The sequence below is a fragment of the Pimephales promelas genome, chromosome 17 (assembly GCF_988280905.1).
Source record: "Pimephales promelas chromosome 17, fPimPro1.hap1.1, whole genome shotgun sequence".
NCBI lineage: Eukaryota > Metazoa > Chordata > Actinopteri > Cypriniformes > Leuciscidae > Pimephales > Pimephales promelas.
Window position 1 is genome coordinate 11,460,021 of NC_142785.1, and position 72,089 is coordinate 11,532,109.

General features: G+C 44.5%; 1 pseudogene; it reads right to left on the minus strand.

The window, feature by feature from the left end:
* Positions 1–45,445: 45,445 nt before the first annotated feature.
* Positions 45,446–46,407, minus strand: LOC148971468 (uncharacterized; annotated as a pseudogene).
* Positions 46,408–72,089: the final 25,682 nt, after the last annotated feature.

A 72,089-nucleotide genomic window follows, 5' to 3' on the forward strand; every position in this document is an offset into this window, starting at 1 on the left:
TAAAGTGTAACCAGTTATTTATATGTAAGTAATAAATAATGTATTCAATATAGATTTGCAAAACAATAATGTGAATGGAATGAAGTTGATCGAGAAGCCTAAAATGGACCAAAAAAAAAAAGAGATCTGAGTCAACTTCATGGCCAATGTCGCTATGCTACTTGTTTGATTCTTTTAAAGAAGACTTGCATGTAAACACCATCAGGTGCTTTTTGAAGAATGTTGTTTATGAGCACACATACACACGCACACACACACCCCCACACACACACACTGATCTCAGTTCATCTTCCAGATAAGCAACATCCCATCTTCCCACAGTGGCTTGAGCGGGCCAGTCTCAGCTCGTGCTGAGTTGATGAATTATCCCGGCTACATAAAGCAGCGCTTGTTATTGTTTGGTCCTGATTTATCTAGGGTTTTGGACCCAGGTCAACTCCCAATCCCTCCTTCCGCCACCCCCTCTGTCTCCTCCCTTTGTCTCTCATCTGCTTTTCTGTTTGGATTGAAAGACATTTGATTGATGACCCCAAGACCCAGAGGTCTGTCTGAAGATCGTCACTAAATAAAAACACATGTGCCTGAGACAGGTCTCACAGAGGCACAGAGAGCGCTATCTTAATTTTTCCTGCTGTCACATCCGATCTGGTTTTGTTGGTTTAGCCTTTAATGCTGTGAGTTACCACTAGTCTTTACTTCAAGTGAAGCACAGATCAGTGGCAGGACGCAGCCGTAACACACACTTCATTGTTCTATAAGTCTAAAGTGATTATGAAGTGTGTGTGTGTTTGTGTGTGAGCAACCATTGCAATGCTTCAATCTTAAAGAAATTGGGTTTAACTTTAATTTAATGGTCACTTTAACACATTCGATTGACTATAAGTAATGTTATACGTACATACTAATTCTCATTTGAGTGTTAGTCGAGTAACTGGTAGGGTTAAGGTCAGAATAAGTTGACATGTAGTTCCCTTTCGTAGTCACTTCGAGTTACGTCAGAAGTGACGGAGATTGGGGGATTTCGCATAGAAAGCCAATCCTCTTCGAGTATTTAAACACGAGCCAATGGCATGCAATGCCTTGGGGCTGCGGAAATTTGCATAGCGTACTCCGCCCTACTCCGTGAGTATAAAAGGAGGAAGTGAACGCAACCGCAGTATGTTTTCGCTTCGGAGCCAAGAGAACCTCTTCACTCCTCAAAGCTGATTCAAGACTCTTCGAGACGAGCGTCCTCTTCAGTGTTGGTGTGACGGCGGTACCCAGCGAGATTCTGCATTGCCTGCGATCTGTGCAGTGGTTTGCCAGACTTTGCGCTTCTCCCTGGTAGCCTCAGCGCTGAAAGAGTGAATTTCTCTCCTCTCTGTAAAAGAGCTGCACGTGGCACGTCTTTTTAAAGATGGTTCGCCCGTGCCCTTCTGGATGTGGTAGATTTCTGTCGTCATCTGATGGTCACGAACGCTGCTTTGTTTGCTTGGGCATTCAGCATGCAGCAGCAGCGTTCGTGGATGACTCATGTTCCTTCTGTGGGACCATGACCATCTCCACACTGAGGTCGCGGCTCAATGATCTCACTAGAGTGAGAGCCCCGGTCCCCCCTACTCGATCGGCTTCCTTCACGAAAGGGGGCCCGTCGACCCGGGGACCGGGCGATCTAACGGTGACGGTGTGGGATAAAGCCCCGACGATTCCTCGGGCCACACCTCCCGCCTCAGTGCGTGAGCCAGCGGGCGCTAGTTCGACTCGGTCGGTTGTCTCTTCGGCGGCACCGGCTGCTTCGAGCAGCGCCCCAGATGATGATGCGATGTCTATCACAGCATCACTAGGCGGGCTTGATTCCTCGGGAGAGGAAGATCCGGCTGCGTTGCCTCCTTCGGGAGTCCCAGCGTTGTCCGCGTCAGATCCCGAGATGACGGCCATGCTGTCTCGAGCCGCTGGGAGTATCGGGCTAGAATGGAAACCTCCATCCTGCCCCGACCTCTCACGGATGGATAATTGGTTTTTGGACAAGGCTGCCGCTGCAAAGCCACGGCCGACTCCAATACCTTTTTTCCCCGAGCTGCATGCGGAGTTATCGCGCTCTTGGGGGGCTCCTTTGTCCACTCGAGAGCGCGATCTCTCCCCCGCCTTTCCCCCCCTCGACGGCGGGGCCGCCCGTGGGTACACTGGGATGCCCCCGGTGGAGCGCTCTGTTGCGATGCAGCTGTGTCCACAGAGCGCTTCCACCCGTGGTCCTCCTAAGCACCCATCCAAAGCCTGTGGGTTCTCGTCTGCTATGGCGGCGCGATCCTACAGAGCGGCGGGACAGGCGGCCTCCGCCCTGCATGCTATGACCACTTTGCAGGTCTTCCAAGCGAAGTTGCTCAGAGACATGCACGAGGGCGGGACTGATCCGACGGCATTCAAAGAACTGCGGTCCGCCACTGACCTTGCTCTCCGGGCAACGAAAGTGGCTGCTCGCGCCGTTGGTCAGGTGATGGCCACTAGCGTGGTTCAGGAGCGTCATCTGTGGCTCAACCTGGCGGATACGCGGAGCGCTGAGCGGACTCGTCTGCTCGACGCTCCGCTATCCCAGGTTGGCCTTTTCGGCGGTGCGGTCGAGGACTTCGCCCAACAGTTCTCCACTGCCCAGAAGCAGACGGAGGCCATCAAACACATCCTGCCCCGACGACCAGCTGCTGCCTCCACCCAGTCGTCGGCACAGGTGCCTCCCCCTGCTCGCCGCCGAGGACGCCCCCCTGCGGCTCCCCTCCCTCCCGCCCGGCCCCAGCAGCAGCCTTCACCCGGGCCCCGGCGTCGAGGAGGCCGCAGGCCGGCGTCACAGCCCCCTCAGGCCGCTCGCCCCGCTAAACGCCAGGCCAAGCGAAGATCCTGACACGGGCGGCTCAGTGTCGATCTCGAGTCTTTCCCAGGAGGCGGTAGCAGGCCCCCTCCTTCCCCCGGTGGAGGGCCAGGGGAGAATCTTTTGTTCTCAGCTCCCCGCTGCTCACCCACGGGTGGGCAGCACCCTGAACTGGTTAAAGAAAGACTTGACATCCTCACTGAGCTCACAGACTGGAGTGAGTGCCCCCGATGCCCCAGTGTGTCGGCCCACTCACTCCTCTCTGTCTCGGAGGGCGCGGAAGGGTGCGTGTGTCGTCCCCGGGCTACACCAATCCCTTCCCCCTCTCTCGCCAGACCCCCGGCAGAACGGACCCCCGTGGAACGCTCCGCTTTCCCTGGTCCCTTCTGTCGGGGAGCGGGCTTCGACGCATCCGAGCGGGGTCATCCCTGCACGCGTGCCAGTCGACCCGCCACGCTGCCCCTCCGGGGGGATGTCTGTGGTTCACATGACCCCGTTGGCTCACTTCCTGGAAGCCTGGCTAGCGCTTCCCGGGGTATCCCGCTGGGTCATCAGAACGATCAGATTCGGCTACGCGATTCAGTTCGCACGGTCTCCTCCCCGCTTCAGGGGAGTTCGCTCCACGATAGTCGGTGGCAATGCCCCAGTCCTGAGAGCGGAGATTGCGACCCTGCTGGCGAAGGGTGCAATCGAGACGGTCCCTCCAGCCGAGGTGAGGTCCGGGTTTTACAGCCCCTACTTCATTGTCCCCAAGAAGACCGGTGGGTTACGACCGATCCTGGACCTGCGCATTTTGAACCGTTCTCTCCATCGACTACCGTTCAAAATGCTCACGGCCAAACGCATTTTCGAATTTGTTCGGTATCAGGATTGGTTTGCAGCGATCGACCTGAAGGACGCGTACTTCCATGTGTCCATCTTACCTCGACACAGACCGTTTCTTCGGTTTGCCTTCGAGGGCCAGGCATATCAGTACGCCGTTCTCCCATTCGGGTTAGCTCTGTCCCCTCGCGTCTTCACAAAGATCGTCGAGGCAGCCCTTGTTCCCCTTCGCGAACACGGGGTTCGCATCCTGAATTATCTCGACGACTGGCTGATACTAGCACACTCTCGAGCTCAGCTTTGCGAACACAGAGACTTGGTGCTCCGGCACCTAGCCCGTCTGGGCCTTCGGGTCAACCGAGAGAAGAGCAAACTTTGCCCAGTGCAGAGGATCTCTTTTCTCGGCGTGGAGATAGACTCGGTCGCCATGTCCGCGCAGCTCACGAACGAGCGCGCACACTCACTGCTGACTTGTCTTCGTCAGTTCGAGGGCAAGAGTGCGGTTCCACTGAAACTTTTTCAGAGGCTCCTGGGGCATATGGCATCCGCGGCCGCGGCAACGCCGCTCGGTTTGCTTCATATGAGACCGCTTCAGCTGTGGCTTCGCGATCGAGTCCCGAGGTGGGCATGGCATCGCGGCTCGCTCCGAGTCCCAGTGACTCCGGCATGCCGGCGAACCTTCTTCCCGTGGTCGAACCTCAGCTTTTTACGGACGGGCGTCCCTATTCAGCGAGTTTCCAGGCATCTCATCGTCTCCACGGATGCATCTACCACGGGTTGGGGTGCCATGTGCAATGGGCATGCAGCCGCCGGCTCCTGGACGGGGGCCCAGCGCCTCATGCACATCAATTGCCTCGAGCTGCTGGCAGTACGGCTCGCCCTGCACCGCTTCAGAGCGTTGCTCAAGGGCCAGCATGTGCTTGTCCGCTCAGACAACACTACGGCTGTAGCGTACATCAACCACCAGGGGGGTCTACGCTCGCGCCGGTTGTCGCAGCTCGCCCGCCACCTCTTGATATGGAGTCAGAAGCACCTGAGGTCCCTTCGTGCAGTTCACATTCCTGGAGACCGGAAATGGGCAGCCGACGAGCTGTCTCGGGTCCGCCCTATCTCCGGCGAGTGGCGACTCCATCCCCAGTCGGTCCAGCTGATCTGGAAAGAGTTCGGGGAGGCACAGATAGATCTGTTCGCCTCCCGGGACTCAGCCCACTGCGCCCAGTTTTATTCTCTGACCTGGGGCACTCTCGGTTCGGATGCGCTGGCGCACAGCTGGCCACGGGGCCCACGCAAGTATGCGTTTCCCCCAGTGAGCCTCCTTGCACGGGTGTTGTGCAAGATCAAGGAGGACGAGGAGCAGGTCTTGCTGGTAGCCCCCTACTGGCCCACCAAGACGTGGTTCTCCGATCTCATGCTCCTCGCGACAGCACCTCCTTGGCCTATTCCTCTGAGACAAGACCTACTCTCTCAGAGACGGGGCACTCTGTGGCACCCTCGTCCCGATCTTTGGAGGCTGCACGTGTGGCTCCTGGACGGGACGAGGCAGGTTTGAGTTCGCTGCCACCTGCGGTGGCGGCAACCATCACTTCCGCAAGAGCGTCGTCCACGAGACACCTTTATGCGTTGAAGTGGAACCTCTTCGTCAATTGGTGCTCTTCTCGCGGAGAAGACCCCCGGAGATGTTCGATCAGTGTCGTGCTTTCCTTCCTGCAAGAAGGGTTGGAGCGCAGGCTGTCGCCCTCCACCCTTAAGGTTTACGTCGCGGCCATTGCCGCTTCTCATGAAGCAGTGGAAGGTAAGTCCTTAGGGAAGCACGACCTGGTCATCAGGTTCCTGAGGGGAGCGAGGAGGCTGCATCCGCCTCGTCCTCCCCTCGTACCCTCTTGGGACCTCTCGGTAGTTTTAAGTGCTCTGCAGAGGCATCCCTTTGAGCCTTTGCAATCGGTAGAGTTAAAGTTTCTGTCCATGAAGACGGCACTCCTGGTTGCATTGGCCTCCATCAAGAGGGTGGGGGACCTGCACGCATTCTCCGTTGACGAAGCGTGCCTGGAGTTCGGGCCGGCTTACTCTCATGTGATCCTGAGACCCCGGCCTGGATATGTGCCCAAGGTTCCCACCACTCCCTTCCGGGACCAGGTGGTGAACCTGCAAGCGCTGCCCCCGGAGGAGGCAGACCCAGCCTTGGCACTGCTCTGTCCGGTACGTGCTCTCCGCACCTATGTCGACAGAACGCAGTGTTTCAGGACCTCAGACCAGCTCTTTGTCTGTCATGGAGGGAGCCAGAAGGGAAGGGCTCTCTCAAAGCAACGGCTGTCCCACTGGATAGTGGATGCCATTGCTTTGTCTTACCAGCAGCAAGGCCTTCCGTGCCCCCTTGGTGTGACGGCCCATTCCACTCGGAGTGTAGCCTCCTCTTGGGCTTTAGCGCACGGCGCCTCGCTAACAGACATCTGCAGAGCTGCAGGCTGGGCGACACCCAACACCTTCGCCAGATTCTATAATCTGCGAATTGAGCCAGTGTCCTCTCTCGTACTCGTTCCGGCCGGTACTGGACCCGCTCAGGTGTCTTCGCTTGCTCGCCACTCCACTCCCCGGACTGGATAAGTGCGATATTTCCTCAGTTTTTCCATTGAAGTCTTGAGTCCTCCAGCACCGACGATGCGGGCACCACTGCTGTTGCTCTGGATGCTAGCTAGGTGCCTCCATGCGCACGGTTCCCCATGGTAACTGTCTCATGTGTTTTATCCACTGTAAGCCTCCCTGAGCATGTGTCTTCCCTTGGCAAGCCATCTGCCACCCCTGGAGTTTAAATATTAGCCACCTGCGGTTGGTACTCCAGTGTTCCATATGCGTCCTAGGTGGCCATATATGTTCTTAAGTCCTCCCTTCGGTAGGCAACTGGTAGCATGTCCCCTTCGGGATATGTTTCCCAGTGTACCTTGGTAATCCTGTGTCAAAGTCGGATCCCCAAAAAAAAAAAAAAAAAAAAGAGATAAAGCTCGGGGGTTCAGTCTTTCGCAGGGCACTGGAAGACAGCTTGAAGATGGCGTGATGGCACAGACCCCCAATCTCCGTCACTTCTGACGTAACTCGAAGTGACTACGAAAGGGAACGTCTCGGTTACGTATGTAACCCTCGTTCCCTGAGTAGGGAACGGAGACGTTACGTCTCCCTGCCACTTCTGCTGTATCGCTGGGTAGATGCCGAGTTCTGTCTTGGCTCCTCAGCGAAGACATACTGCGGTTGCGTTCACTTCCTCCTTTTATACTCACGGAGTAGGGCGGAGTACGCTATGCAAATTTCCGCAGCCCCAAGGCATTGCATGCCATTGGCTCGTGTTTAAATACTCGAAGAGGATTGGCTTTCTATGCGAAATCCCCCAATCTCCGTCACTTCTGACGTAACGTCTCCGTTCCCTACTCAGGGAACGAGGGTTACATACGTAACCGAGACGTTACTTATAGTCAGTAGAATGTTTGTTGGGGGACCATCACAATACCAGAAATTGAAGTTTTATCAATGAACAATTGCAGTAAAATACTAAAATTGTGGGTCCCACTTTATATTAAGTGGCTTTAAAGGGATAGTTCACTTTGAAATTAATTTTTGATTTGTTTTAGATGTAGGTGAGATGTAGGTGTCTTTGTTTCCATAGTATTTTCAATTTTGAGATTTTTAGGTCAAACCGTTCTTGTCTGTCAGTCATATAATGGAGGTTTATGGGGTCCACACTGGGTTTACCTCAAAGAGCATGCACAAATTAAACATGATTTAATGACTCGTAAATGTAAGTAAACATTGATGGCCTAAGACACGAAACGAGCGGTTTGTGTGAGAAAACGAACAGTATTTACAGTTTTTGCCCATTGCTTGAACACTATAGACCCATGCTTAGACTAAAGTAACACAACTTGAAGCTTTTGTTACCATGCCTCAAACACATGTACCCATACTTTAAACAAAAGCGTTGCTTTGCACTCTAGTTGCAATTCTGCAACACACTCCTTTATGCAACACACTTGGTCCTTCATACAACACTCTATTTCATACATAAGACACTTTGTTCAAAAGTGAAATCTCAGGGTGCCATTTGGAAAACACATGTATTCAAAATACAAAACACATTGGGTTATTGCAACCACTAAAATGCACATCCGAAGGCAAAACACCAATCAGCCAGCTACAAAAAGCCCTCAGTTTAGCCATTTGAAGAACTTTGCAAGCATGGATAGAGGGAGGGAGAGCAAGAGGAAGAGGAGGAGGTCAAGGTCGAAGAGGCCATGCACGGACTCTGATGATATACTGTAAGAGCAACTTTGGTGGACAATGTAATCAACCATGGCCTGACGATGAGGGAGGCTGGGCAGAGAGTCCAGCCACATTTACAGTAAGCCGCTTCACAATGACATCTATAACATTCCGACTAGAAAACAGGTATGTCTTCACCTCTCTACCTTCTACTCCAATCAGATGGTATTTACAGCACTAGTGTACAGTATATCACATCAATGACTAGAAGACCTTTTGGGAGAGGACGCCAACGCCTGTTCACACAACAGAAGGAACTCGCCATTTTGGACCTAGTGAGGGCAGACAATGCCGTCTCCACCAGAAAATACTTGCAGACAGAATAGTGTTCAACAACACAAACCAAGTGAGGATCACCACCATCTTTGAGCTGAATATGGGTAAGTGTAACTGTCCTTTACATGGACAATATAGTATTGGTGAAATCCAGTACCAGCTGAATATGTACCATATCAGGACCACATGGATCCATTTCCGTGCTGTTCATAACTTTGCTGCTGTTTACCACGGTCGGTTCTCCACCACTACGAATCGACCTGTCTTGGAAGACACAAGCGGAACTGGTAAATGGGACGGAACACTGGCCTCTGCACTCAAACTTTGTCACAATCATTCGGCCTAAATCTTACCATCACAACCTGGCTGGACTCTATGCCATCTACTCATCTGTTTTACGTAATGGATGTGCCTCGATCGATCACTTTAACCACAAAAAACAGCGAGAATTTATCTCACCAGCGCGGAAGGTCCACAGTGTGCTACTCCTTCTGTTGCTACTGTCCGGGGACGTGCAGCTCAACCCGGGACCGGTGGTCACTCGGAGTGCATCAAAGGTCAGTGGTGCTGGACGCTCTTCGGCGGCGACTGTGACGAGGGCGCCCGAGGAGGTGGGTTTTTGTGGAATACCTGTACCGTGTATCCCCATAACTGGGGTAGATGCCTCGGCCGTGGTTTTTGACAAGCTAGCCAGTACAACGGCGGTGATAACGGGGAAGTGTCAGCCTGAAAATTCTGCTCCTAATGATGTTGGATACATCAATCCTGCTGTTAAAAAACATATCGCTTATCAAACTTTTCAAACTGTTAATCACGCAAAGGTCGTTTGGGATCCGAAGCGGAAACCAAGAGGGCTTTTGGGTGCTCACCTAAACATCCGAAGTATCATCTCCAAAACCGAACAGTTGACTCATTTATTAGCTAATTCAAACTTGGACTTTTTGTGCATATCTGAAACATGGCTTCAACATTCTACTCCCATCAATGTATTTACAATGAATGGTTTCCAATGCTTTAGGCGAGACAGGACTGGGGGAAGAGGGGGTGGGGTACTTATGTATGTAAAAGACTCAATCAAATGTGAACGTATGTTTTTCAAGCCAGCTATCTCCCTTGAGTATGTTGCACTAAAAGTCGTCTTGTCTCAGCAAATGTCATTCATTATTATAGGTCTCTACAGACCCCCAACTGCTAATGATACATTTTATACAGAACTTGCTAACATTATTAAAGAATGTGACCATAATAAAGAAATAATTCTGATGGGGGATTTTAATCTTAACTGGGAAGACAAGTTAAAGAGGAGAAAGTTAAAAGCAATTACAGATAAATTTCATTTAGAACAGCTGATAAAAGGCTCAACTAGAATCACAAAACGTTCAAGTACACAACTCGATCTTTTTTTTAGTAATAAACCAGAAAGGATAATAAAAAGTTACAATCTTATCACTGGTTTATCTGACCACAACTTAACTCTGGTGGCAAGGAAATTAACTAAAAATAGATTCAAGAATAATATATCATCCTGTCGCAATAATGCTCTTTGTATACCTAAATGTAAGCAGGACACATTTAATACTGAGATACATAACTTGGACTGGGGAGATGTTTTATCTTCTGAAAATTTGGAGCACAGTTGTCAGTTATTTACATCAAAAATTAATGTTGTCAGAGATAAATTCACTGTCAAAATCAAGAGAAAAAACAGAAACAAGGTCAATCTGCCTTGGTTCAGTGAATATTTATGGAAACTGATGAAGAGCAGAGATGCTGCTTTAAAAAAGTCTATCAAGACTAAAAGAGATGCAGACATTTTGGTATACAAGGGCCTGAGAAACAAAGTGGTTAACGAATTGAGATTGGCCAAGTCACAATTTTTTCTCAAACTTTTGAAAGATGCTAATGGGAACAGTAGCCAAATATGGAAAAGTATTAACAATTTAATAGGGAGAGCTCACCATTATACAGAGGATATTCGGCTTACAATTCACAACAAGATAATAGATGACGATACAAAAATTGCCACCGCTTTTAATTCTTTTTTTATCGATTCTGTTCAGGAACTGGGAAACCATTTTAAACCTAGGGAACAATGTAGTAGCTTTGGTTTTGTAGGAGAGGGTTTTAACTTAGTTACAGTCTCAGAAGAGGAAATTAATAAAGTGATTAGTTCCCTAAGAAATTCAAAAAGCAAAGATACTTTTCACCAGGACACGATGTTTATTAAAAAACATTCGGCTACTCTAACCCCCCCTATTGCCCACTTAGTAAACCTTTCAATTACTCATAATACCTTTCCAATGGACTGGAAACATGCGATTGTAACTCCTATCTTTAAAGCTGGTGACCGCCATGTAGTCAGTAATTACAGACCCATTAGTTTATTACCAGTAATTTCTAAGGTTGCTGAAAAAGTGATCATAAACCAACTTACAGATCACATTGACAGTTGCAACCCCGGTCTAAATTCAGTCCAGTTTGGATTTAGAAAACTTCATTCCACAGAAACAGCAGTTTTACACTTAACAGAGCAAATTAGATCCGCTCTTGATAAAGGAGGAGTTGTTGGAGCTGTGTTTTTGGACTTAAGTAAGGCCTTTGACACAGTTAATCACAATGTCCTTATGTCCAGACTCATTAGCTTCAATCTTTCATCCAATACACTAGCATGGATTTCGTCTTACCTATCCAATAGAAGGCAGTGTGTAAAAATCAATGACTCACGCTCCAGCACCTTGGGGTACACAACGGGTGTCCCTCAGGGATCTGTGTTAGGCCCACTACTATTTAGTTTGTACATTAATGATTTACCTCAGCACTGTCATGATGTAGAGGTACAACTCTATGCTGATGATACAGTCTTGTACACTCATGCAACTTCAGCTCAACAAGCTGCTACTAAATTAACCAACGCCTTGGTTGGAGTGGCCGAGTGGTTGGACCAATCCTGTCTTACCTTGAATATAGGTAAGACGAAAGGCATGTTCTTCTCCAAAACTAAACTAAACCACTTAGACGTAAACATCTGCTTTAAAGGTGAACAGATTGAGACTGTGACTGAAATTAAATATCTTGGAGTGCTGCTTGATTCAAATCTGACTTTTAAAAAACACATAAAGAAAATGACAAAAATAATTAAATACAATTTGGCAAATTACAGACAGATTAGATCCTCTCTAACAATAGAGGCTGCTAAGATTTTTCTACATGCCCTTATCTTCTCACATATCGCATATTGTATCACCTGCTGGGGGCAGGCTAGCCAAACAACAATTAGGCCCTTAGAATCCCTGTACAAACAAGGCCTGAAAATTCTTGACAAAAAGCCACTCAGGCACCATCACTGTGACATACTTCAGAAGTATAATCTACTAACTTTTGAAAATTTTAGATTGTTCTCAAATTTATGCACAGTTTATAAAATTTTAAAAGGTCTGGCCCCCACATGTTTGCGTGAGTTTATCTGTTACTGTGGCTCTGTGAGGACCACTAGACTAGATTCTGTATATAGCTGTACTGTACCCTTTCGCTATTCAGCATTTGGGCAGACAGCCTTTTCTATCAAAGCTGCAATACAATGGAATATAATTCCAGACAATATAAAAACATCTGATTCGTTTGGGCACTTTAAAGATAATATAAAAAAACATTTAAAATTTTCGCAACAATGTATATCCACTAATTTATTATTAAGTAAAATTATTTTTCAGTCACATTTACCTTTTTATTATAGGGTTGAGAAGGGGTTGTGGGTGGACATATCGTTGTATGTTGTGATTTTAGTGTGTGAGTGTGTGTGCGTGTGTGTGTGTGTGTGTGTGTGCGCGTGCGTTAGCGTGTGTGCGTGTCAGTGAGGATATTAAGTACATGTTATATGCTCTTGAAGAATGTTGGATGTTTTATGTTTGATATGCCAAATATTCTTGAATAGTGTTGATATTTTAATCTGTGTCGTATGTATCTGTATTTATTTGTGCCGGGGGACTGCAGATGTAAATTAGCCTAAGGCTAACTCTGGTGTAATGCATCAAATGTTTACATTTATGTTATTAATTGCACATGGTCCCTTTAAATAAAAATCAATACAATACAATTTTGAGAGCTACACAGGTACCTGTGTGATGGGGTGAGGGTTCGTGTAGGGTATGTGTAGCACTATAGTGCAGTAATATGTGCTATAGTGCATACAATAGCCAACATATACTCACATTTCTAGATGCTCTCCAGAATGTATGTAAAATATATATGGTGTTTTTTTTTATTATTGTTATATATATATATATATATATATATTAGGGGTGGAGCCGAATCCGAATACGGTATTCGGAAAGGCACAAATAATGGGTTCCCTATCGAGGGAACTCAAACTGCGTCCAAGTGACACTTTGGGGGAACGCCCCTCAGCGTAGCGTCTCTGAAGCATGAATGAAACTAAGCCAATCTCCGATTGGATCAACGTGATGACGTGATGTGTGACGACACATAGGCGGAAGCATATATAAGGAACCGGCACACACAACATGTCAGCTTTCTGTTCTTCAGCTAAGCGCTCTCTGTGACTGTCAGTCTTATTTATTGTTTGTCTGTCTAAGCATATCTCCCTAAAATCTAAATAATGGCGAGTGTGAATTTCAGGCGGTGTGTGCACCCTTGCCCTCGCTACATCACGGGCGGGGACACACACCAACTGTGTACACATTGTCTGGGAATGCAGCACGCGCAGGCAGCTCTCGAGGGAGCTGCTTGCGAGCATTGTGAGGCTTTACCGCTCCGCGTGCTGCGTTCCCGGCTGGCCCTTTTCAATGAAGAGGGTCAGCCTCGTGAGCCCCATGGTGCGGGACCCGCGTCCGCCGAGGCGGCGCGGCGACGCTCTTCACGGGGCTCGCAAATGGATCTGTCTGGGGATCCCGAGGCTGCTGAGGCACCTTCTCGGGATTCATCGGACAGTTCCGATGCCCTCGAGCCTCGTGCAGAAGCCCGCTCGGCGGCTTCTTCTGCGCGAGTCGAGGATCCGATGCTTGAGCTGTCTGCTTCCGAGGAGGTGGACGTGCTCAGCATCGAAGGGGGCGGGGACTTCGGGGATGACTCGCCACCCCGTGTCCCCGCATATGAGGAGCTGGTAGAGGTTGTTTCCCGTGCAGTGGCTCATTTAAAGATCGATTGGCCACAAGAAAAGCAGGAAGTGCAAGTTAAAAGCAAATTAGATGAGCGCTTCCTGCAGCACAGGGAACAACCTCATCATCGGGGCTTACCGTTTTTTCCCGATTTGCATACTGAGGTGTGTAAATCGTGGAAGAAACCCCATTCTTCTCGTGTTTCCAATCCCACTATATTAAAATATAGTAATATCATGGGGGCACGAGAGAATGGTTATGGGATGATGCCGCGGGTTGAACAGCCTTTGGCTAATTATTTATCACCTGAGTCGGCATCATCCTTTAAAGCCCCGGTGCTGCCCACCAGGCCATGCAGAGAAACATCTTCACTGGTGGGCAGGGCATATATGGCTGCGGGTCGGGCTGGTGCGAGTCTTCACACCATGGCGCTTCTCCAAGCGTACCAGGCCGACCTTCTTAAGGATATTGATGAGGGCGAGGGACCAACTCCGGAGGATGTGGCGGAGTTGAGGAAGGTCGCTGATTTGTCTCTCCGAGTCACCAAAGAGACGGCCCGCGCTGTCGGTCGCTCCATGGCGGCAATGGTGGTCTCGGAGAGACATTTATGGTTAAATCTGACGGGCATCAGGGAGAAAGACAGGGCTTTCCTCCTTGATGCCCCGATTTCGCCTTCTGGCCTGTTCGGCGACACTGTTAATACCGTTGTCGACAGGTTTCAGGAGGCGAAAAATCAATCAGCGGCCTTCAAACAATTTCTCCCTCGTCGCTCAGTATCCGGGAAGTCTGCCCCCAGTGGGCAGTCGCAGCCTCAGCCAGGTACCAGCTCCTCCACCTACAGGCAGGTTCAGAGAGAGAGCGTCGCGTCTAGAGCCCCCCCTCAAGGAGCTTGGGGGCATAGACGGCGCTCTCAATCTAAGCCGCAAGCCAAGCAGGGCGACCTGAGGGCCGTCCTGCAGGCTAAGAAAACATCTAAGAGGTCCTAGCAGTGCTAGGATCTCTGCGGGCGGCCCCACCCGTGATGGAGCGACTGAGGTCGTCTCCCTCGCGGAGCCCGCAGGAAATCGATGTTGTTCTCCCGCCGTCAAATACGTTTCGGGACGCATCGGTTTCCAGCGATCGCAAGCTGCTTTGTCCGCCCCACGAGCCTGCGGACGGGCAGCGATTGCGTTCGCCCATCGAGAATCGTTTTCGGTCCAGTCCTGCCGGAGATTCGTTTCAGGCGGCGAGAACGAATCCCGATTAATACCCGAAACCAGGCTCGAGAGCCTGGTTCCCTTGGCGAAATATTTCGATGCATGGAAAAATCTAGCGAATATTTCCCCGTGGGCGCTGCGCACGATACAATACGGGTACAGGCTGCAGTTCGGGTTCCACCCACCCAGATTCAACGGGGTGGTCTGGACTGTAGTCAACCCGACGCAGGGTCGGGTATTGGAACAGGAAGTAAACTCCCTGCTGGCAAAGGGGGCCATAGAGCATATTCCTCCACTAGACAGGGAGTCTGGGTTTTACAGCCGCTACTTTATAGTTCCCAAAAAAGATGGGGGGTTGCGTCCGATCATAGATCTCAGATATCTGAACCGCTCTCTGAGGAGATTCAGGTTCAAGATGCTCACTATTCCCATGATCGTGAGTCAGATCCAATCCGAGGATTGGTTCGTCACGATAGATCTGAACGACGCATACTTTCATATATCCATCCTTCCATCCCACAGGAAGTTCCTGAGGTTCGCTTTCGAGGGCGAAGCGTACCAATATCGGGTTCTTCCATTCGGCCTAGCTCTCTTTCCCCGCACATTCACCAAATGTATGGATGTAGCTCTAGCACCTCTGAGGCTCCAGGGCATCAGGGTGCTCAACTATATAGACGACTGGCTGATTTTGGCCCAGTCTCAAGAGCTGGCGGTTCAGCATCGAGATGTTGTTCTTGCCCACATCCAGAAACTGGGGTTGAGACTAAACACGAAGAAGAGCGTGTTGATACCAGCCCAAAGGACTACGTTCCTGGGAGTGGTATGGGATTCGGTCGTAATGCGGGCACGATTGTCGCCTGCGCGAGTCGAGTCCATTCTGGCCACAGTGGCTGGGATAAAGCTAGGCCAAGCCGTCACTGTCAAGCATTTCCAGAGAGTGCTGGGACTCATGGCAGCAGCGTCCAACATCATTCCATTTGGCCTGCTGCACATGAGGGCCCTCCAGTGGTGGTTAAAAACCAAGGGGTTCTCCCCGAGGGGAAACCCGTTCCGCACAATCAGAGTTACGCGCAGATGCCTTCGTTCTCTGGTTATGTGGAAGAAAGCTTGGTTCTTGTCCCAAGGTCCAGTGTTGGGAGCGCCATGTCGCCGGAAAACCGTTTCGACAGACGCTTTCCTCACGGGCTGGGGCGCGGTCATGGACGGCCGCTTCACGACAGGCCTATGGCGGGACCATCATTCCTCCTGGCACATAAACTGCCTGGAAATGTTGGCGGTCTCCCGGGCTCTGAGGAGCTTCCTGCCGGACCTCAGAGGTCATCACGTCCTCGTGAGGTCAGACAGCATGTCAGTGGTGGCCTATATAAACCATCAGGGGGGCCTGAGGTCTCGCCCTCTATGCAGACTGGCGCATCAGATCCTCCTGTGGTCCCAGGGGAAACTGTTGTCTCTGAGAGCAACATACATCCCGGGAAGTCTAAATCAGGGAGCAGACGTCCTGTCGAGACAGGGGCTGAGGCCCGGGGATTGGAGACTTCACCCCGAGGTGGTGCAGTCGATATGTCAGAGAGGTTCGGCCCTGTGGAAGTGGACCTGTTTGCGTCTCGAGAGACGACCCACTGTCCGCTGTGGTTTTCCCTCACCCCTCCAGCCCCACTGGGATGCTATGGTGCAGACGTGGCCGAGGCTGCGTCTGTATGCATTTCCCCCGATCGCTCTGCTCCCGGGAGTTCTGGAAAGGGTCCGTCGCGACGGGATCAGTCTACTGTTGGTAGCCCCGTTGTGGCCGGCCCGAGTATGGTTCTCGGACATAATATTGCTCCTAGACGGCCCTCCGTGGGAGATTCCCCTCAGGAGGGACCTGCTGACACAGGCGGGGGGCTCAATATTTCACCCTCGGCCGGAGTTATGGAAACTGTGGGTCTGGCCCCTGAGGGGGCACAGTACCTAGAGGCCGGCCTGTCAGCTGGAGTAGTGGAGACCATACTCAGCTCTAGAGCTCCCTCCACGAGGAAACTGTATGGTTTAAAGTGGAATGTGTTTATTGATTGGTGTAGGAGGCGTGAGGTTGACCCAGTTAACTGCCCAGTGGCTTCAGTGCTGGAGTTCCTCCAAGATCGCTTCTCCTCTGGTCTTACCCCGTCCACGCTCAAGGTGTACGTGGCTGCCATTGCGGCTTTCCACGCTCCGTTGGGTGATGGGTCTCTGGGGAGACACCAATTGATCGTACGTTTCCTCCGTGGAGCTTGGAGGATGAGACCTGCGGCTCGTACCAGGGTTCCCTCTTGGGACCTGGCAGTAGTTCTAGAAGGATTGGCTGAGGCCCCCTTCGAGCCACTGGAGTCGGCTGAGGCCAAGAACCTAACGCTGAAGGTCGCTTTTCTGTTGGCCATCACTTCTCTGAGGAGGGTGGGAGATCTTCAGGCGCTCTCCATATCTAACGAGTGCCTGGAGTTTGCTCCAGGCAACATTAAGGCCATCCTTCACCCTAGGCCTGGCTATCTGCCTAAGGTGCCATCTAATGTGGCACGGCCTACGGTTCTGCAGGCATTTCATCCCCCACCTCACCTGACGGCGGATGAGGAGAGACTTCATAGGCTCTGCCCTGTCAGAGCACTAGGGATATATATTCAGAGGTCCTCTTCATGGCGGAAGGCGGACCAGTTGCTGGTATGTTTCGGGTCGCCCAAAAAGGGGTTTCCGGCCTCAAAACAAACCATCAGCAACTGGATTGTCAATGCGATTTCCACAGCTTATCAGGTGCGCGGTATGCCTTCACCTTTGGCTGTGAGGGCCCATTCCACTAGAGGCATAGCATCCTCTATAGCATCCTCTAGGGCCCTTCTCGCAGGGGCCCCCATCCAGGAAGTCTGCGATGCAGCTGGATGGGCTACCCCACATACCTTCATTAGGTTTTACAGCTTAGACATTCCGTCGACACCCGGCTCTCTTGTGCTCGCGTCCTGAGTGTGCCTGTGAGCAGCTTCACACCAGGACAGGCAGGGCGCGTTGTGGCGTAGTGGGTACTCGTTCCCCCAAAGTGTCACTTGGACGCAGTTTGAGTTCCCTCGATAGGGAACGTCCTCGGGTTACGACTGTAACCCTTGTTCCCTGAGAAGGGAACGAGAACTGCGTCTCGTGGCCACGCCTTCCCCTGCCTGGGAGCGCTTGCTTCATCACAGAAGCTGACATGTTGTGTGTGCCGGTTCCTTATATATGCTTCCGCCTATGTGTCGTCACACATCACGTCATCACGTTGATCCAATCGGAGATTGGCTTAGTTTCATTCATGCTTCAGAGACGCTACGCTGAGGGGCGTTCCCCCAAAGTGTCACTTGGACGCAGTTCTCGTTCCCTTCTCAGGGAACAAGGGTTACAGTCGTAACCCGAGGACGTTTTTTACGAATACTTATTCCGAACAAATACTTAAAAATATATTTGTATTCGGGAACAAGAAATACGTTATATCAAAAAGCTGCGTTCCTCACAAGACCGCAGTGCGCGAGTTGAGTGAGTGACTTTCAGGAAGAGGTGACTGACACAGGCTGCTCCACACAGCAACAGAGAGGGCTCGGCTGAGCGAAAAAAACACTTAACTGCATCACTATTTTTGTTGAATAGATGTTTGTACCTTAACTAGGTTCCGGAGGCAGTTTATAACTTTCGGGAAGCAGAGTTTGATCGGGAGTATATTCCATTATTGACGTCTGTAGACGGGTGCTCTCATGTTCGCTCTGTTTACGTAGCTCTGTTAGCTCGGTAACGGTAATTATTTGTTTCTTATATGGCTTGGTTGAATTCCAATGTAGAATGCGGTCTGTTATTATAACAGGCCGCTGCTTATAAGTATAACACACCGTTGCCATGAAAAACAGAGCGTTGCCATGGATTCTAAACGTAGAGACAGAACGGACTATTTTTCTTCTTTAGCGGAAGCGATACAATCGTTTTTTAAATCCACAAACTCCTTTTTATATTCATATTTTGAGTCAAATTATTGATTTATTTGGTAGGTAGCCATGTAATAAGCGGGGTAATGTAGAGCGAGGCAGCGAATACAAACCCTTCAGGCTTCGCGTCGGGCTCATAATCAACCTCCTCACTATAAATTATCCCTAACTTATTCTGTCTGCTTAGCGTCCTCCACCATTTTATTTTATTAGTTGTTGGTTTAACCATGGTTCATGAGGTAATGGATGACTGTTATTTTCTTTTCAATGACTTTTCTTGTTACATGTTCATTGCTGGATTTATAGAAAAACATCAACCAATATTGCATATCCATAATTATTATAATGGATATAATTAAAAAATCCATACACTATAAAGTATTTTTAAAGATTTTTATGCCTATTTTGAATTTTACTCGAATACAAATACAAATACTTTTCCTCCCTGAACAAATACAAATACAGATACAAATACCGGCTGCTTTGCATATATATATATATATATATATATTTTTTTTTTTTATTTTTATTTATTTTTTATTTTTTTTGCTTTATCTGAATTAATCTTACTGCAATGTATAGTGCTGCAATGTACAATATTGAGTAGGCCTGTTTGCTTTTTTGGTTGTTTGAAAATGTTCCTCCTGAAAATATGCCATCTGAATAAACAGTCAAAATCAGAGACTGCAGTGTTTTATATAAAGTAGACTAGTGTGTTCCCTCTGATGTGAAAGTGTTAGCATAAGGTGCAAGTTTGTGTCATTTTGTCATCAGAGTTACATTTTGACAAAGCAATGTTAGGTTTTGATCGTAGAGTTTCAATTTGACACAGACGCGAAAGGTATATTTCCCAGTGTTGTGTCACGTTTACTTATGTGTAGAGTTTTGGCACAATGAGCGAAATTTTGCAAAATGTGTTAAAGCAATGGACAAAAACTGTAAATCGTTTTTAACTCTTGTAATCACAGTCACATCCAAGTACTCTGAGGGTGAGGGCGCAAGCGCAAGCGTGCTGGCATGCGCCGGAAAGCCCCGGAAATTATCTCTCGCGGGTGTACGTCACTCATTGTTTACACAGAGAGTTTAGAAGTGTTATCCTTCACCGTGAAGATCTAAACATTTAGATATACTGGAAATTGCAATGGAAGACGATTTCGATATATCAACAGACAACGTTTATTTTTTTCGCAACCTTGCAAGAGATCACTTCCGCCGCTTTCTGGCGCTTGCGCAGAACGAAGCACCCGTGCCTTCAGATCACTTGGACGTGGCTGTGGTTACAAGAGATAAAAACGATATAAATGCTGTTCGTATAAAATACTTTATTGTGACGTTACTATGTACTTACATTGAAAAATAAGTACAATGTACCTATTGTGCTAATGTTGTATAGTTAAATACTTTTGCTGCTATTGAGGTGTAATACGGGTAGGTTTAGGGACAGATGTGGTGGTATGGGTAGGTTAAAGTGTAAGGAATGGGTCAGCTGTGTAGTTACAAATGTAATTTCATATATTTTAAAAATACCAGCATGTAATTACAGCTGTAACTAATTTAAGTACAATGTAAAACATGTATACACAATAAGTCCATTGTATCAAATTATTTGTTTCAATGTAAATTTTGTATTCCTTTTTAAAAAAATAATGAATGCTGGGGAAGATTATAGATTACAGTTTTTCTCGATTGTTTACACACATTTTCTGCAAGCATGCCTCATACTCCTGGAACTCTACACACAAATCTAAAAACACTCACACAATCGGCAAAACCCCTCAATTCTAGTGCAAAATGAAATTTTACATTCCAAACAATGTTATATATTCTCAAAATGTTATTTTGTTTTCAAATGACACACACAGACCATCATATGAATAGACATTTATAAGAACCAGTTGAACACTTATGTGCTCAATGGAAAACACTTCTTCTCCATTCATCATAATGACTTGGGCCATTTTTTGTTCAGTGTTACACTTACTGTACTACAGACATTACATAAATAAGTGTGTTGTAAAATATTTGAGAATATTGTTTTTATACCCAGAACACACAAATACACGGTAACAAATATATTTTACTGTATTTTTCTCACAAAAACAATGGGAGATAGATCGCACATTTCATACACCCCAACCAACACAAAGTTGCACATACAGTCTACACACAAAACAACAGAAAAAAATGTGTATGCTGTTACAGTAAAAAAATAAATACTGTAAATACATATCTAAGCTGTATCCTCTCTTCGGTTTTGCTATTTTATGCTAAAGCTCTGATTTCTAATTGTAAAACTGTGTGACGTGTGTTTGCCCATGTGGTGAGTCAGTGCGAATATTTGAATTGGCAAGTGTGTTCCTTGTGAAAACAAGAGATTCTCTGCATGAAAATTGTGCCAAATGCAGAGAATTTGTGTGTAGTGTTTTACTGCAATTTGAGTGTAAAGCAGGAATTGTGCTTGTAGTTCAGCAAAATTGGTTCAGGGGGTTGGTGAATGAGTTACATGTTGTGGTCATTGTGTCTCAAGTACCAGAAAATGTGTGTAAACAATTGAGAAAAACTGTAATAAATACTTATCTGTTTGCACTGTTCCTTGCACAATACAAAGTTACGACCTCACTTTTACCCTTTTCATAGAGCAAGATTTGTAAACTAATACATTCTGATGTTTGCATCACATGACCAGTTACATGAATGGCTTTGGCATTGCACTTGCAATGCATAGTGCTCAGGTACGAGTCTCATGAAACATGACTCACAACATTTAAAAATGGATCTAAAACATCTAAAATGGAATGGTTGCTACTGTCACGGATCCATCAGCGTCAGCACCAGACACCATCACTCCGCCCACTCGTTCCAGCTCCCCAGAATACTAATTACCGTCACCTGCTCGCATCAATCACCGTGCCAATCATTCTCCCTATAAAGACTCACCTCTCACAGTCACTCACCGTCTGGTCTCGTCTACACTACGACTACAGACTCCCGCTTCACTCTACCTTGAATTGGATTACTTACCCGCTGACTCCGCGTTTCATCTGCTCCTCAAGCCTCAAGGCGAGGCTGCTTAATGAACTTCCTATACTATACTCACCTGCTATTTACCCTGAATCACCTGTCTCAATAAACCTAGCTTATACTCACCCATCTGTGTTCTTCTAATCTGTGACAGCTACAGCAAATGCAGTTTTTCTATCATGTTTACTTTTGTTAACAATATCGATTAGGTATAGTTTAGGGTTTAGTATAGGTGCTACATTATTTTCAAATGTGATAGAGCATAAATATGTGGTAATGTGGTAGAGCGTACGCTGGCGCGCTTGGCTGCCGCTGCTCACTGGGAGTTTTCCTTTTGGACTGTTTTTATTTAAATCTTTTGGTCTGTTTTATTTACCCCATAGTTTTTTTTTTTTTTGAACTTCACTAAAAGAATGTTTACTCAAATGCCACTCAAAACAGCAACAGATAAAGGACCAAACAATCACTGTTATTTTAGGATTCTTCACATCATATAAGCGCATGTTATCACCTTTTTTTTTTTTTTTTTTTTAGATTTGTTTTTATTAACATTTACTTACAAGATGTTAATAGCGTGTACAAAGGATCTACAGTTTGATACATTACTTACATCTTAAGTACAATGAATGAACATTTTCAAATTTTGAACATCAGACAGAAAATAAATAAAAAGTAAATAAAATCAAATATTAAAAGAAAAGCTAATATCACATAAACATTTCCCATCCCACCCCCCACCCTCTTCCCATGTATGGTTTTTAATTTCTTTTCATTTATATAAGCAGTCTATACAGTTTATACATATATCCCATCTGTATACTCACATGCCTAAATATTACTCACAATAACTACATCAATAAGGAAGTTATACAGGATAGACCCACAGAGGGCTAATTCGAGTCAGGTCCAGGAGGGCTCATACTAACATGGTGAGTCAAGTCTAGGGAAGGCAAAATGTCTATGAAAGGGCCCCAAATTTTCCTAAAGGCTACATGCTTCCCTCTCACATTATATAATATCTTTTCGGGTGTGCAGTAAGACACAAGCTCATTTATCCAATGTTTTACTAATGGTGAATTTTCAGATTTCCAGTTGATCAAAATACATTTTTTAACTGCAGTACTTGTGAGTAAGATGAAATATTTTTTGTAGTAGTTCACATCAATTGAGCTTGTGTCCCCCAGGATCCATAGTTTTGGATCCTGTTCAATTTGACTTCCTATTACCCTTGATGTTAACTCAATGACACGTTTCCATAATTCTTCTATCACTGGGCAACTCCATAGCATGTGTATAAGATCACCATCGATCATTTTACATCTCTGACATTTGGAAGAAATGTTGCTGTCAATTTTATGTAACCTGTAAGGGGTGTAGTATGTCCTATGAAATATATTAAATTGAATTTGCCTGTGCTTTGTGGAGGTTAGCACAGTCTGTGCTTGTTCCAATAAAAGACACCAATCTGCCTCCTCATATGTACAGTTTAGGTCTTTTTCCCATTTCCCTTTTGTAGATATTTTATCATAAATAGGTAACTTTCCATTAATGATACCATATATAGAAGATATTATTCCTTTTGTTGATTCATTTAATTTATTACATAGGTGGAATTCAAGAGGAGTTTCTTTCGGGATATATGGGAATGTTTCTTTGGATTTCTCCTTAATCCAGTCTCTAATTTGTAGAAATTTGAAGAAACTTTCTTTAGGAAGTTTGAATTTTTCATTTAGTTGTTGGAAGTTAGCAAAAGTATCATTAATGTATAAGTCAGCAACTGTATGGATTTCTCTTCCCCTCCACGCCCGCAACACTAAGTCAGCTATGTGACGTGAGAGATTGGGATTGCCCCACAAAGGTGCCCTTCGAAGAAAAGAAATATTTGTGTTGAGAAGTGAATGAGATTCTTGCCAAACAGCAAATGTGTTCAGTATTATTGAGTTGTTTGTGAGTGCAGTTAAACATTTTTTTGTGCCTATGAATGGAATATCCTTTAAAGCCACGGATTTCATCTCATATTGTTCTATTGGGACCCATCTAACCTCACTATTCTCCGCATGCAGCCAGATCCAAATCGATCTGTACTGAGAAGCAAGATAATAATTCCTAAAATTTGGTAAGTTGAGCCCTCCCCTTGAATATGGAGCCTGAAGAGAGACAAGTTTGACCCTAGGGTTTTTTCTCTGCCATATAAAAGGAGTTAAAATTTTGTTAAGTTCTTTGAAGAAGCTTTTGAACATTAATCGGAAGACATTGAAATAGGTAGATAAACTTGGGTAAAATGCTCATTTTAATAGTATTAATTCTTCCTATGAGAGACAGTGGAAGATCAATCCATCTTTGAAGGATAAATTTGGTTTGTTCCAATAGTTTCATATAGTTCTGTTTGAAAATATGCTCATTCGATTTACCAATTTGTATACCCAAATATTTGAACCCAACGCTGCACCATTTTAATGGGTCAGTGAGTGTTCTAATATTATTGTCTTGTATATTCAGTGGTAAAATCTCACTTTTAGTGTAATTTAATGTATATCCTGAGGCTGCACTGTATTCTTTGAGGCATTTCAATAGAGGAGGGAGTGATGATTGTGGATCAGTTATATACAATAAAAGATCATCTGCATACAAAGAAAGTTTATGTTCATTTGTGCCGAATTTAATTCCTGTTATGAAAGTGTTAGATCGGATGGCGATGGCTAATGGTTCGATTGCGAGTGCAAAGAGTAGGGGATTTACCCCATAGTTTGAACAACCTGGACAGAAAGTCCTCTGTTTCTGTTCCTCACGATTTTGTATGGAGTCTTTTCGGATTGTTTTTACCATTCAAAAATCCGACTAACCTGAGGGGCTCTTTGTCATCGCGGGCTTGGCTGGAGTCCACCGTGGGAGATTTTTATTTATTTATTTTTTTAATTTTGTTCTGTCGGCTGCTCCTCTTGCTGTCGGCGCTGGCTCATGAAGACGGCTATCGGCAAACAGGCTACCTTGTCGGCCAGCGGCTGATGAAGCTTGGCGGCGGCATTTGTCCTTCTCTGGCATGGCGCTCAGTTACTCCTCTTCACAGCTCCACAAACTCAATTCTGCATCTCCTGGATTTAACATCTCCATTATAAATGATCTTAGAATTTTGCGTCGCTCCCGTTATGTCCACCGGAGTGTACGCAGATGCTTTGTTTATCACCAGCATGCTGAGCAGTACATTCCGTCAATCTGGTCGCCCGTCGCACAACTGATACGTCATCAGAGCGCTGCCACCAAGAGGCTATTTCATTCCAAGTTGGAAATAAAACGTGGAGTGGATCACAGCCTACTTCGGCACCTACAGAGACATTCTGTCACCCTTAACCCAGCACCCCCAGTCAAAATCGTTTTTTTCAAAATCGTAAGTTTTTAATGCACAATCCCTTAATAATAAGGCATCTTTTATTCATGACCACATCATCAATGAGCATATACACTTCATGTGCCTAGTTGAAACCTGGCAACAACCAGAAGTTTACACTAGTTTGAATGAAGCCTGTCCCCCTGGCTATACCTACTTAAACAAGGCCCGTACCACTGGCCGTGGCGGTGGTCTTGCCGTTGTGCACCGTGTACCGTGTAGAGTCTGAGCTGTCCCCCCTGTCCTTGCTTGTTTACTCTTCTTTTAAATGCCTTGCATTCAAATGTAAACTGCCTCTTTCCACTACAATGCTCCACTACAATTTACCGGCCTCCCAAACCGAACCCAGCTTTCATTCCTGAGATACACGATCTCCTTACTATGTTTTACTCAACCCCAGGGAACATCATCATACTTGGTGATTTTAACATCCATATAAATGATCCCTCCTCCTACTCGGTTGCTGAATTTATTAATGTTCTTGACAGTCTTAATCTCACTCAACATGTCACTGTCCCAACACACTCCAGAGGCCACACGTTGGATTTGCTGATCACCAATACCATCTCTATCAGCAATCTCTTGGTACATGATCTGGGCGTGTCAGACCATAAGGCCATTTCAATGGAGCTTCCCATTCTGTCCCCCCCCCCCAGTAAGACAAGCAGACAAATCAGTTTCAGGAATCTTAAAAACATCAATCCAGTCACCCTGGCTTACGACCTCCATCTTTTATCAGCCGCTAATCCCCTCTCAGTCACTGAATCCGTGGCTCTTTATAATTCATCACTAAGCACCCTCCTGGACCATCATGCCCCAGTCAAGTCCAGAACCGTCACCTTCAAACATTCAGCCCCCTGGTACACCAGTGAGCTGCGACTGATGAAAAGAACCGGGCATGTCCTTGAACGGCGTTTCATAGAATCAGGGCTTGCTGTTCATAAGTTAGCATACCGTGAACATCAGAGGTCCTACAGCAAGTCCCTCAGTGACACCCGGTCCCAGTTCTACTCCCATATAATCAACAATAGCCTTGGTAACTCCAACCAACTTTTCTCAACCATAAATCATCTTCTCAAACCTCGGATCCCCCTACACTCTAAGAACACACAGGAGCGTTGCAACATCTTCATCTCCTTCTTCAAAACAAAAGTTGAAAAGATCCGTTCTCTTCTCTCTAGCCCCTCTGTATCTGCTCACTCGCACCCGCCCCCTCTACTCCCTAGCTCCTTTGCTCCCCCAGTTACATTCACTGACCCTCATTCCGGCCCTACACAGCTCCTCCGCTGTTTTACGGACACTACTCAGCATGAAATTGAAGACCTTCTTCGGAAGATGAAGCCCTCCACCTGTGCTCTGGACCCTTTTCCCTCAGCCCTGTTAAAAAGTCATTCCTCTGCAATAAGTCCCATGATCACCAATATCATTAATCAGTCTCTCCGATCAGGCCATGCCCCTATGTCTTTGAAAACTGCGGTCATAATGCCAATCCTCAAAAAGCCCTGCCTTGACCCTGAATTACCAGCCAACTACCGTCCCATCTCCAACCTCCCTTTCTTGTCTAAGGTGCTGGAAAGGGTAGTCTCTGCTCAGCTCCACAATCATCTCGCAACAAACAGTCTCTATGAGAAGTTCCAGTCTGGTTTTCGCTCTGGCCACAGTACGGAAACTGCCTTGGTCAGGGTCACTAATGACCTGCTGATGACGGCTGATGTTGGGTCTCCATCGCTCCTCATACTTCTTGATCTCACCGCAGCATTTGACACCGTGGATCACCATATTCTTCTTCACCGCCTTCACTCCTCTGTTGGACTCTCTGATACTGCTCTGGCCTGGTTTTCATCATACCTCACGGATAGAACTGAGTATGTATCCCTGGGTGCTGCTAAATCGGACACACACTCTGTCACTTGTGGTGTCCCTCAAGGTTCAGTCCTTGGCCCCACCCTCTTCACGCTTTACATGCTCCCCCTTGGTCATGTCATCAGCCGGCATGGATTATCTTTCCACTGCTATGCTGATGACACTCAAGTCTACATTAAAACAAATCCTAATCCCTCTGAAGCCCTTTCCACACTTCAAACCTGCCCGGAGGAGGTGGATGGCGGCTAATTTTCTGCAACTCAACAGCTTAAAAACGGAAGCTATTCTTGTTGGCACTCCGCATCAGACCCGGTCATCCACCATCACCAGCATCACCTTCTCTGGTCATGATATCCACCTCTCACCCTCAGTCACAAACCTTGGTGTTAGAATGGACCCTCACCTGACCTTTGAGGCCCACATTAATCATCTATGTAAAACCTCTTTCTTTCACCTAAGGAACATTGCAAAACTTCGCCCAATGCTGACTTTCCCTGATGCCGAAAAACTTGTCCATGCCTTTGTTTCCTCCAGGCTGGACTATTGCAGTGCACTACTAATCGGGATCCCAAGCAAGAACATCAAGCAACTGCAGTACATACAGAACTGTGGGGCTAGGATCCTGATGGGCTTGCGGAAGTACCACCACATCACACCCATCCTTAAATCGCTCCACTGGCTTCCTGTCCAGTACAGGATTGAATACAAAGTTTCCCTTCTGTCACATCAGTGCCTCCATGGCACTGCACCATCATATCTCAAGCAGCTCATCACCCCCCTTTCCCCATCTCGTCAACTCCGTTCTGGACAGGCCTATCTTCTTCAGCCTGTGAGGACAAGGCTTCTTACTATGGGTGATCGACCTTTCTGTTCAGTCGCGCCTACTCTCTGGAATGCTCTCCCTGTCCAACTAAGGGTCCCTCAGACTGTTGACTCTTTTAAAAAAGGCCTTAAAACCCATCTTTTTAGAAAAGCCTTTTATGGCTAACTGTGCTTTTAGTTCATTTATTTTATCTTTTTTTTTAATGTTCCTGTTTTTTATGTTTTTAATGTGTAGCACTTTGAGGTCATTAAATTGATGTAAAGTGCGTTACAAATAAAATATATTATTATTATTAAATCTTTTAGCACCACTCACCAGACATTTCATTTCCAAACCGTCACAATATGTACAACCAAGGTAAATTGTTGCTACATTAACCTGTTTTGGGAAAAATTGAATGCTATTTTTAGTACCACTACAAAAGTTTGCAACAAAATGTCATGAGTCTGAAATGATATGAGTCTGAAACCGCTCCGTAGAGCTTTGATAATGAGGCGTGTCTTAACCGAACCAGGAAAAAAAAAACCTTTGCACTCAATTGGATAGTCAGACAGACCTACAACCAATCAGAGCAACGCAGTAAGTTAGCATAGCATAGTTGTCAACAACAGAACTTACTTATTTTAGAAGTAAAATAACGAGTGTTGCTTCTTTCACTTGGTCCTTCATGAGTGCGACCAAAGGAAAAACCACATCGACCACAGGCTTTTCATTACGTCCCATCTTCTTAACTTAGCGACCGTCAGAGCCAGCTGATAAGTTACACTTTTGCCGAATATCTTTCCAATCGACAAATGCCTTGATTTCAGTTTTCTGTTTGTCTATTAAAATTAATGCGCTGTCGATTAATTTTAAAAACAGACGCGACAGCGGAATCTATATACTTCTCAATTCTCCAGCTACAGTCATTTCTGAGGGAAACCAGTTAGCGTTCTTTGATAACTTGATGATTACGTCCCTGCAGATCATCTGTCCATCATCGTATAAAGCCTGCCCTGGCAATCTAATTGGCCCGATCATTTTTTGCCTGATCATAATTACTCCTCTATGGATCGAGTCCAGACCGAACTTTCCGACCAAAAAATGTCGTGGGCGGAGTTCGGGCTGGCATCCAGGCTAGCAAGAAGCAGCATATTATTAATATTCTTTTTTTTTTTTTTTTTTTTTTTTTACAATGGTTAATAGTTATGGTCAAACAAATAGTTTGTCTTTTCTATACAACATAAGTCCCCAAAAAAGCTCCAAAACAACAACAAAGCACCATAAACATATCATAAAAGTGGTTTAAATGGCTCATGCACTATATTCTAAATCTCTTAAATCCATACAATAGCTTTGTGTGAGGAACAGATGTAAATAATTAGTTTGCTGAAAATCTTTTTTACGTCCAACTGATTTGAAGTTTGAATATTTAGAAGCAAATGTAAAGAGGGGTAAAGTGTAAATTTTGTGGTGCCAAACAAACAATCTCAAATAAAGAAATATTTTTTTTTTTTAATTTGCCATTGGTCTGATGGAAACAAATAGTCCTGCCCCAAACTCATGCAACTGGTTCATTCAGATATTGACAGAGTCAAGGTCATGCTACACTCTTCTGGAACACTATGGGTCAGTATAAAGAGGAGCATTGTACTGCAAATAAAAGTGTTTTGCACAAAACTTTGAAACAGCAAGCCTTTCTTTCATGTACATAGAAACTTTGCTTTTTTCCAAGATCTGTGAGTCATCTCTGGAAAGCTAAAAAAAACTTGAATGGTCTGGAAAGGTCATTTCATTAAATTCACTTTCTTCAACAGTATGAAAAGACATCTGATCATCATAAATCCCACACACATGAGTGTTAGTTTGTGTGTATCCACTCCTCTGTTGTGTGGCTTTCCAGTCTATGGACTTCTGTAAAAGTCTCAGTTTGCTGTCCATTAAAGTGCCTGCACACTAGAGAAAGCTCTGAGGGAGCATTTGACGAAGAGGAATGTGCAGAATCAGTTTTTTGGGGGGGCGTTGAAAGAGAGGATCAGTTTCAATACTGTAAATTTAATTTCCAAAAGCACAAAAATCGCCATTGGTCTACGAGTGCCTAAATTAGTGACTTTTGTTCAAATAACGGATCATCGCTTTTGTAAATCGTTGAGTTTTTCTTAGACCTTGCAAATCATTCCTTATAATCTATGAATTCAAACTGTAATCTGAGGGGATTTGTTTCTGGACCCAGATTTTAAATCAGGATCCAACACAGTGCCAATACTGAAAGCATGTACAAAATCAAAAATATAATTAAAATCAAGCCAAAAAAAAAAATTTGGTTGATTATTGGTTTCTAAATGTGTCCTGCACAAATCATGTGTATCTTCATTGCAACTGCTTTGTATGAATTTCCAACTCACAAGAAAACATTATTTTGCATAATAGTGATTTTGTATGAGATCGTACAATGTGATTTGTACAGAAACATGACTTTTTCTGAGAAAAAATTAAGCAAGCATGAGGGTCCACCCCTAATCATATTCGTCATTAGGGTGTAAGCAGATCGTATAAACATTTGTGAATGAGATCATACAATTTCATGCAAATTAGACATCAATTTCAAAACGTAAAATAGAGCCATAAGAGTGTGTTATTTATTTTATCTTGTGTAATTTTCTTCATGTTTTTAGAGAATAATGGCATGCCATGCATTCTTTCCAGGTTGTGATCTGCTGATTTAGCTTTGCTTTCCACTGACCCTTCGCTAAGCCACGCCCGAAAAATGCTACTGGCCAATCGTGTCTTAGCAACTGTAACTAGGCGTGGGAGGTCTGGCAAGCTTTCGAGTGAGGGAAACATGCCAAAGCATTGTGCGTATGGATTGTGCAAATCTGACACCCGGTATCCTTAAAGTTTGGATGGGGAAGTGGAAGTTTTTCCTTCCCGAAAATCTAAAAGCCAAGGGGAGAAATGATGGGCGTGATCAAGCAGTGTGAGAGCAGTGGCGCAAAAAGTGGGTATGCGCTATATGCGGCGCATAGGGGCGCAGCACAATGGGGGGCGCCAAAGCGATGGTAAAAAAAAAAAAAAAAAATTATATATAGGCTATATTGTATTTCTATATGTAGCTGCCGTTGTCCGTTTCTAAATCATTTCTGCATTCCTTCAATGTTATATAAAATTTTAGAGGACTAACAGCCAGGCTAGAGTAGGCGCCCTCATGGAGAAGGGGGGCGGGTAATATCGCGAGCGGGCGGGGGCGCCGTGAGCGCTGAGCGAGCAGGTACGAGTAGTTAGTTGTCGTCGAAAAAGATGGATAAAACAAAATGCTGTGGGGCTAAAAATAGAAAAAGAAAGAGAGAAAATGAGATGGCATGTCAATTGATGCGACAGCAGCTAAATAACTGCATGCATTGCTGAAAGCCAACAGGTAGGATTTAAAATGTGACATCCAGGCATAGGCTATCTATATCTCGGTGGCCATCGGGACTACCGGGAGATTCCCGCTGGGCCGACGTGCTTTTCCTTTTTTAATTTATTTGTCTTAACGGCCCACAAAACTCATACATCGGCGGCCCATTTGTTTGTTTGTTGTTTGTTTTTGTTTTGTTTTTTGCTTAATTGGCGGCGCTGTGCTGGTGTAATGCATTGGTCAAAAAAGTCAGCTTTAGTTTTTTTTTCTGACACACTGGCCTATGAAATATGTCATTATGCGCAAGTATCTTTCAAGTATAGAAATTAGTGCAAAACTAATTATGAAAGTTTCCTTTATTTTTCTGTGCATTTGTTTTACAATAGCCTTAATGGCAATTACTATCATGGGATTAATATTATAACTATTATTATGTAGTAGTGTAATGTAGACAGACACTTACTAAAAGAGGTTCAAATTTTTCTCTGTTTAATTTTGCACCCTGAATATGGGTTGGAGCTTTTAATTTTGAACTCTCAAAGTGCACCAGACTGCTGAATTTAACATTACAGAACACAACATTTTCTTACGGGGGAGCATGCCCCCGAACCCCCCTAGAGAAACAGAGATCCACCTACCACAGTTTTACCTAAAATCCTGTGAGAAACACTGCTATTGCTGTTACAATGGAGCTTAGTTTTCTTAGGGGGGGTTCATCAAGGTGGAGTAGCTATAGTTGAATTGTGTTAATAAACGACAATTTTGCACTTATTTTTTTCTGTTAGCTCTCATTTCTTCCTACTCAGTTATTAGATAGCACACTTACATTACATTTATTTATTTATTTATTTATTTTTTTAAATTGTTGCTGCATACCCCTCTGAAACTGGGTAGTTGCGCCCCTGTGTGAGAGACCCATTCACAACTAAATGTCGACAGGATTACTAATAGGCCTACTACCCCTGACTAAGTCACTTTAACCCAATCCGATCGCGGCTCTCCCATTGCTAATGTTATTCCACGAGATTTATGGACAAGCTGTTTGATTTGTAATTATTAGCATTATTTTCACATTTCACTTACCCACTTACCCTGCTGTGCACAAACATAGCTGTTCCTCAGTTTGTGTGTTTCCCATTTGAATGGTCAGCATATGAGGCGGCAGCTGCTTGCGCTGGGACTATAGGCTTTAGCTGCAATTTTTAAGAACTGATTATCTAATCGGTTGCATATTATGTCGTGGATATATCCCGCAAATGGAATACTGCAGTCCCTTTTGTCTTGCTCTCTCAGATATTTCACATTTTCGCCAAAAATTATTAATTATCTCATTGGGAATGTCTGACACCAGTGCATACACACTGTAATAGATGTGCCAGCCACGAAAACTTGACAGGCGTAGCAACAGTAGCTAGGGAGGGTTGGGCTTAGCGAAGGGTCAATTGTATAGTTCCATTAGATGCACAACCTTCAACGTCTCCAATAAATAATTTGACAAGCATTTTCCATCCCCTTTATAGGCTTGTTAATAAGGCTATTGATTCTGTTATCCTAACTATGAATATATGGTTATTTGCATTTTTTTAACATCCCTGCTACCCTCTCAACCCAAACAGCAGAGACCGTGGGCCCATTTTTGGGTAGTGTCCCACGAGATGATAACCACTGCTCTAGTGTGTAGTCACACTGAATCACATTTCTGTCTTGGAGAAACTGTTGAGACCCTCTTCTAATGGGTTTTCCAATATGTATGTTTCTGAGGTAATTCACTCTTACGATGTTATGAAAACCGTCTGTCTAATTGTGTGTGAGCCTCAGGCCTCATTCTGCACCACAAGCCTTTGATCACACTGCCTCAGTGTTTTGTGGATATTACATAACCATCTCTACTGGCTGTGTTTCAGGCTACCTTCTCTTTTCTTCACGGCTGGTATCTCTCTTTCTCCTATTCATTCTGTCTTTTGTCCCTGTTAGTGCCAAATTATTTTTTGTTCTGTCTATCTTTCTACCTCTTTGTCTTTCTCTCAGCCTCATTACCGTGGTTAAGTCCATAGACCCCCCCCCCCAATTGAACAAAACAAAGCTCAAAATTGACCCTAGTAAAAATGAATATGATGTCATCATTTACTCACCCTGATGTTGTTCCGAACCAGTGTGACTTTCTTTTTTTGGTGAAAGTGACACTAAAAGTGAAATGGAGACTGAGGCTGTTGAGCAGCATGTAACAAAGTTATCATAAAAATTGATAATGCACTATGGTCAAAGTCTTCTGAAGTCATTCAATAGCTTTGTGCAAGGAACAGACTTAAAAAGTGTTATTCACTACAAATCTTTCTCTCTGCCATAGTTTTAAATTATATTTTTTGTTTATGTATTTAAATTGTGGCTTAGTTCCATTATGGATTTTTTTTTTTTTTTTTTTTTTTTTGTGAATTAAAAAGTCCCAGAGAAGCACATATTTATTTATTTGTTTGTTTGTTCCAGTCCCGGAGAAGCATTTTACTTTGTACAACTTGTAGAGTAATTCTGATATGTGCAATGACATGTTTTCTTTCTAATGAGCATTTATTTATTTATTTATTTTGTCAGGCACCACTTTAATGGCAATGAAAAGGTTATTAGTTTTTAAAATGCCTTATGTTTTGCATTTCATTGGTACTTAACAAATTTAACTTATTTAACGAATCAAACAAAACTTATCTTACAGTAAGTCCATGCATGCTTTTTTGCAAAAAACTGAAGTCCATCTCTTTTGACAACAAGACAAACAGTTGCAAAATCACTAAATATGAAACATTGAAAAACAATGAAAATGATTAAAGCAGAATTAAAAATAAAACAATGAAGAAACTGATATACACAGTAGGGGGGAGTTGTAAGATTTCTGTCAGATTACAGCAGCACAAGTTGTGTTTACTTGCTACTCATGAAATCCTGTCATTGCCACTGTAATGATAGACAAAACATGATAAAAACTTGCAGCTCGACAATTGAAAGCCGGGTCATAGGCACCAGTGATGCGCGGGTTGATCCGAAATGAGCGGGTGCCTGCGGTCACCCGCGGTTACCCGCAGTTACGGGTCATCCAAAAATGTTTTTAATGATATTCGGGTCGCGGTCGGTCGGGTCGTTTGAAAAAAAGATGCCAATTAAACATTTGTATATAGTACTAGACACAGTTTTTGATGAAATATACAGCCCTACACATTATTGGCTGAATAACTGGCACAAAGATAACACACGAGCTCAGTCTAAACAGTTCTCGGTTCTATACTAGTGATTCGAGAACCGCTGTGCCTGTGCGTTCGGTATACGCAGTATCAGCTGCTCGTGCTGATCACTTCTCTCAACAGTGGCAGCAACATGTCTCGGTTCAGTGAACTGTTGGAGTTACTGGAGTAAAATATAATTCAGGATATTGATTTATTTCGATTCGGAGGCGACTGTCAGGCATGTCTGAAAGTGAGTAACTTTAGTAACTTGTGGATCAGCACTGACGCAAGACGCTAGAACGATTCAGTTCGAGTGTACTGGTTCGACCGGTTCACTAAAAAGAACCGGTTCAAAAGAACGATTCGTTCACGAACCGGCCGTGTCTACGATGATCACTACAGTCTGCAGAGAGATGGAGGCGACAAGAGAAAAGGTGAAGACTGGGGAGTGGAAGCTCCGCAAACACACAAATAGAAAGAGTAAAAGTGTGGGAGACATTTGCTGAAATAATGAAAGATGATGACCAAAGTGCTGGCTTTGCCTTTGTTATGTGTAGGCCTACCCCAAATAGCAAACTGACATTGAATCAACGTGGAAATTTGACATTGAAACAACGTTGATTTGACATTGTTTTGCTCATCGAATTAACGTTGAACCAACGTCAGACGCGTCATTCTTTCAAAACTAACGGAAAATCAACTTGAAATCAACGCGTTGTTTCAACGTTATGAAAGCAAACCAATTTTCGATTTCATTTAGCTTTGAAGAATGCCGCGTCTGACGTTGGTTCAACGTTAATTCGATGAGCAAATCAACGTTGTTTCAATGTCATGAGAGACGTCGTTTCCACGTTGATTCAATGTCAGTTTGCTATCTGGGACGTCTTCTTGCGATGCTGTGTTGTTACACGTCTATATGGCCCAATAACGCTCCGATGAGCATTTACTACTTTAAAAAAATGCGGTCAGGAAGCGGGTCGAGTACAATGTTTTTTTTTTTTGCGGTCCGAGTTGCGGGCGGGTAGTTGAAAACGTCGGTCGGTTGCGGGTTGTTTATACATTGACCCGCGCATCACTGATAGGCACTCGTCAGTCATCTTGAAACTATAGCTGTGTCCCAATGTGAAGGCTGCGTCCTTCGAAGGACCCAGCCTACCCAACCTTCGAAGGACACTCCGAGTGTACCCTTCGTGGGATAATTGCGCAACCAGGTGTTCCCTATTACCGCTCCTGGCGCCAAGCAACAGTGCGAGAGTACAGCCACCACCCTGATCATTCATTTAATAAAATCAAGTAAACAGCTATGGAGACAGAATTTGGCTATTGTCATTTTTTTTGTTTGTTTTATAAGCTATTTTTATATTTTATGTTTATATTTTCATGTCTTTAAATGAGGGGCAATATATATATATATATATATATATATATATATATATTTTTTTTTTTTTAAATCACATAATTTCAATTCCCCAAAAAATATTTTGATATGTACAGTTGGCCAGAGCTGGTTTACTGCGTAGCTAGAGGCTGCGTCCTGAATAGCCAGATTACACTCTAAACTGTTCAAATTTATCGGTTGTTAACTTACTTAAATAATGTAATGAAATAGCTTAAAAATATTAATAATGATAAAAAAAACATTGGCACGTATATACGCTAAATTCAAATGTTAATAGCACCTTGATGCAATTTTGAAGGCTATTTTGTCGGCGATTTTGTTTTTATTGTCTACAGAAATGGACCATGATGAATACATGCTGTCATTAAACTAGAGACCCTTACAAAAATAATCAAATGTCCAGAGCCATGAATTCTCTTTTATGTACAAATTTAATGTTCCCTATTACCGCTCCTGGCGCCAAACAGCAGTGCGAGAGTACAGCTGCCACCCTGATCATTCATTTAATAAAATTGAGTAAACAGCTATGGAGACAGAATTGGCTATATTGTCATTTTTTTAATATATATATATATATATATATATATATATATATACTGTGTAGTGTGTATATATATATTGCTGGAGGACATGGGAGCAGGAATATATATATATACACTATTATAGCCAGAATTGTATATTGGGGCAATATGTAGGCTATTAGCCTATAGCCAGAATTGTATAATAAATTACTTAAGCAGAGAGTCTTATTTCTTTCGTTTTGAATTGTTCTGTTTAAAAGTAGACATATGTGAGGTGAGTAGGCCTACCTTTTATGCTGAGTTTCGTTAATTTATAGGCTAGCTATAGGTGGCCTATTTACCTCTTATTTATTAAAAGCTTTCTGTTTGATGTCTGTGTGAAAGTTTTTATGTATCTTTTAGTGCCGCTTTCAGAGCACTCAAGTCCGTATATAGCATTGTTTATTTCTCATAAATGCGAATACAATAAAATAAAATTAAATTAATATTTTATTTACTGTGGAGACTGAGGGTCAACCCTTCTTCATCTGGTGATTACCGTTAGTATTACCGGCTAGTATTACTGTGGTTTGCACAATGTATCCTAATTCACAGGCTACCTTGATGTGATTTCATAGTGCTTTTTATTGCATACAGAAATGGACCATGGTGAATAGGTATATCAGCTTGTCAACCATATTTGAATATTTAAAACCAGTTGAACATAAAAAGTACAGTGCAAGGTAACGCTCGTCATCGGCAGCTGCCTGTCGGTCACAGTTGCGACAAGAACAATTCTCCGTGGACCGGTCCAAGCGCTTCAGATGTGCACTTTCATATGGGGGGACGCAGCTAGTTAACAAAGAATTTAATATTGTGACAATAGACCAACATTTTGTTAGCCTACTTTAATTTTCAAAATAGGGGGAATGAACTTCACAGCCTACTTCATAGGCTATTCACGTAAATGTGAAGTAGCCTAACGTTACTTTCCCCCCTCACAGGACAGCAACACTACGCATTGTTTTACATTAAACTACACTAAAGCAGGCAATCCTATAGTTTAAATGTATCAACCTTGCAAACACTCAGATGCCAATACAAAAATAAACAATGTCCAGAGCCATGAATTTTATTTCATTTAACACATTTAAAGTTGTGTTAAATAATAAATTATGAATAATAATGTACATAAATGTATTTTTTCTTTTTCGCGTTTCCACAAGACAAATAAAGCCACACAATGGTGACGAATGAGTTGATGAAAAAGAAGATGAAGAAAAATCTTTTGGCTGTTAACACTGTTCTCTGGCTATTTGATTAATGAAAACAATACTTTTAGCCTATGTTTAAATGTGAATTTGCCGTCCGCCACCGAACTCTCAGCCGCCCAAAAAAATGCTGTCGTCACCAGCGCAATGACTTATGGGGTAGGATAGGCCGCGTAGGATCGGGTAGGATGCATTTATGTATCCTCTCTTTTTCGGCGAAATGAAGGGTGCATTTGGCCGTCGCTTTTGAATCAGGGTAGCCTTCGTCGCGCCGCGATGACGCAACCAGCCTTCGAATACGGCCTTCAGAGGATGCATAACTGAATTGGGACAGCCTTCATCGCGCTGAGGTGACGCAATCGGCTTTCAAATGCGCCCTTCGGAGGGTGCAGCCTTTGAATCGGGACAGCCTTCATAGCGCGGATGTGACGCAATCGGCCTTCAAATACGGCCAAGCGTCCTTCAAATGCGGCCTTCGGAGGATGCAGCCTTCACATTGGGACACAGCTTATATGATTCGATTTGCGTCTTCTGATTGGTTTCCGTGGACTTTGGAAGGATTTTGCAAAGTGAAGTGCTATTAGCGGTTTCTGCCAAACTAACCGGTATTTCAGCCCGTTCTCATCCTTTAACGTCATATAGAACGCTATATGCAAAAACGGCGCTATACTACGCACATGGCACCCTTTATCGTTAATATAACACACAAACCCAAGACGTCATAAATTCTTTAGCTTGAATATGACACGCAGACCCTACCCCACACCTAAACTTAGCCCTCACAGCGCGTGTTATATTAACGATAACGGGTGCCATGTGAGTATAGCGCCGTTTTTGCATATAATATTCTATATGACGTTAAAGGATGAGAATGCGTTGGGTATTTATGAATGGGCTAAAGTTGGATTCAGTGAATTTGAAGCGAAAGTATTTGATAAACGTATAGTATATCCAGAGAGCATTTGCTCACTATTATTACTCATTTTTGACAGAGGTGGCATTAAGCAGCTTTTGCATCTGAACTCTTAATATGTTGTTTTGTTGGCTCAATGTTGTTCTCATTGGCTCGGTGCTGTGCATGCTGGCGGCACACTCTGTTTTGATTGGCTCAAGTTTCAGCTGCTGTCCACTGTGCTGGAATGACTCCGCAAGGTTGACCCTTGACCCCCGAGGGTCATCGTCCATTACCACATGAAACATAAATGTCAGCAGCCCTCCTGCTAAAAGCATTTGTCTTCTGGTCGGTCATCGGTCACAGCCCACCTGCTTTTACCACGTCTCCCTCACATACACACTCAGATAAATGAATCTGAAACATTGAATGCTTTCCAGCTGGTTTGAACTATAGCAGACATGTTTAAAGTGCTGTGGATTTGTGTTGGTAATACACTCACACACTGAAAAAAATAAGTTTTTGTGAACTGTTATGTAAATGTTACGCCACAGTTATATACCTTCACTTATACCGAAGTCCTATTCAATGATATCCAAGAACAGATGCATTTAATATCAACCATCAGGATAATATTTTCAGCTTTGGTTTGTATTTGGAGAAGGAATGGATTAAAATCATATGTGGAGCTGGAAGCTGATTGGTTTATCTTAACGAATGGCCCAAGAGGATGCTGTTACAGGCAAAATTGCCGAGAATTGCGACTAATGATGCCTTAGAGTGTAATGGTAATTGACCCATCAATCGAACAAACACTCTTTCCCTAGAGCATGACTACAGTGCATTCACTGTTCATTCATCTGCCTAATGCGTTCTGTCAATACTCACAATACTACCAAAGGATTGATTTGATTGTTGGAATGTTTTGTATTCTGTTGTATTCTAGACATGTTAAGGGCGAATACTACTGTTTTCTGTCCTACAATTTTCTGTAATAAATACATGGACAGTTAAACTTTAAACATATTTTTGGACTTCCAGTACTTGTAGCTGTAGATAATTTTGGGGGTTCCTCCACATCTTGCTCTCTTTCATTTCTGTGGTCATTCTGAAATGCAAATTCATGTGTTTTTTGAGTAAAGTTGATGTAGGCTATGCAAAAGTGTCCAGTGCGTTACTTAAAAAAATTAAGAAATGGTAACTTAAAATTTCCGCGTTCATTTAACTTAAAATGTTTTGTAATATCAATTACTATATTAGTATTACACATAGTATATTTAAGTTCAGTCTACTAAGTTAAAATTATGTCAATTGATTTATTTTTTAGAAAAAAAGCAAATAAATCTACATTTATATAATGTTCTGTTTTATTTCAATTCAATTCCAAATTTTCATTTGAAATACAACAAAACGTGAATTTTCCATGCCCTAAAATCATTTTCCTCATGAAACATAAAAAAAAGAAAATTAGTTTGTTTTAACAAATTAGAGTATTGCTAAGCATATGACCAGAATCTCAGAAGCACCAAAGCTATATGGTTTGTTTAGACTCATGAGTTCACATCAGTATTACATTTTAGGTACCAGCTCACCTTTTCTCAGGCTAAACAATAGCTGCTGAATAAAATTTTAATTGTTTTTCATACAGTTGGTTACTCCAGGGCAGGGCATAAATCAGTCTGAAAAAAAGGACACAGAAGGCCTGAGGTTAGTCAGTTCACCAAACATCCTTCCAAATCGTTCCTTACTCTAGATGGGTTTAGCTGAGGACTTTCTTGATCAACGCAGTTGATTCTCATAGAGTTTGTATGAGTCCTTGTCAGCTGCATCCTAACAGAGGAAGAAAAAGATTGACAAATACATTATCATGTCAGATGATTCTGGTGTCAAATACTCAAGGCAATATGCTGCATTCATGCCATGTGGTATTACTGTAATTTTGAGATGACAAAATGTGACGTACTCTGAGACATTTATGTTCTTTGACTGGGAATTATGCATTTTAAAGGCAACATTATCCACGGCTAAAGCCTTGTTCACACCACATGATTTTAATACGTCAGGCTGAACTGGGGTGCATTTCCCGTACAACGACATAGTTCACTGTTTCACTACCATAGTACAATGCATCGTTGGAAAAATCAACTAGCTAGTCACGACACCCCTGTTTCCCGAAACCCACTGTCGCAAAGTATCGTTCAACCACGTTGGTTTCGCACGTGGTGGAGTATTAACTACTTTTAATGAAACTGTTTAAGATCCAATTAACGCTAGATTTGTTTTATATAAATTACAGACATGTCATCTGAGGACTATTTCTAATTGTTCTCAGTTGTTTTGCTTTATTACCAGACTCAATATTTGGCTCGTTCTTACATAGTAGAACACGTTCGCACATGCGCACTCTTCAAACACGCTAGTTCAAATCTTTTGAAAAACTAAAAGACGTTATAGTTTTTTTTCGATTGCTAAACGACAGTGAGCACAACTGGAGCTAAATGTGCAAAACTCTAACTACAGTCTGCACTACGAACAGTCACCTGAGCACAACTCTTAACACACGGCTCAAAACAGGCTCAGTGTGCACAACACACAACCCTCACTGAGATAACACACACTGGCCCTCATTTATCATTGTTGCGTAGAAACAGGCATATATTTTGGTGTAAGATTATGCTTACACTCCTCTCACCGCCTGATTTATGAAGCTGTGCGTACCTTTAAAATCCAGGTGTACGCAATGCCTGCCCTTGATAAATCCCGCGGCCGAAAACGATCGTCATTGTATAACACGCCCCTAAATATTCAAGTCTCCGCTGCCCCACGTCCTAATTTTACGCCATGGACACACGGAAGACGGCAAAGAAGAGAAACTTTTCCGACGTGGAGCCGAAATGACCTATCATAATGCATTATTTTACAGCACGTCTTTTGAAATGAGCATTCAATTTTAAATCACGTCACATGTATAATAGTGATGATGATGATGATGATGATGATGATATGATGATGATGTGAAGTAAAGTACCATTCATTCACATTAATAATTGCATGACAATTTGTAATATTCTTCTTATTAAGATTTGTATTAATGATGCTTATTGTTATTTAGAAGAAGGATGTCGTTATTATTATTTGTATTATTATTATCATTTAAATTTTATTATTTTGTCAGTCTGAATTATTTTTTGGTCATTGAAAGCCTTTCATTACCGAACCGAGTCTGTGCGCACCTGCCGGGGATAGCTAATCCTAAAACGGCAGGGTCCACATTCTCGCAACTGAAGGAATACATATGCTTACAAATCAGATGCTTTGGTAAAGTCACACAAATTAAACATTGAAGTCAAAAATAAACACTGAAGTTTATAATTTTGTTGTTTTTTGTAATAAAGTTATTTTTTTTGTTTGTTCATTTTATTTTTTACAGTGGGTCATAATATATCATCTTTTAGTTTGTCAGTGCGTTTTGTGGTGTTAGGATTTTTCTGCGCATTTCCTCACTAACTCAAAACGTGCGTACACCACCTCCTGAGCTGGTGTAGGATTTGAGCGTGCCGTACGCCAACGTCCATATTGATAAATCTCAAAGTCACCGTGGTTTTGAGTGTACGCCAAGTGTACGCTGGAAATTTGGTGTACGCACTTTTGATAAATGAGGGCCACAGTCTACTCAGAACACACTGAGAGGAAAAACACTAGCATCAAACACCAATACAGAAAATACAAACTTTTCATCTTTACAGTTTCAACAATTTCTGTGACTTCATACAAAGTAATATTTTCTTCAAAGAAAAGAGTGACATTCTTTCATTTGATATATTTACATTTTAGAACATAATAATGGAAAATTAGCAGTTTGCTTCAATAGTCTGTAGTATTACAGTAATGAGAAAAAAGGTAGAAACTAAAAGTACATACTGTAATACTGTAACCCTGCCTCTCTCAAGCATCAGGCCACAAGTTAGGCACATAGCCTTGTTTAGGGTATAAGAATGCCTTGACCATCCCTGGTGCAAATTCAAGGCATGTAGGGGAAACCGAAAGGGCCTGAAGGTCACCGACTCACTTAAGGGATGAAATAGCTAACAGAAACACTGTTTTAAAAGTGAGAAATTTCTCTGAAACCGAATCCAGGGGCTCAAAGAGAACCCCAGATAAGCCTTCAAGAACAGTAGCCAGATCCCAAGCCGGCACCCTAGTACGAGTTGCAGGCCTCAGCCTCAGTGTGCCACGGAGGAAACGTGTAATCAAGGGGTCTCGACCGAGGGAAGTACCCCCTACTAGGGCGTGGAAAGCCGCAATGGCTGCCACGTAAACCTTGAGCGTGGAAGGACATAGACCTGTCGAGAAACACTCTTGTAGAAACTCGAGAACTGTGTTGACTGAACAATTAACCGGGTCCCACTGGCGTTGGCGACACCAGGAAGTAAACACTTTCCATTAAAGTGCGTAAAGTTTCCTCGTAGCCGGAGCTCTGGAGCTTAAAATGGTCTCAGCTACTTCCGCTGACAGACCACTACTCATGAGTTGGGCCCCCTCAGAGGCCACACCCATAGTTTCCAAATCTCTGGCTGGCGGTGAAATATCGTGCCCCCTGCCTGCGACAGAAGGTCTCTCCTGATGGGCAACTCCAGGGGAGGCCTGTCGAGAAGATGAATGAGGTCCGCAAACCAAATACGACTTGGCCAGCGTGGTGCTACTAGCAATAGACTTATCCCATCCTGGCATATAGGCATACAGAAAAGGCATACAGACGCAGCCTCGGCCATGCCTGAACCATAGCATTCAGCCCCAGGGGGGCTGGTTGAGTGAGGGAGAACCAAAGAGGACAGTGCGTCGTGTGCTGAGATGCAAACAGATCCACTTCCGCCTGGCCATACACCCTCCAAATCTGCTCCACCACCTCGGGGTAGAGCCTCCATTCCCCCGGCCTCAGCCTCTGCCTCGACAGTGTGTCTGCTCCTACATTCTGGGCCCCTGGAATATATACTGCCCTCAGTGAGAGCAATTTCCCTAGGGACCACAGGAGGATCTGGTGCGCCAGTTTGCACAGTGGACGCGAACGCAGACCCCCCTGTCGATTTAAATAAGAGACCACCGATGTGTTGTCTGTCCGGACAAGCACATGATGGCCCCTCAGATCTGGGAGGAAATATCTCAAAGCCTTGAAGACAGCCATCATCTCCAGGCAATTTATGTGCCAGGAGAGATGATGACTCCTCCACAGACCCTGAGCTGAACGGCCTTCCATTACTGCTCCCCAGCCAGTGAGGGAAGCATCTGTCGAGATAGCCACTAGATGGCAAAGAGCTCCCAACACCGGACCCTGGGACAGGAACCAGTGTTTCCTCCATATAATCAAGGCGTGGAGACACCGCCGTGTGATCTTGATCATACGAAGTGGGTTCCCGCTCGGGGAGAACCCTCTGGTCCTGAGCCACCACTGCAGAGGTCTCATGTACAACAGGCCAAAAGGTATCACGTTGGACGGTGCTGCCAAGAGACCTAACAGTCTCTCGAACTGTTTCACAGTGCGTGACTGGCCTAGCTTTAGCTCCTTTGTGGCGGAAAGGATAGCAGCTACACGAGCGGGCGACAGCGTGGCTCGCATCGTGACTGAATCCCATACCACACCAAGAAAAGTGGTTCTCTGTACTGGAGAAAGCACACTCTTCTTGGCTCAACCCCAATTTCTGCATATGTGCGAGAACGACACCTCGGTGCCGAACCGCTAACTGTTCTGACTCTGCTAGAATCAGCCAGTCGTCTATGTAGTTCAGAATGCGTATGCCCTGCAGCCTGAGCGGGGCCAGAGCTGCATCTACGCACTTTGTGAACGTGCGGGGTGATAAAGCTAGACCGAATGGAAGTACCCGATATTGGTATACTTTGCCCCCGAAAGAAAACCTCAGGAACCTCCTGTGCTGAGGGAGGATGGAGATATGGAAGTACGCGTCTTTCAAATCTATCGTGACGAACCAGTCCTCGGATCTGATTTGAGTCACAATCTGCTTGAGTGTCAGCATCTTGAACTTGAGTTTCTGAACTGAACGATTCAATAGACGAAGATCTAAAATTGGACGCAACCCTCCATCCTTTTTTGGAACAATGAAATAGCGGCTGTAAAAACCCGATTCCCTGTCAGGTGGATACACCTGCTCTATAGCTTCTTTTGCTAATAAAGCTTTCACTTCTTGCTCCATCACCAGAGCCTGCTTGGGGTGTACCAACGTGGGCAGCACCCCGTTGAAACGTGGAGGACGAGAACCGAACTGGATTCTGTATCCTCTCTCTATCATCTGCAGGACCCAACAAGAAATATTTGGCAGATTCCTCCATTCTGTCAGAAATTCTACTAGGGGAACCAGCCTCTCGAGGCTGGCCTCTGATGTATTTAAAACACCCAGCCCGGGGGCCTGGAACATAACGGCAGAAACCAACCGGACTGACTGTTTTTGAACCCCCCTCAGAAGGTTCCCGTCCGACGCAACGTCTAGTCGACGCTGCGCCAGACGTTCTCTGGCGACCACTGCGCCCCGAAGCACCAAGGGTGGCGGGGTGGGCAGAATTGTCCCCTGAGGACCCCGAAATGAACCGGGCACCGTATACTGAGGTGTACACCGGTTCACTTTGGTTGGGGCCGTCCTCACTGGTCTGACACCCGTGGCGTCAGGACCTTTTCTTTTGTGCCGAAGCCTTCTTAGCCTGAAGAACGGTCCTCAGATCCGGCTTCGACTTCGAAGGCTTTGGCTGAGAGTGTTTCGTCTGCCTCCAGTGTTTTTGCGGAGGTGCACGAGACGCAACACTCTCTTTTTGTTGCGCACGATATGATGAGCTTGACGGCTGGGGCTGCTCACGCCCAGCAGCCCCAGGGGGTTAGACACGGCGAGGGAGACATTTTTTAAATGCCTCGGACTGTTTTTTAGCTTCCTGAAATCTCTCGACGACCTCATCAACAGCGTCGCCGAAGAGACCATCAGGATTAACCGGGGCATCTAAAAGGAAGGAACGATCTCGGTCCTTTAAATCAGTCAAATTCAACCACAGATGTCTCTCAGTGGCCACCAGGGCTGCCATAGACCGCCCAATTGTTGTAGCGGTCTCCTTAGTAGCCCTGAGAGACAAATCTGTGGCCCGACGAAGTTCTCGAATTTCATCGGGTCCAACTCCCTCACTTTTATCCAAATCCCCCAACAGCTCAGCCTGGTATGCCTGTAATACAGCCATTGTATGGAGGCATGCACCAGCCTGACCTGCTGCCGTATAAGCTTTGCCCACTAACGTAGATGTTGTTTTTAATGGTTTAGTGGGCAAAGCTGAGGCCTTCAGAGACGATACCGAACCGGGTGACAGATAGCTCGCGAGCGTCTGTTCAGCCCGGGGCATCGCCTCATAGCCGTACTCTTTCAGCCCCCTTATACCCGAATAAATATGAACTTGAGGGCTGAAAATACGTGCAGAGTACGGCTTATTCCATGTTCTTGATATCTCATTATGTAAATCGGGAAAGAATGGAAGGCCTCGTGGTGGAAGTAAAACACTAGATGAAAGAAAACGCTCGTCGAGTTTGCTTTTAGGACGCGCGTCCTCTCTTACAGCTGGCCAATCAATATGTAATTTTTCAACCGCTCTAGTAATCACTTCCACCAACTCATCATATGTGGGAGAAACAGATGGCGAGTCTTTTTCTCCCGTGTGTCTGCTTAAACTGTCGATGCTCAGTACATCTACCTCCTCAGAGCTAGAGCACTGAAGCATCGGGCTCTCTCCCCGGGCAGAAGGAACCGCAGCGCGGGCTTCTGACACCGGAGCGAGAGCACTGGATCCTTCAGAAAAGGAAGGCGATAAGGCCACAGGACCCGTCTCCAACCCCTCTGAAAGATCCTTTTGCGATCCCCAGGAATGCATTCTCCGCGCTGCCTCGGCAGACGCGGCTCCTGCACCCTGAGGATCGTGAGCCTGGCCGCTCTCATCAAACAGCGCCAGGCGGGAGCGAAGCATGCGGAGCGAGAGATTCTCGCAGTGTTGGCAGTCAGCCACCTCGAAGGCTGACACCGCATGCTCCACTCCCAAACAAATGACACAAAGCTCGTGAGTATCCCCACCCGTTAAATAGCGCAGGCAGGGAAAAGCACAAAGCCTGAACATTTGTTTCGCCATAATTCCGTTTCCAATAATAATCACAGACAACAGTAAATAAGACAGACAGAGACACAGATCGCTTGCTGAGGCAACAGAAGCTAATGCCGGTTTGCACCGGGTGCTCTTTTATCATTTCCTGGTCATGACGTCATCCGCCCATGGTGGTCATGTTTCCTATTGGACTAGTTGACATAGATGCTTCAGACGCAGTCAAGCTGGAGGCGTTCCCAAAAGCGTAACAGTGACGCATCGCGAGTTCCCTCGATAGGGAACAGCACGTGTGTCAATACCCAGCGAAGAAGAAAACACAACATGTGAAAATGGACATCAGACAGAAACTAGTGCTGCACACTGTTTGCGCGATGATTTGCTCCATAGACTTGCTCTGAGAAAAAAAAAAAAAAAAAAAGAAAAACTAAGATTTACCCAGTGATCTATACCCATGCGTTGCTATGATTGGCTGTACTCATGACATCACTGAGGTTGAGTCACGTGACGGCTCTGGATATCTAGCATGCTAGATATTTTTCTGGGCTCTGCGAGCGTCTTCGCTGCGTTGTTGGCTCTTTCATACTAACAGATTGGCAAGCATTCATTTCCCGCTAATCCCCCGCGTTTTGCACGCGATAACACCCTGACCTGTCGGCGAGCTCAACGATTTGCAAATCGGGCATAAATCCGGCTTAAAATCCTGTAGTGTGAACTTGGCTTAAATGAATCAGCAGCAGTAGGGTGGTACACTGGTCATGTGGTAAAAGTAGGAGTATACAGGTTGCAATTACAAGATTACAAGAATTACAAGCTTTTTTTACAAGCTCAATCTCATAATTATGGTAACTACAACATGGCGTGAATGCACCTATACTGTATATACCTGGTTTACTGTAGAATGAGCTGGCCATTGAAGTACCATCAGGCTGATGTTAAAGCTTGTCGTTGACAACTTTTCTGGGAGGAGCAAACATTAAAGGGGGGTTGACTGCTATTTTTCTTTGCATGATTGTATTTATGGGGTGCAATATAACATGTATTCGTGTTTTTTTCTTTTTTAAAAAGTCTTATTTTTCATAAACTTCACCTTTATTGTCAGCCGCGCTCTCCTCTGTCCTCTGAACGACCGGTTGACTTCCTGAGTCTATGAAACCACTCCCTCAGAAAGGGGCAGTGGGCTCAGATTCGTTAGTTTGGCCCGGTGTGTTGTGTGTTGTTGGCTAAACTGTCGCTCACGTTGTCCGGAAGGTGAACGCCCATTACCTTTACGGGCGAAACGTGCATGTCATTAGCTCCGGTCCAGATGTAAATATGTGTCGATCTGCAGTATCAGTTTGAGGCAGAATCAGACCGATAAAGCCGCGATGAAGAGAGTCAAACAGAACCTCACCACACACGGCTCTTACCAAACGTTTCTGAATGATAATTTGCTACATTTTTTTAACTTTATACACGTATGTTTTACACAATAACATCTGACTGGCAACAATAGCAACTGACTGGCTACTAATGTTATACTCAAACAGCGTTGCCAAGTTTACATTCTTGATCAAATCAAAAATAACATCATAAAACATGAAAAATACATTTACAACATTAGTACTTCATGTTTGTACGCATTTGTCGTAGACACAAAATAGCATAACTAGTAGCCTAGTGGCAATAAAGCTAGCAATGGCATTTGAAAAAAATAAAACAGAAGGATTATACATGCAAATACATTTAAAATGATTAAGTCTTAGCCTACTTACAGGTTGTGGCCCAACAACTGCTGCCTCTGGTTTTAAAGTCGAAACTGCTTCATGTTTTAGTTACAGTTTCTTGTTAAATCCGGCATTAAACTCGTGGAGATTCTGGAAGCTGTCTTCCGTAAAATGCGCAGCACAGAGAGCTAGATTACGATCGTCATTTGAACATAATCAAACATAAATTGTATCCATTGTTGACGAAGTACAGCGTCCGTGGGCAGCTCAAACAAGACCTGACAGCTGCGTGAACACAACACACTCGACGAGCTGGAGCTGCTGAAATATGCGCATGCCCTTTTTTGCATTTTGTGACATCTAAAACCCAGCTGTAGTCCCAATCGAGTCGTTTTTGTAGGCAATATACTTCCTGATTTTTAAAAAGACGATATCTCTGCTTACACTGAACTTTCAGCGCTGCAACTTTGCAGATACTGTTCATGCACCAACAGCAACATTACACACTATTTAAAATGAAAAAAATGAAATTGCAGTCAACCCCCCCTTTAAAGTTAAATACCTAAGTCTTTATAATGGCACCTGACTTTATGGTTTACATTGTGCACTGTGCAGTATGCAGATGAATACACTAATCAGCCTCAGAAAACAGGTCTCAGTAAACCCACATGACATACTGCTAATTTGGAGTTTTGGTGTGAATGGTAAATGGTAAATGGACTGCATTTATATAGCGCTTTCATAGACCTAATGGCCACCAAAGCGCTTTACATTTGCCCTTACATTCACCCATTCACACACTCATTCATACACAGACGACGATGAATGGCAGGATAGGTTAAACATTGTGCATAAAGTGATTTAAATGTACACACATTTCAGATGTAAACAAGGAAATTGTTCTGTATAATGTATTGAGCCTGTAATGTTTAAATAGATGTGCTCTCTTCTCACAGACTTTATGAGGGGAATACTTGCAGGTCCTAAGTATTGACCTGCAACACAAAAAACAATATAGTCTGTAAATGTGGTCAATAAATTATTGCACTCATCACCATTTTTGCACCACGATCCTTGCGGTGTTCCTCGCCGGCCGAATGTTTAACCCTCATGTGGTGTTCAAAACCCTATAACACCTGTGGTGTTCCCGGTCAAAAATGACCGGCCCATAAGAAATAGCTTATAAATCACTCATTATACCATATTTTCACCCAATCTTGGCTTCAATCTTTTTGTCAACTAGTTCTCTTTCAATTAGGACTGGTTTTATATTTTGATTTGCATCTGAATAATCATAGGCCTCGTTTATTTGAGAGTAGGTATTTAATTTTTTTGAGTGTTTTTTAAAATTTTTGAATAATTTTGGAAATCTTAAATAAAATCTGAAGAAAATTGGTATTGTTGATCACACTAGTCAACTTAAAATTTCACCAGGAATTATGTTTTGAAACTTTTGTTTTGTAAAAAATATGGCACATAGTCACACTTGTAGTGTTCCCGGTCAAAATGACCGGCCAATACAAAATACTGTAGCTTATAAATCACTCATTATACCATATTTTCACCAAATCTTGGATTCAATCTTTTTGTCAACTTGTTCTCTTTCAATTAGGACTGGTTTTATATTTCTGTTTGCATCTGATTAATCGTGGGCCTAATTTATCTGAGAGTAGGCATGGTTAAAAATTGTCACAATAGCCGACCATTGAAAGTGAATGGGAGAGACTGAAAATAACAGAACAATTTAGTTTTCAGGAGCATGTTCATTATTTTCATGTACACATATGAGCATGTGTGCTTGCAAACATCCAGCCCTTGGACCTGTGCATGTATCGATACATTTATACACACGCTACCCAGATACACACACACGTTAAAACACACAAACTTTTTTGAGTATTACACACATTCTTTTCCACAGAGAGAAATTTGATCCTCCTCACTAGTTTCTGAGTCAAAAATCTGATGAATAACATCATGTGCAGAGAGCTGCTTTGCCATTGTGCTGCCACAAATGAATGACAAGCAAGGTGCTATGAGGCATTTATATATGCCTGTGCTATCACATGATATATATTTGTAAATATTGTCTAGTTCTGTGTGAGAACGCGGGAGCTGCCATCTTGTAGCAGAACTTCACTTGCGTTAGCATTTCCATTGACTCCCATTCATTTTGGCGTCACTTTGATAGCGAATAACTTTACATCTGAGGCGTTTGAAGACCCCATTTGTCCATTATTTATTTCTAAAGAAACACGACAGTGTATAAAATGCTCCATTACCTTGTAGCTTATGTTATGGCCCCGTAGAAGCAGTTTTTTGTAAAATAGGCTAACGATTGCATCATAACCACGCGACTCTCTGTCGCACAGTAGAGAGATTATCGTATGAACAGGAGGAGAAGCTCGCGGGCAATCGGGGAAACGTGGAGGCAAAATGACAAAATAATTAATCAGAATAACTAGCAAAAGTTTCTCCTGCTCCTAGCTCATGGACAGCTCCTACTCACACTCTCCGCCTCTGTGAGTTTCGGAAGGGAATGATTCAGATTTCTCATGCCACAGCAACTAGAAGACAGACGGGTTGCTGACGTCACTTCTACGTTGTCAAGCTCTGTTTGAGTCGGTTTGAGTCTTCGCGTCAGGAACAGAAGTGCTAAAAAAATCGCTAAAAATGGGCTTCACTTGTCTCAATGGAGTTCCAATGAGATGGCTCTGTCCATTTCTTATACTGTCTATGGTGAGAACCTCACAGTTCCAAAACAAAATGTCATAATATTTTGTCTGGAATCTGTGATGAAACAAGAACATGAAAGAAAGATTCTTTTGAAGCCGGATCACTGCAGTCACGGCCAGTTTGTGTGTGTGTGTGTGTGTGTGTGTGTGTGTGTGTGTGTGTGTGTGTGTGTGTGTGGTAATGTCAGATGGATAAATGTATATTAGAGGGTTAGGATCAAATTTCGGTAACACTTTAGAATACTGTATCTTACTTACTGCATAACTAATAAGGAATTAATGAAGAACTAATAGGTAATTCTTTATTAACACATAAGTCACTACTGTTAACTACTAAGGAAGATGTGTTAACTAATCAGTATGTAATATAATTTTATGATTGTGTTAAGTATGTTAGTTAATCAATAGCTAATGAATTCTGTCATACCTCCTGAAGAACTACTATTAATTATCTATTAATTAAGGTTCAAGAAAAATAACTATGAAGTAACTACTAATTAACAGTCATACACAGTAGTCAGTTTGTCATTCTTCAGCACTAATAAGAAAGATAAGTGCAGACATTTACCTATACACTGTAAATTATTTCTGTTGTTTTCACAGGATTATACTGTTTTTCTCAACAGTTTCTTACTGTATAATCTATGTACAGTAAGTTACAGTAGATTTAGTTGTTTTCACAGTAAATTGTATTTTCAACAGTAATGTACTGTGCACACAGTTGACAGTATGTTACTGTAGAATTTCAATGCATTCTGGGAAATTATCAGTTACTGTTAATCTAAATACAGCAGTGCAATTGACCACGAAAAACACCACACACAGTTCCACGGGTAAAATTGCTAGCCTACTAATGTTATTCTTACATTTAAAATAAAAATGTAGCACTGGTTGACCATTAACAGTCATAATTTATGACATAATTTATGTCAGTGGGGTGTGCATGAGAGCATATTTGACTTTGGAAGAGTTTCTCTGTCGTGTCAGTGGTGCTGCTGTCTTTTCTGCCGACCTGCAACTTCTTCATCTGGTAAGTAATAATTCTTATAATGTGTATGCATACGGATTCTAGCTAATAACTTTAAAGTTATTTAGAATAGCTGACCACGATTTCTATATTCAATTTAATCTATTCTAGACATTTTAATATAATATGTATATGATAGGCTACTCTTCAATGTAGCCATTTGGGATGTTACTGTAAATTCAAATACATTAGTACGAAATGACCGCGAAAAATATCCACAACAAGCTGCCATTTTATGAAGAACTTTCAGTTCCCTTCCCTCTGTAAGAACACGCAGGCCGTGCATCGCGTCACTGTCGGCAACGTTTTCGCCATACATCTGGTTAGTAATTAATATTTTTATGCAAACCATATGAGTTACTAACGTTAACAGATTAGCTGCTAAGAAAGAAGTGGCCGCGGAATGTTCTATAACGTCTGTATAAGTCAGACGCGGATTTCTTTTATGTTGATAGCCTTACTTGATTAAATGTGATTTTATTAACATATATTTCATATGTAACCTCTTATAAGGTCAAAATGGTCTAATCATTTTGTTATTTACCACGTTAAGTCAGTGGAAGCGCCTGCACGTTCATTATTTTATGACTTACAGGGGTTAGGAATTGATAATCGATAAATCTATCCTGAAATCGGACATCCAAGGTTGGGATTCGGATTTATTGTTATAAAATTAAAGTGTCGATTCCTCTTATTGATTTTTTCACGCTTATTTTCGTGTAAATCCTGACCTGGCGTTCTGCCATTATAACGTTACCTCAGTGATAAAGTTGGACCGCGGAAAGCGCCCAAGGTGTATTTTTGTCCAAAATACAAAGCTATTGTGTGACATTTACAGTATTGTCGGCTATAATATCATTTTTTTTTTTTTTTTTTTTACTATGTGTAAACTGACATGTACTCATTTGAAGGGAACGATGCCTTGTCAAGCTTTTTTTAAGTCATGTAACTTAGTATCACACAAACAAGATTTAGCCTACGTTTTCACGTGATCGTAAATGAATTGATTTTAAACAACAGTCCAACAAACAAGATTTTAGTATTAAGTGAATTACACTTTAGACATCATTTTGTCTGTTTTTGCTGTTTAGCCAAAACAACAACAAAAACGTACTATATTTTAACTGTCTTGTCTGTTCTCCTTTTCCACAGGTGTGAGCTGTGCATGTTAAGAAGACCCCTATCCATCTTGATGACCGATGAATTTTAAATCTAATCTAATTTAATTATTCTATTTATCTAACTACCTTGGTCCAGTACTGACCCACTGAGAAAATTTTAAACGGATTATTATCCATCTGTGAATTTTGTCTATCTGCAAGTTGTTTAGAATTGTTGTGTGAAAATAAACGTTACTGTACAGTTTAAGGTTTAATTGCATAAAAGCTTAGATAGAAAACTTCCTATTGCAAAAGTTAGAACATAAGTCTGCATATAAATGATTATTAATACCGTAATGCAAGTTTTTCATGGCACATGTGCATGATGAGGTTGTTTTGTGTTTAGTTTTTTTAAAGGACACTGGATAACTTGTCATTTTGTAATACTCATCTGGATTGGTGGTTTACTCGTCAAAGCTTTTATAGTTTATAAGTTTATATGTGTCTCCCAGCCCTGCAAATCTGGTCCCTTAGATAGAAAGCAGCCAAAAACCCTTTAAAATCAGCAACTGACCAGTTAGACAGTCTATCTCAAACCAATAGACAATCTTAGACTAGTTTAAGCTGTTTTACCCCAGCAGGGAGTGGGTGGATGAGTTGTTATGAACTATCTTTCTAATAGATTGATCAGATAGCACCCCTTTAATCTTTTCTATTTTACCTGTTCATGATAATTTTTGCATGTATTTATGCATAATTGTTCATGATTGTCATGCATGATTTTTATTGTATTATATTACATTTTTATTATTAATGTATTTAATTGTATTAATGTAATTAATTAATTTAAATGTATATTACGTAAATGTACTAATGTGTTTGAAAATACACAATAAACCTTGTGCAGTTAAAGCTTCAATTGTTCTTTTTTCTATTTCCCATTAACAGTTAAAATAATATTTCTACAGATTTTCGACAGGTTACACAGTAGCACTATAAAATAAATACAAAACAAAAACATTTCATATTATACAGTATTATTAAAAATACACAGTGTAATTCTGTACTTTAATATGGTAAGAAATTACATTAAAATAATGTTATTTAATTTGCAGTATGCTTAACAGTACTGTTGTCACAGACTAGAAGGACTCAGATGGATGAGAATAACCAGGTTTATTGACACAGGGGGTAGGAATAAACAGCAGGTGAGTATGTAATGGAGAAAGTTCGGGGATGCAGCGGGAAACAGTCTGATGAAGTATATCTTATCTTGTGCAGGACGGAGAGACGGAGAGTGGAAGCAGCGGACAGATGAACAGGAGGAGACCGGGGACCAGGAGCAGATGAGAGGCAGACGGAACTGAAGCAAGCGGGTAAGTAATCCTTTTCGTAGCGGTAAGAGTTGAGGGAGTCTGTAGCCGAAGTGTCGACGAGACCAGACGGTGAGTGACTGTGAGGAGTGAGTTTATATAGGGAGGATGATTGGGACGGTGATTGATGCGGGCAGGTGACGGTGATTAGAAGGCTGGGGAGCTGGAACGAGTGGGCGGAGTGAAGGTGTCTGGTGCTGACGCAGATGGATCCGTGACAGTACCCCCCCCCCCACGGCCAGCTCCAGCTGGCGGACGGGACCGACGACGGGGACGACCACGGCTCCGGGGCGCTGGACGATCTGGGTGGGTGGTGTGAAAGTCCTGGAGTAATGAGGGGTCCAGAATGTCCTCCCGGTTGACCCAGCATCTCTCCTCAGCACCGAATCCCTCCCAGTCCACGAGATATTCCAAGCGGCCGCCCCGTCGTCGGGAGTCGAGGATTTCATGGACTCGATAGATGTTATCGTCTTCGGGATCCGCCGGAGGAGGGGGCACCTCCGCAGCACCAGACCCTGGGGAAGAAGAGAGAGGGTTAGTGTAAGGCTTCAGCAGGGAGACATGGAAGGTGGGTGCGATGCAGTAGTGAGCGGGGAGGGCCAGCCGGTAGGTGACGGGGTTGATCTGCCTCTGTATCGCGAAAGGTCCGATGTATCTGGGACTCAGCTTCCGACAGGGCTGTCGGAGACGGATGTCCCGGGTGGAGAGCCAGACCAGTTGTCCGGGAAGGTAGTGAGGGGCGTCGGCGCGGCGAAGGTTGGCCTGGTTCTGGTGTCTCCGAACAGCCCGCTGGAGGTGAGTATGAGCTGAGTCCCAGACTCTCTCGCTCGTCTGGAACCAATGGTGGACTGCTGGGACGTCAGATGGTTCTCCTGACCAGGGGAAGAGTGGAGGCTGGTAGCCGAGTATGCACTGGAATGGGGTGAGTCCGGTGGTGGTTTGTCAGAGGGAGTTCTGTGCATACTCGGCCCAGGGCAGGTAACGACTCCAACAGTCCTGATGATCGTGGCAGTATGACCGCAGGTATCTCCCAATCTCCTGGATCTTCCGCTCAGTCTGGCCGTTTGACTGGGGATGGTATCCCGAAGTGAGGCTGACGGTCACTCCCAGAAGGTTGAAGAAAGCCCTCCACACACGGGAGATGAATTGGGGTCCTCGATCGGAGACGACGTCCTCTGGGATACCAAAGTTTCGGAAGATGTGCTGGAACAGCGCCTCGGCTGTTTCAAGGGCTGTTGGCAGGCCTGGAAGGGGAATTAGCTTGCACGCTTTAGAGAAGCGGTCTACTACTACCAGGATGCAGGTATGATTGTCAGACACGGGCAGGTCGGTGACGAAGTCCACTCCGAGGTGGGACCAGGGCCGAGTGGGTATGGGAAGAGGGACCAGTTTGCCTTCTGGGAGATGACGGGGAACTTTGGCCATGGCACAGACTGAGCATCCTTTGACGAACCGGGAGACATCCTGGGCCATACCCGGCCACCAGTAGCGCTGTTGGACGAGCGAGAGAGTGGACTGGCTGCCTGGGTGTCCAGAGCCCGGAGAGGTGTGAACAGAGTCCATGAGGGACAGGCGTAAACGGGTTGGAACATAGACCCGTCCCTCAGGACCTCCCGGCGGAGCAGGTTCAAGCTGTGTGGCTTCGGCGATGTGGTCATCCATGCTCCACTGAATGGGGCTGACCACCACGGCTGGAGGGAGAATGGTTTCGGACTCGGAAGGAGGGACCTCGGGTTGGAACTGACGGGAGAGAGCGTCTGCTTTCACATTCTTTTCTCCGGGGCGGTAGGTGACTGAGAAATTGAAGCGTGTGAAGAACAGGGCCCAACGGGCTTGACGGGGGTTGAGTCTCTTGGCATCTCGGAGGTACTCGAGGTTACGGTGGTCCGTGATCACGGTGAAAGGGTGTTGGGCTCCCTCCAGCCAGTGCCTCCATTCCTCCAGCGCGAGTTTGATGGCCAGTAACTCCCGGTTGCCGATGTCATAATTCTGCTCCGCCGGGGACAGTTTCTTGGAGTAGAAGGCGCATGGATGGAGTTGAGGTGGGTTCCCCTGCCGCTGAAAGAGGACCGCTCCTACCCCCGAGATGGAGGCATCCACTTCGACGAGGAAGGGTATGGCAGGGTCCGGAAGGGCCAGGGTAGGAGCGGAACTGAAGGCGGATTTGAGGTCTTGGAAGGCGCGGGTGGCTCGGTCGTTCCAGGATAGAGACTTGGCCCCGCTCTTGAGAAGGTCGGTGAGGGGAGAGCTGATGGGACTGAAGTTCTGGATGAACCGGCGGTAGAAATTGGCAAACCCCAGGAAACGTTGAAGCTCCTTACGGGTGGTGGGTTGTGGCCAGTGGAGTACCGCTTCCACCTTCCTCTGGTCCATGGTGATTCCGTGGGGAGTGATGATGTAACCGAGGAATTGGATGGTGCTTTGGTGGAACTCGCATTTCTCCAGTTTGAGATAGAGGTGATAATCTCGGAGCCGGGTGAGTACTGTTTGAACGTGATGGATATGGGAGGTCAGGTCGGGGGAGTAGATGAGGATATCGTCGATATAAATGATGACAAACTGATTGAGGAGATCGCGGAATATCTCATTCATGAAACCTTGGAAGATGGCGGGTGAGTTGGACAATCCGTAGGGCATCACGAGATATTCGTAGTGCCCCGCGGGGGTGATGAAGGCGGTCTTCCACTCATCTCCTTCCCGGACTCGGATGAGGTTGTAGGCACTACGAAGATCTAGCTTGGTGTAAATGGATGCCCCTCGGAGTTGTTCCAGGGCGGCTGGGACCAGAGGAAGAGGATAGCGGAATTTAACAGTCGCTTGGTTGAGGGTACGGTAGTCGATGCAGGGGCGCAAGCCTCCATCCTTTTTCCCCACGAAGAAGAAGCTCGAAGCGGCAGGGGACACTGATGGTCGGATGAATCCGTGGTCGAGAGCCTCCTGGATATACTCCTCCATGGCCTTCTGTTCCGGGATGGACAGAGGGTAGATCTTACCTCGCGGTAGGACCGCCCCGGGCAGCAGATCGATCGCGCAGTCCCATGGCCGATGAGGAGGTAGGGTGGTCGCTTGAAGTTTATCGAAGACATCCTGGAACGCCCGGTAGGGAGAGGGGATTTCGGGAGGATGTCCCACAGGTGGGCTCTCCACGGAGGTGGTGGAGAGGGGAACGGGCGGAGTGGTGGTATGAACGGAGGTCCTCGTCACAGATGGCAGGCAGTGATGGAAGCAGTCCTTACCCCACCGTAGGATCTCGCCGGTGGACCATTGTGCATGCGGGGAATGGGTCTCCAACCAGGGGCGTCCCAGGATGATCTCGGCCGTGGAGCCCTCCAGCACCAGAAAAGATATCTCCTCCTTATGGAGCCAGCCGATCTCCAGCCCCAGGTCGGGACTACGATGTCCTACTCGGCCACGCCCCAGAGGTTGACCTAGGATGGTTTGTACTTGCAGTTTGTGAGGGATGGATCGTTGCCTGGTTTGCAGCCGGTTTAATGTGGACAGAGCGATGAAATTGGCCGCTGATCCGGAGTCGATCAGCGCCTGAACTGAAACGGAACGGTTCAGATAAGTGACAGTGGCCGCAGTAAATTTCAAAGAGGAAATGGGTAGTGGTAGGTGGACCGTACTCACAGCGGGTCGGGGTGGCCGAACGGGGCAGGAGGCGAGCAGGTGGCCGGAGGCTCCGCAGTACAGGCACAGACCGCTGGTGATGCGACGATTTCTCTCGGACACTGGCAGTCGCGTGGAACCAATGTCCATCGGCTCTGGTGCTGGAGGACTGTGATGACGGGACGCTGGACGAGGAGGTGGAAGTGCAGGGCTGTCGAGCTGGCATGCAGTGCGTCGCTGGTCGATGCGAATGGATCGCTGGATGATGCTCTCTAGTCCGACGGTGTCGTCATAAATCGCGAGCTGGAGGCGGATGTCAGGATTCAGGCCATGACGGTATGCGGTGATGAGCGCGCTCTCGTTCCAACCGAGAGTGGCGGCGAGGGTGCGGAACTGCAGCGCATAGGAGGCGACTGACGATCTCCCTTGCCGCAGCCGGTACAGCTGGTCTTGGACCGAGATGGAATGTGCAGACTGCGAGAATACTTCGATGAAATGACCGGAGAAAGCGGTAAACGTCCGAGTAACCGGACCTCGATCCTTCCACAGGGCATGAGCCCAATTGAGCGCTCGACCTCGCAGGAGTGAGATGAAGAAGGCGACTCTAGATCGTTCGGTGGGGAAGGCTGAGGAATTCATCTCCATGTAGAGCTCGCACTGCAGGAGGAAGCCGCTGCACTCCTCCTCCTCGCCAGAGAAGGGCGCTGGTTGGGCCATGGGACTGACAGAGGCAGATGGGGAAGAAGTGGTGACGGTGGATGTGGAGAGAGCTGGAGCGCTAGTCCGGGGAATGGTTGGAGAAGGTGGGATCGGTGTAGCGCTGGTGCTTGGGGTAGGTTGCAGCATTTTGTTGGTCTGGTCTTCTGTCACAGACTAGAAGGACTCAGATGGATGAGAATAACCAGGTTTATTGACACAGGGGGTAGGAATAAACAGCAGGTGAGTATGTAATGGAGAAAGTTCGGGGATGCAGCGGGAAACAGTCTGATGAAGTATATCTTATCTTGTGCAGGACGGAGAGACGGAGAGTGGAAGCAGCGGACAGATGAACAGGAGGAGACCGGGGACCAGGAGCAGATGAGAGGCAGACGGAACTGAAGCAAGCGGGTAAGTAATCCTTTTCGTAGCGGTAAGAGTTGAGGGAGTCTGTAGCCGAAGTGTCGACGAGACCAGACGGTGAGTGACTGTGAGGAGTGAGTTTATAAAGGGAGGATGATTGGGACGGTGATTGATGCGGGCAGGTGACGGTGATTAGAAGGCTGGGGAGCTGGAACGAGTGGGCGGAGTGAAGGTGTCTGGTGCTGACGCAGATGGATCCGTGACAACTGTAGTTAGTGTTACAGTAATTTTACTGTTAAATGAAATACAGCAAGTACTGGATAATTGTTGCCAGTAAGTTACTGTTAATTTGACAAGAAATTTTTTACAGTGTAGGCTATGATCTACAAATAAGCAAAAACATCTCATGTACTGTATATTACACCTTATTATTATGCTTAGTTCTTATACATTTTAAACTTCTTTTGCACCATTCAAGTTCCGGCAATATCGCGGTAGCCACATACACATAGCCTGGGTTCTCCCAAGGTTTTTTTCTCCATTCTGTCACCTGATGGAGTTTTGGTTCCTTGCCACTGTTGCCTTTTTCACCCCTCTTCGCCTTTGTCGCAAGTAATTGTCGTGTATTTTACAAAGGTTTAGATGATTACATTAAAATATATTTTACAATAAATTTGATTTGAGTCAGAAGTATGTGGTAATTCTTTATTAATTACTAATGGGTTCCCTATATTGTCACTTTAGAATACTGTTTCAGGTTCTAAGTAATTCCTGAAGGACATCTAAAAATTATTTATTAATTACTAATAAGTTCCTTATATTTTTACTTTAGAAGACTGTTTCAGGTTATAAGTAATTCCTAGATAATAATTTGATAATTATTTATTAATTACTAATGGGTTCCCTGTGTTGTTACTTTACAATACTGTTCCAGGTTCTAAGTAATTCCTGAAGAACTATTTAAAAGTTATTTATTAATTACTAATAAGTTCCTTATATTTTCACTTTACAAGACTGTTTCAGATTATAAGTAGCCTAATTCCTGGATAATTATTTGATAATTCTTTATTAATTACTAATGGGTTCCCTGTATTGTCACTTTAGAATACTGTTCCAGCTTCTGAATGGGGCTGACCACCACGGCTGGAGGGAGAATGGTTTCGGACTCGGAAGGAGGGACCTCGGGTTGGAACTGACGGGAGAGAGCGTCTGCTTTCACATTCTTTTCTCCGGGGCGGTAGGTGACTGAGAAATTGAAGCGTGTGAAGAACAGGGCCCAACGGGCTTGACGGGGGTTGAGTCTCTTGGCATCTCGGAGGTACTCGAGGTTACGGTGGTCCGTGATCACGGTGAAAGGGTGTTGGGCTCCCTCCAGCCAGTGCCTCCATTCCTCCAGCGCGAGTTTGATGGCCAGTAACTCCCGGTTGCCGATGTCATAATTCTGCTCCGCCGGGGACAGTTTCTTGGAGTAGAAGGCGCATGGATGGAGTTGAGGTGGGTTCCCCTGCCGCTGAAAGAGGACCGCTCCTACCCCCGAGATGGAGGCATCCACTTCGACGAGGAAGGGTATGGCAGGGTCCGGAAGGGCCAGGGTAGGAGCGGAACTGAAGGCGGATTTGAGGTCTTGGAAGGCGCGGGTGGCTCGGTCGTTCCAGGATAGAGACTTGGCCCCGCTCTTGAGAAGGTCGGTGAGGGGAGAGCTGATGGGACTGAAGTTCTGGATGAACCGGCGGTAGAAATTGGCAAACCCCAGGAAACGTTGAAGCTCCTTACGGGTGGTGGGTTGTGGCCAGTGGAGTACCGCTTCCACCTTCCTCTGGTCCATGGTGATTCCGTGGGGAGTGATGATGTAACCGAGGAATTGGATGGTGCTTTGGTGGAACTCGCATTTCTCCAGTTTGAGATAGAGGTGATAATCTCGGAGCCGGGTGAGTACTGTTTGAACGTGATGGATATGGGAGGTCAGGTCGGGGGAGTAGATGAGGATATCGTCGATATAAATGATGACAAACTGATTGAGGAGATCGCGGAATATCTCATTCATGAAACCTTGGAAGATGGCGGGTGAGTTGGACAATCCGTAGGGCATCACGAGATATTCGTAGTGCCCCGCGGGGGTGATGAAGGCGGTCTTCCACTCATCTCCTTCCCGGACTCGGATGAGGTTGTAGGCACTACGAAGATCTAGCTTGGTGTAAATGGATGCCCCTCGGAGTTGTTCCAGGGCGGCTGGGACCAGAGGAAGAGGATAGCGGAATTTAACAGTCGCTTGGTTGAGGGTACGGTAGTCGATGCAGGGGCGCAAGCCTCCATCCTTTTTCCCCACGAAGAAGAAGCTCGAAGCGGCAGGGGACACTGATGGTCGGATGAATCCGTGGTCGAGAGCCTCCTGGATATACTCCTCCATGGCCTTCTGTTCCGGGATGGACAGAGGGTAGATCTTACCTCGCGGTAGGACCGCCCCGGGCAGCAGATCGATCGCGCAGTCCCATGGCCGATGAGGAGGTAGGGTGGTCGCTTGAAGTTTATCGAAGACATCCTGGAACGCCCGGTAGGGAGAGGGGATTTCGGGAGGATGTCCCACAGGTGGGCTCTCCACGGAGGTGGTGGAGAGGGGAACGGGCGGAGTGGTGGTATGAACGGAGGTCCTCGTCACAGATGGCAGGCAGTGATGGAAGCAGTCCTTACCCCACCGTAGGATCTCGCCGGTGGACCATTGTGCATGCGGGGAATGGGTCTCCAACCAGGGGCGTCCCAGGATGATCTCGGCCGTGGAGCCCTCCAGCACCAGAAAAGATATCTCCTCCTTATGGAGCCAGCCGATCTCCAGCCCCAGGTCGGGACTACGATGTCCTACTCGGCCACGCCCCAGAGGTTGACCTAGGATGGTTTGTACTTGCAGTTTGTGAGGGATGGATCGTTGCCTGGTTTGCAGCCGGTTTAATGTGGACAGAGCGATGAAATTGGCCGCTGATCCGGAGTCGATCAGCGCCTGAACTGAAACGGAACGGTTCAGATAAGTGACAGTGGCCGCAGTAAATTTCAAAGAGGAAATGGGTAGTGGTAGGTGGACCGTACTCACAGCGGGTCGGGGTGGCCGAACGGGGCAGGAGGCGAGCAGGTGGCCGGAGGCTCCGCAGTACAGGCACAGACCGCTGGTGATGCGACGATTTCTCTCGGACACTGGCAGTCGCGTGGAACCAATGTCCATCGGCTCTGGTGCTGGAGGACTGTGATGACGGGACGCTGGACGAGGAGGTGGAAGTGCAGGGCTGTCGAGCTGGCATGCAGTGCGTCGCTGGTCGATGCGAATGGATCGCTGGATGATGCTCTCTAGTCCGACGGTGTCGTCATAAATCGCGAGCTGGAGGCGGATGTCAGGATTCAGGCCATGACGGTATGCGGTGATGAGCGCGCTCTCGTTCCAACCGAGAGTGGCGGCGAGGGTGCGGAACTGCAGCGCATAGGAGGCGACTGACGATCTCCCTTGCCGCAGCCGGTACAGCTGGTCTTGGACCGAGATGGAATGTGCAGACTGCGAGAATACTTCGATGAAATGACCGGAGAAAGCGGTAAACGTCCGAGTAACCGGACCTCGATCCTTCCACAGGGCATGAGCCCAATTGAGCGCTCGACCTCGCAGGAGTGAGATGAAGAAGGCGACTCTAGATCGTTCGGTGGGGAAGGCTGAGGAATTCATCTCCATGTAGAGCTCGCACTGCAGGAGGAAGCCGCTGCACTCCTCCTCCTCGCCAGAGAAGGGCGCTGGTTGGGCCATGGGACTGACAGAGGCAGATGGGGAAGAAGTGGTGACGGTGGATGTGGAGAGAGCTGGAGCGCTAGTCCGGGGAATGGTTGGAGAAGGTGGGATCGGTGTAGCGCTGGTGCTTGGGGTAGGTTGCAGCATTTTGTTGGTCTGGTCTTCTGTCACAGACTAGAAGGACTCAGATGGATGAGAATAACCAGGTTTATTGACACATGGGGTAGGAATAAACAGCAGGTGAGTATGTAATGGAGAAAGTTCGGGGATGCAGCGGGAAACAGTCTGATGAAGTATATCTTATCTTGTGCAGGACGGAGAGACGGAGAGTGGAAGCAGCGGACAGATGAACAGGAGGAGACCGGGGACCAGGAGCAGATGAGAGGCAGACGGAACTGAAGCAAGCGGGTAAGTAATCCTTTTCGTAGCGGTAAGAGTTGAGGGAGTCTGTAGCCGAAGTGTCGACGAGACCAGACGGTGAGTGACTGTGAGGAGTGAGTTTATAAAGGGAGGATGATTGGGACGGTGATTGATGCGGGCAGGTGACGGTGATTAGAAGGCTGGGGAGCTGGAACGAGTGGGCGGAGTGAAGGTGTCTGGTGCTGACGCAGATGGATCCGTGACAACTGTAGTTAGTGTTACAGTAATTTTACTGTTAAATGAAATACAGCAAGTACTGGATAATTGTTGCCAGTAAGTTACTGTTAATTTGACAAGAAATTTTTTACAGTGTAGGCTATGATCTACAAATAAGCAAAAACATCTCATGTACTGTATATTACACCTTATTATTATGCTTAGTTCTTATACATTTTTAACTTCTTTTGCACCATTCAAGTTCCGGCAATATCGCGGTAGCCACATACACATAGCCTGGGTTCTCCCAAGGTTTTTTTCTCCATTCTGTCACCTGATGGAGTTTTGGTTCCTTGCCACTGTTGCCTTTTTCACCCCTCTTCGCCTTTGTCGCAAGTAATTGTCGTGTATTTTACAAAGGTTTAGATGATTACATTAAAATATATTTTACAATAAATTTGATTTGAGTCAGAAGTATGTGGTAATTCTTTATTAATTACTAATGGGTTCCCTATATTGTCACTTTAGAATACTGTTTCAGGTTCTAAGTAATTCCTGAAGGACATCTAAAAATTATTTATTAATTACTAATAAGTTCCTTATATTTTTACTTTAGAAGACTGTTTCAGGTTATAAGTAATTCCTAGATAATAATTTGATAATTATTTATTAATTACTAATGGGTTCCCTGTGTTGTTACTTTACAATACTGTTCCAGGTTCTAAGTAATTCCTGAAGAACTATTTAAAAGTTATTTATTAATTACTAATAAGTTCCTTATATTTTCACTTTACAAGACTGTTTCAGATTATAAGTAGCCTAATTCCTGGATAATTATTTGATAATTCTTTATTAATTACTAATGGGTTCCCTGTATTGTCACTTTAGAATACTGTTCCAGCTTCTAAGTAATTCCTGCAGAATTATTTGATACTTATTTATTAATTACTAATAAGTTTCCTTTATTTTCAGTTACCCTCAGTCGTTGCCTCAAATACATGAATTTACTCAGTGGCATTCTATGCTGAGGAAAACAGACACACACAGTACTGTATATAAAATATACAAATAATCTGAGGTTAGTTTTTGTATGACTGTTCAGTAGTTACTTCTTAGTTATTTTTCTTGAACCTTAATTAGTAGATAATTAGTAGTAGTTCTTCAGGAGGTATGACGAAATTCATTAGTTATTGATTAACTAACTGATACTTAACACAATCATAAAATTATATTACATACTGATTAGTTAACACATCTTCCTTAGTAGTTAACAGTAGTGAAGAAGTAGTTAATGAAGAATTACCTATTAGTTCGTCAATAATTCATTATTAATTCTGCAGTAAGTAAGATACAGTATTCTAAAGTGTTACCCAAATTTCTCTCTGTGGAAAAGAATATGTGTAATACTCAAAGTTTGTGTGTTTTAACGTGTGTGTGTGTGTGTGTGTGTGTGTGTCTGGGTTGCGTGTGTATAAATGTATCCAAAACATGCACAGGTCCAAGGGCTGGATGTTTGCAAGCACACATGCTCATATGTGTACATGAAAATAATGAACATGCTCCTGAAAACCAAATTGTTCTGTTATTTTCAGTCTCTCCCATTCACTTTCAATGGTCGGCTATTGTGACCATTTTTGCCCATGCCTACTCTCAGATAAATAAGGCCCACGATTAATCAGATGCATATAGAAACAACCAGTCCTAATTGAAAGAGAACAAGTTGACAAAAAGATTGAATCCAAGATTTGGTGAAAATATGGTATAATGAGTGATTTATAAGCTATTTTGTATAGGCCGGTCATTTTTGACCGGGAACACCACAAGTGTTACTATGTGCCATATTTTTTACAAAACAAAAGTTTCAAAACAAGATTCCTGGTGAAACATTAGAGTAGATTAGTGTGATGAACAGTAGCCATTTTTTTCAACAACAAAAAAAATGTGTATTTCCAAATTTACTCAAAAATTATTAATTTTTTACTCAAAAAATGAGATGCCTACTCTCAGACAAACGAGGCCCACGATTAATCAGATGCAAACAGAAATATAAAACCAGTCCTAATTGACAGAGAACTAGTTGACAAAACGATTGAAACCAAGATTGGGTGAAAATATGGCATAATGAGTGATTTATAAGCTATTTTTTATAGGCCGATCATTTTTGACCGGGAACACCACAAGTGGACTATGTGCCATACTTTTTACAAAACAAAAGTTTCAAAACAAAATTCCTGGTGAAACATTAGAGTAGACTAGTGTGATGAACAGTAGCCATTTTTAAAAAAAAAAAAATTGGATTTCCAAATGTACTCATAAATTATTTATTTTTTACTCAAAAAATGAGATGCCTACTCTCAGACAAACGAGGCCCACGATTAATCAGATGCAAACAGAAATATAAAACCAGTCCTAATTGAAAGATAACTAGTTGACAAAAAGATTGAATCCAAGATTGGGTGAAAATATGGTATAATGAGTGATTTATGAGCTATTTTTTATAGAACGGTCATTTTTGACTGGGAACACCACAAGTGTAACAAGGTAACAAAACTCCCACAAAAAAATAAGAAAATTTTCAAAATGATATTTAGTTATACCGTTTGGGAACAAAGTCACAAAGTTTCAGTCCAAAGCGATAACATTAACTAGTCCGCTGCATGCGAGTGAGAGATCTAGCTAGTTAAAAAAACAACAAACACAGATTTTCACTACTCACAAACGGACTCTCAAGGAAAACAAAGAAACGATAGAACCATATAATTTGCTAAAGCAAATGTTCCAACTTCTCATTAACAGCTCTTTGAATTCACACACATCACGACAAAATGGCTTTACCTGACTCGCAGCATCAAACCACTGGAAGGCGTGGTCAGTAGTAAAAACTTTGACTCCATCTAACTTATATTTATTCACACATTTGTCACGGGTGACAAAAATCGCTCACTAAACGGAACCTTCTTGAGAGTCTTGAGTTTCCTAGGGGAACGTATTGGGTGCAACACTCCACTACGATTCCGGGTGTGATGGAATCATGCCCGCACTGATTAGCGCTAATGCACTGCAGGTGCGAGAGAGAGAGGAGCGGCACTCACACAGGTTTCCTGTTTGACGAGTCAAGATAAACGAGATAAAAGGAGACAGACAGAAGGGAGAAAAAGGGCTCAGACGGGGGAGACACAGACAAGGCTCAGACGGGGGAGACACAGACAAGGCTCAGACGGGGGAGACACAGATGGGGAAGGCTCAGATGGAGGAGGCTCAGATGGAGGAGGCTCAGATGGAGGAGGCTCAGATGGAGGGGGCTCAGATGGAGGACCCACTGACAGGAAAGGGGAAGGGGGAAGGGGGAAGGGGGAAGGGGAAGGGGGAAGGGGGAAGGGGAAGGGGGAAGGGGGAAGGGGGAAGGGGAAGGGGAAGGGGAAGGGGAAGGGGGAAGGGGAAGGGGGAAGGGGGAAGGGGAAGGGGGAAGGGGAAGGGGAAGGGGAAGGGGAAGGGGGAAGGGGGAAGGGGAAGGGGGAAGGGGGAAGGGGAAAGGGGAAGGGGAAAGGGAGAGACGCCCATTTAAGCTTGCTGGAACAGAGTGATCGTTTGTAGGAAGACTGCTGGACTGAGCTATCGACTGGATCTGTGCTGGGAAAGGAGAGAGCAAAGATAAGTGAACTGATTTTATCTTATGAACATTTAAACCGCTTGAAGAGGATACAGTGAGTGTGGATCTGACTGTTGGAGGAGCTATGTGTTTCAGAGTGTGTGGAGGAGGAATTGAAAGTGAAACCCCATGTAAAGTGAGCACAACAAACAGAGCGAGGCCTCTGATCAGCCCTACCGTGTGAGTGAATTGCAGTGCTTTTGCCTTATTAATACACATTGATTTTTGGCTGTGGAATTGAAGTGAACACGAGTGTGATGTGTCTTTGCTGAGAAGTAGCCCTATCCATGCTTACACGTTCGTGGAAGGATATTATATCTGCCCCTGTCAGAAGCCCAGAGTGATATAGTGAACTGAAGAGAGAGTACTGTGTACTGTGAATGTCTTCACCTGTTCTACTTACTGTTTGAGCCCAGAAGCATACAGCATCACTGGTAAAGTAATCGTTTAACCCACTGTCGCCCTACTGTGAACTGAGGAGAGAGTACTTTGTACTGTGAAAATCCCCACCTGTTCTACTTGCTGTTTGAGCCCAGAAGCACAGCATCACTGGTAAAGTAACCTTATGACTCACTGTCTCCCTATTGTGAACTGAAGAGAGAGTACTTTGTACTGTGAATATCCTCACCTGTTCTACTTACTGTTTGAGCCCAGAAGCATACAGCATCGCTGGTAAAGTAATCGTTTAACCCACTGTCGCCCTACTGTGAACTGAAGAGAGAGAGAGTACCCTGTACTGTGAAGAATCCTTACCTTCCATACTTATTGTATGAGTCCGGAAGTCTGCAGCACCACTGGGGGAAAAGTAAGCTTTCAATCCACTGCTTCATTACCGTGCACCAACGAGAGTACCCTGTACTGTGAAGAATCCTTACCTGCCATACTTACTGTCTGAGTCTGGAAGTCTGCAGCACCGCTGGGGAAAGTAAGCTTTTAATCCACTGCTTTATTATTGTGCACCAACGAGAGTACCTTGTACCGTGAAGATTCCTTACCTGTCATACTTACTCGTGAGTCTGGAAGTCTGCAGCACCGCTGGGGAGAAGTAAGCTGCAACCCCCTGCTCCATTATCGTGCATCAACGAGAGTATCTTAAACTGTGAGAAACCCCTGGTTTAATAAAGATTGTTACTCCTTTGAAACTTATCTCTGTCTCTGTGGTCCTCTGTTGTGTGCCTGTGGTGTCGGCTCCTCACGGTGGTGACTCGGTTAGAGGGGGGGTGGTTGGTCACCCGAGCGTTCCTCCCCTCGACCTGTGACGCATTCAAATTATGTCCACAAATTAGTAGAGTTATTATTTTATAAGTAATGCAATCAAGCTTAAATTATTTGATTAAATTGTAATTAAATGCTTTATAGATATAAAATCTGATCTGACAGGGTTAAAGTTGGAACTATTTGTACTCTAAGTATTCTTGCACTCTTGTACTCTGTTTGCCTTCTTTTGTGTGATGCTATAACTGATGCTGATGAGTTCTTGATGAGAAGTTGATGCGAGTCTTATGAAAGTGTTCTTACAGTACACAAACCTTTAAAGTGTTCAGACATCAGTGACAGAATGATTCCTTTCAAAACATCTTATGGATGAAAACAAGCCAGGAAACAGTAAGTCTATTTGGTCTAAAATACCCTTTTCTATGAGTGAACTCCTCAATTAAGGGGTCACACGAAAGTTAACTTGTTAGATTTATTGCTTTCTTCAGTCAAAAGGCCACTGAAAAAAACATAAAATGGATTACGTTCTTGGTAATTACATTTAATCAGGGAATGGAATCACCAGAGGTCTGACGATACAATATTAATTCTTAGGCCATAATTACTGTGATTGTAAACATTTCACATCATGACAAAAAAACACTTGCATAGTTCTTTAATAACTTCTTGTCCTGTTCGTAAGCATAATTAAATGTCCATTAATTGTTTCTGTTGCCTTCTCCAGCTCTTAATGAACTGATTGTGTGTGTGTGTGTGTGTGTGTGTGCGTGTGTGTGTGTGTGTGTGTGTGTGTGTGTGTGTAAGGGTCCTGCACGTGACCAACTGGATTTTGGGGCCTGAATGATTACAGGGTCGTAAATGTTGTCAGAAACTTCCATTCATTCTGAAAGCTTTAGGTTTTTAGCAAAAATGCATTTAGTTATTCAGATGATTCATATTTCTGCCCAGACCCTACAGACATTATGGTGCCTTCAAAACCGGTCTGAAAGCTGTTTCCTCAGGAGGCGCCTTCATAGAAAAACCCTGTCTGTGAAGTCATTGACTAAATGGGCAGGAAGGCAGCTGCCTTAGGTGTCGGACATAACTGTCTCTCAACCCCCCCAGCCAAGAGCTAAACAATTACCTTTCCATAACACACACAACACAAACTGACAGACCCTATCAGACCAATGATTACGGGGTCACCATGTGTGGCATTCTCCAGAATAATGACCATTCTGATCTAACTATTTGATAATGGTCATGAGAAATCATTTGCATAATATGTGTGTGTGCATTTAATTTCTCTGATATACTGATAGCTGTGCTATATGGAGATTTGACATTTGTTTATGTGAGTGTGTTTATGTTTAAATCACCAGCCCACACCAAATGGTGTCAGGGTTCGGGGTGAGGTCCTGACAATGATGACCAGAGGTTGCCATGCACACTACCTGAAAATTAGTCCTACATAAAGCAACACATCAAGCAGACCACCTTATGAAAATACACACACATACACACGTACACACACACACACGTACACACACACACGTACACACACACACACACACACACACACACACACACACACACACACACACACACACACACACATTTTTGTGTCATTCATTAATTCCCTCATTTTAAAGACTTTCTGAGATGTATTTGAAATGATTATACATGTGCCTGCTTGGCCCGGTCCTACTGGAAGTGTCTTAAAAGGAACCACAAATGCCTGTTACGTATTAAGATGTAGATTTGTATTCCTATTATGTGTGCAGGTTCTTGGTACTGTTTTAATTCTCTTAGTCCGGCTGAATTAATCTGATCAACAGGAATATGTAACAGCAATATACAGGGATTGCATGCTTAAAAAAATTGCTATCATCTCAGAACGGAATTCCAGAAAGCTGGATAATAATAATAAATAATAATAATAATAATTTTAATAATAATAAAAATGTATTATTATGTTTTGCCATCTGTGAAGAACCCCCCCCTCACACACACACACACACATTTGTTCTCTTAGAACAAATGACCATTAAATCAGAACTTCCTACTTGCGATTTCTAACTCTCTGATTGGCCGAGCCAAGACGTAGAGTTTGGACTTCTTCAAGGCTATAAATGGATATATATAAATTTTACCAAATCTCTCTCTTTCACTCTCTCTCTCTCTCTCTCTCTCTCTCTGGTGCATGCTGGGAATGGGCTCTATGCACGGCGGTATTTCCGGTGAAGGATTAAGGATGCTCGATAACTTCCGCCGATCGTAGAGTCCAATGCAATACCGAGAATTTATATTGAATTTTATACTCCATGGTTATAATAAAGAAACGTTAGTCACAAAAACAGATAAAACAGACATCCCTCGTTGTGTTTATGCTTCTTTTTAAAATTCTATTAAATAAACATAACCAACCGGAAATGGACGAGCATCCTTGCGTCAAATGTGGAACTTATGCGTGCATATAGCCCATTGGGTAGGGAGTGCATGGGAGGGTGATCTAGGTGAGAGGAATTTTTTCAAATTTTTCACTGATTCTTGCTTTTTCTTGTATTCGATTATTTTAATAAAAAAAAAAAAAAAAAAAAAACTGAGTTTGTTTTCTGCGAGAGTTGTCTCGTGTCGGAGGAAAGGATGACGTCTCATACTCAAGCGAGTGTGCAGGCGTCAGGCCTGTCGCTCCGGCATGGGATTAGGTGTGTGACCCAGGCAGGTGTGCCGGTAGAAGATGTGTTACTGGACGTGGCAGAGCGCGTGGGCCATGAGAATATCATTTCGGCGTCTCGGATGAACAAGGCCGTAGTGATATTTTTAAAGGAAGAAAATCTGGTCCATGGTTTGATTGAGAGCGGGATATCGGTAAGTGGCACATTTGTTTCTGTTCAACCTTTAGTTTCAATCACGACGAAGGTGACGGTTTCAAACGTTCCGACTTTTATCCCTGATGCTGACATTGAGTGAGAGCTTACTCGATTTGGAAAACTTGCTAGTGGAATTAGAACGGTTCCACTTGGTTGTAAAAATGCCGCTTTAAAGCATGTGTTGTCGTTTAGGAGACAGGTGTACATGTTTTTAAAGGAACCGACACTGAACATCTCTTTTCACTGTGTTTTTGAGGGCAAGTCGTATATGATGTACGCGAGCACGGGAGAGATGCGGTGTTTCGAATGCGGGAGCATTGGACATGTTAGGCTGTCTTGTCCTCATAGAATTGAATCTGAGAATGAAGCAGGTCCTAGCAATACTTCAGATAAGAGTAAGGAAAATGAAATGCAAAACAGTAATGTACCAAACGAAGTTGCAGTGGTGAATAATGAAGATCAGAATGTGGATTCAAATTTGAAAGCAGGAACGATTATAGAAGATCCATCCCCTAATATTGAAAAAGAAATAGAAGAAGCCTCTGGTAGTAAGACAAAACAGAAAAAAAATGAAGAGAGTTAATGTTGAAACCGATGTGGGTGTTGAGAGAAGCAGTGTGGTACAGGGGTCTGTGTCAGAGAATATAAGCCAGACGAATGATGATAATGCAAACGGTGTGAAAGGTGACGTTTTGGAAAGAGGAAAGATAATATCTTTGATTAAGAAGGTGAAATCAGATATGGTTGATGAGGAAATGGATGATGATGGTGACGAGGATGATGATGATGATGGTGGTGGGTTGTCTGATTTCTCAGATGTATCAGACGTTTCACAAGTGAGCAGTGAGCAGGTTTATTCATTAGAAGAAATAAATAATTTCCTGGATGAAACCTTTGGAAAATCTATAGATGTACTGAATTATTTTTCTGATCTGAAGAGGTTTGAGACTTCTGTTCGTTACTGGCAGAGGAAGGTTGGAGAAGATGAACTCAGTCAGAGAAAGATATTTCGTTTAAAGAAGTTTCTTGCAAAATTGCGAAGGGATAAAAC